At 39.7% G+C, this 72089-nt stretch overlaps 1 long non-coding RNA gene across 1 annotated transcript; it reads right to left on the bottom strand.

Moving 5' to 3' along the window:
- Positions 1-49337: 49337 nt before the first annotated feature.
- LOC120502133 lies at positions 49338-60480 on the bottom strand. The gene is made up of 4 exons (XR_005627461.1): positions 60423-60480; positions 53769-53858; positions 53526-53573; positions 49338-50152 (listed from the first exon to the last, which is right to left on the bottom strand). It is a non-coding gene; the product is annotated as an uncharacterized LOC120502133 (long non-coding RNA).
- Positions 60481-72089: the final 11609 nt, after the last annotated feature.

The following is a 72089-nucleotide window of genomic DNA, read 5'->3' on the forward strand; positions in this document are numbered from 1 at the left end:
CTGCCAAGGGACAGCACTGGCAGGCAAGCTGGTTGCCAATACAGCCTTGTCTAGTGGGCTCTCCCATCACCATTCTGAAGGAATTCTTCCTTCTAATTTGAAAATATCAAAATCTTTAAGTGCGTGGCTAAAATGCCCAGATTGCTACTTCTGCAAGCTAGAGAGGTATAAAACTTGAAGGAACACACATTGATATGCATTTTAGATGGGCTCCCAAGTGGTGTAAGGAACTATTTTACTTCCTTAGTTTCCCCTCTAGCTCAGGTAAAGCTGTCCTTTTTCCCTTCCTGTTTCTGGAATGCATGTTGGCAGGTTGGTGTAAGCACCAGTCACGCTCACCACGCAGGCAGCCATATTTCAGGAGGAAGGGTGGACAATATTCCTTCGTCACGAACTTCCACATATACAAACAAATCAATGTAGAAGTGAGTCAGGAGTTCAGGAACACATATATTAGTGCTAAGCTGACAAGCATTAGCACAGAAAACTTGCTTTTAATTCTCTCCCCTTCCTTGTCTCACCATAAACAGCCCCAGTTCCACCCACAGCCCAATCCTTCACAGCAGTGATTAAAGAGGGAGAGCGTTCCTTGAGCAACCTACTGCAGGGGGTACCATGGAAATGGCAGAAGATGGAATCTCAACTGTCATCCTCCTAATGAAAGGCTGCAGTGATGACAAACACAGGCAAATTCATTATGAAAATGAGTGTTTATTCCTAATATGGGTGCTAAATAGATCCTTTGTTTTACCTCATCTCCTTTTGCCTGCCCTAGAAAGCTCCAGGCTCTATTCATCATCTGCAACAGGGCAGAACCTTCACTGGCAGATGCTGTGGAGTAAAGATAGTTGATCTGTGTGGAAGGAGATAGCTTACATCTTCATTGCACTGAGGCCAGAGATAGGAGCCTGTGGAGAAGGGGAAAAGCCATTGGAATAAATACTAGATCTAGAGGGAAAGGACAGTGCAAGGTCTGGGAGTCAAAAAGCCAGTGGTGATCCTGCAGCCTCAAAGTCTTGATATTATTAATGGGAACACTTCACCTAGGAATTCCTCTACTCAGCTCAGTAACTTATAGATTGGTTAAAAAGAAAGAAATTAGAAAGAAATCTTGCAATTTAAACACTGCAGGCAATGGAAAACCTTCTTCCTCCAAGCAGTCAGCCAATGTTGTTAATTATCTCTGCTGTTAAGAAAATAAATGAATCCAAAATTTAAGGAAAAAATCTTATTTTCAATTTTTAATTCATGTAGTTTCAATTTCCAGGTACTGTTTCTTGTTATGATTTTGTCTAAAATTAATGAACACTTTCCCATCCTTGCACTTTATACTAGATATCCCCACTGGAGATAGTTAAAGAATGTGATGAGGTTACCTTTTAACCTTATTATAGACAGAGGCAGCAAAATCTCTCCTGTGATGCCTCCCCATTCACTCCTTAATGCTGAACTTTAGGGGCCACTTCTACAAGTGAGGAAGCAATTTATTCTCTTTGACAATGCAGGGCTCTCTTGGGGGTTCTGCAATAAGTACAGACATGGTGGCTGTTCAGAGACCTGCAATACAGGTGAGGGCTGAAACCACCTTCCCTATTTTTTTTACCTCAACATTTAACTTTTCTGTGCTCAGGTTAAAAAAACCTTTTAGCCTACACAGGAAGATCCATGCCTCATCTCTCACATCTCATGGCCAGGCATTGCTTTCAGCATTAGGTGAAAGAAAACAGACTTTGGAAATTAGGTGAAGGGAGAGTGAAAGTGCAGGGGACACAAGGCAAGAAGGGGTCAGCTGCAAACCTTGACACCTAGGTTTCTTTTCCTCCTTTTATGATCACAAGGGGGACTAAAAAAATCCTAAAAGTGCGCAGGATCAACCCATAAAATTAAGCATATAAAATATTGTCAGAGCAATGTAAACTGGCAGTCTCATTAATTTTAAATAAATTTACAATGTAGAATTACATCCTTAGCCTGTGTAGCAGATTGCACTGGATAATGTGAATACCAAACACATCAGAGGGTGAAATTAGCTTAGTGAGTTGTTTGGTTGTTTTTTCCCTTCCTATTTTTCATTTTCTCTAACCTTCCCTCTAGGTAAACTACTTTTTTCAATTTCTTTTTTTTTTCTTAAATCTTTCCAACATTTTCCTGTTTGCACTGTGACTGAGTTTTATCAAGGGTTCAGAAAACAGAGATGTAAAGACATGTTGGTAAAAAATCTTAGAGTACTTTTGTGAAGAATTTCCTATTTTTTTCAGTTTTTTTGAGTTATCCACATTACATCTGCCCACAAGATATTTTTTAGCTACTAGAAGCAGCAAGCACTTTTAATGCAATGATTTTGTTTGACTCTAGAGCTCCTTAGTGACAGAAGAGAATCTGCCTTAAGTCTGTGGTGATTTAAGGGCATAAGCCCCATCAACTGTGAAAGGAAATTAGCTGTCTGTTGTAACTTTTGCAGATTCACCTACTCCTAAAGAAAGACATTGCTGTACCTGGGTACACCAGCAGGAGCCTTTTCACTAAAACAGGGTGAAGCAATGTAAAACCAAATAAAGGAGCAAATAATATCCACGCATGAATTTCTTCAGACTTGTAGCATTCCATCCTGTTACATGGAATAGCACCATGTCCTGTGACCAGCTGTCTGTTAAATATCTGACCTAAACAAGTTGCTCCACAATAATAATGCAGATGCTTCTGTGGTGAATCACTGCAAAGTCCACCCGACAGTATTGGGCCAAGCAGTGGAATTCAGGACAAAAAGACATAAAATTCTCCAAAGCAGAGCAGCTAACTCCTAGCCCTTGCAGCTCTTCAGAGGAGAGACATGGGTTTCTTAAACACACCAAAGGTAGGAGTCATACATCACTGAAGCTCTATAAAACCACATAAAAATTATGCATCCAACATCTCTAACTTGGCATCAAAATTTCCCTCTAAAACAGGGACATAAAATAGGTGGATGGAACAGGCATGTGATTTTCATAGGGCAGAAAAGGATCCCAGCTAATGAACATGCTCTAGAGACACATTTTTGTTTGTTTAAATTACAGACATAAATCTGCATTGTTGTCAATTTTTTTACATCTCACATTGACTTCTTATCCTGTGAGAGGGATTTTACTTAAAAAACAGTCATATGACTGTCAAGTAATTAATACAAATTTTAGAACAAACACTCAACAAGCATGCTACACTCTCCCAAGAACAAATGCTTAATCATGAATATCAATCCATCAAGTCGTTATAGTCCCTAATACTATGCTAAGAAACCATAGCTAAAAGGAAGAAAATTAATTTAGTACTTTGTGACTTATACAAAATGTTCCAAACCCAATATTGTGGGGGGAAACTTCACAACTGCTTCAATATGTCTCTCCACAATTCTTAATAAAATTTCAAGTGAAGGCACAGGATGGGAAGTCCTTAATCGTGTCTGTGATCTTGATTGGCATTGATTTCTCGTCCAGCTGAGAGCTGTTCATTTCCACAGGGAATACCTATTTTCACTGGAGTAAGAATGACATCAATCCAAGAAAGCAAATTAAGCTAAAATTAGGCATTTTTTTTAGCTTGTTTCTGAAAAACTCAATAATTGACAGGAGCATTACTCATCACAGCATCTGAGGAGAAAGTCTCCTGAGAGCAATCCTTTTTTTTGCTCCTTCTCAAAAATGCACATATGTTTCCTTTCATTTTTTCCTGTGGGCATAAGGCATCAAAAAGCAATAGAGCTTCTTAGACATGTTCACAGTTTAAATGCACTGTACACTTGGATATGAAATCATTAGTTCCAAGTAATGGTAAGCAGGCTGTGCACATCCATAGATGGTAAGTGATAGAACGTGGTGAATTGCTTTGGAGCCATTTCCAGGAGGAAAGAAACAATTTAATGGACACTCCAGAATTATGCACAAATATGCAGATGTGAAAGAGCAAGTCAATGCAACCCAGGCACATTGAACTGATGTAATGTCTCCTGCAACGCTGGTGTCACAAAGCCAATTTCATGAGCTAACAGGAGACAGAGCCTGACCTGAAAGTGTAATTAACACTGAGGGTTAACCCAAATTAAACCCAAAGATTTTCAATGAGTCTGGGCATATTTTTCATCCAGCTCCTCGAAAACGTTTAGCTGCCACCTGGGTGCAACCATGGATAATTCCCATAATGATCCTGGGCCTCAGAAACTAAAGGCAGGCTTTGGATGGAGTCCACTGGGCTCTGAAACAATTCACCACAACTCGATGGAAGAAAAGGAATAACAAATCTGTCCTGGCTCAACTGTGCAGCTCATGGTTTGTTTGCAGAAAGCACTCACTTTTCCCAGTGAATGAGAGGAACCTGTGACCTGTTATGTATCAACTGAACATTTCAATTCGTCTGGAAGTCAGAAGGGATTAGCAGCTACACCTCCACCTCAAACTGTACATGGCTTGCAATTAGATGAAGTAGATACACACAGAGTGTGTGCAGTTCTTGGCATTTGTAATCTTCCCAAGCACTGATTGCAGGATAAAAATCCAAATAATCCAAGGCAAGAGTTTAATGGGACCGCTGCCCTCCCCCCCAGTTATTTTATTATTGAGTAATTTCATTCAGATTTGTCCTATTCTGACTCTTCCAGTTATGCAGATAAAATAATTTAATTCCTTGGACTGAGCAACAAACCAATATAGGGCCTAATTTTGCAGATACTTCACATTCCAGTGACAAAAGATCTGTAGAACTTGATCTAATGTGTCTTGGCTTCTCCCTTGACCTCAACTCATCCAGCTGCTCATTTTTCCATTCTCCAAGGCTTGCATTCCCTGAGGGACTGGGAAGATGCAAGTAATAAACAAATCACTACCAAAATATCATGTTTCGGCTCACACTCTGCCCTCCTCTGTACCAGTGTGGATTGTGCCAGTTTGAATCTGATACCTCAGTAACTTCACAAACTGAGGCTCAAAGGCAGAGGGATTCACCCATGGGAGACAGACTGACAAATAAATGCAGTTGGGTTTATGGATGTGGGTGGCTTCCATGAATTGCTTCATCTGGCCTTCTCTGTACCTGTGTAAAGTTAAGCTTTCTAGTAAGCTGTTAATTTTCAGGGTGTCAAGGGAAGGGAAATTTATGGAGAAATATTAAAAAAAAAACCTGCCACATTTTAAGACCTCACAAAAAGATAATCCAGAACAAATTTGCTTCTTGTTTAATCAAACAATTAAGGCTTCCAATATCCAAGATCAGATACTCTCTGATTGATAACAACACAATCTGATTCTTATGAGAGAATAATTTAAATTTCTTTAATTAAATATATATTTATACTGTACAATAATTTTTCATTCTTTCCATTAGCTATTATTCTATCCCATCCCAGAATGAGAACCTACAAATCATCAGAGCCATCCAGATATCAATATTTAATGTTCCTGTTGATTCCTCTGCAGAGTTTCTCTTGTCTTTGTGAAAGAAGCCTGAAGCCCAGCTATTAATCAGGCTCCTGTATTTTATTTTATTTTTTTAATGATGTGACAATGAAGCAACCATTTTGATTCAAGGAAACAAGAGCTTCCTAGTTAGGATTCACTGAGATATATAATCAAGTTGGTGTATTCAGGAGAGGACCCATATTCAATCACAGTATATCTATATTGCCTTTACACCAACATCAGTAGGACTAAGCAGTCATTACAAAAATCAAACTTAATTTAAGAGGAGAAAATTTACTCAATTTAATTTGACAAGGGAGTGATTATATTCTTATGAAGACGTAATTGCTTTTTGAGATCAGTGCATATTTGGAGAACACAGTTAAGCTTTCAGTCCTTTGACAAACCCCACAGGGTAGCACTGGTGCAACACCAGTAAACCCCACTACCAAAGAGAAAAAGTGCTGCATTGCAGTCACTTCAAACATAAGGGTCCTACTACACCCTGGGTGATAAAATCAGCGTTGCTGCAGGATGGAGTTCAGCTGTGAAGCACATTGCCACCCTGCTGCACAGGAACAGAGAGCACTGCTGAAAAGAGAGCTTAATGATTTGCACTAACAGTTAACAAGCTGGACACCTTTATTCTGAGCACACTAACATCTCAGGCATGAGGAAAATTCAAACCACTGTATTAGTCCCCAGTACTCATGTTTAATGCCAAACTGCAAGCTTTTGAGAGGCAAGCCCTGTTACTGATCCCCAGATGTGTGATCTGACCAGATCTAACCTCCACAGCCTGCTCACTCCCTAAACACTCTCTTGGAGACTGATGCTAGAAGCAGCAATTAGGGTTGATTGAGATGAAATTTGTTATGCAGACATCTTTGTAAGAAAAACTGAACTAGAAGCATTAACTCTATTTATTCAGGTAAATGAACAGCTATTTGTGACACCCAGTGTTGGTAATGCCAACAAACCTGGTTCCAAACCAGTGACTCTAGGAAGATGTCTCTACATCCTGAACAAAACGTTCTTGGTTTGAGGGAGAAAAGGATGAGATGACAAACAATTGCATTCTTCTCTTTGTTATCAGTGGGCAGCAATTTAAAGAGTGATTAATTGAGGCTTCCACCTCATTCATTATCCACCTACTATTATTTCACTTGCCTCAAGTAAGGCATGTGTTTTTTTCCTCAGCCTTCTCATAATTCAGCTGTTCTCTTGTGGTTGTCTGACCAGTCTCCACTTTACTGGCTCAAGACCCTTGATAAAAATCACTGGCAAAGCTGGTTTGCAGCCCAGAAAAGAGTTAAGGGTCCCACAGACAGTTTAATAAAGGTAGTGTCATTTTCAATTATACAACACAAACACTCCAGTAAATTCTACATCACATCACCAAGGAAACTCACTGCAATAATTCAGTCAAAGCAAAAGAGAGGATTTCTACAACAATTTAATAATAACAATGTGTTCTTCTCTGTTGCCCTTTATCCAAGGATATCAGTTCTTTTCACCAATATTAATTCATTCTCTAAACACAACCTCGGAGTATAATTTCACAAAATTAATTGAGTATGACTTTCCTATGTATCCCTAACTGTTGATACCTTGCCACCTCTCTGCAAAGCAAGAAAACTCCCCATGATCATTCCTATATAACATGTTAAGAAATTTCTTCTACCACCTCCTGACATCTTGGACACGACAAATGTAAAAATTGAGGAAGTATAATATTCTTGCATGTACTTTGCAGTTCATCCAAATTCTCTTTTATGGTGCCCAGTAAGAAGTGTGCCAGCCTGGAATACCTAAAGCCAAGAATTACAAAGGCTGATGGGTAATGAAGGACATAAATAGTTGGATTCTTTTCTAACCCTGCCTCTTACCTTATCAATCTGTATGCAGAGCTTCTGTAATGACATAAATCAATGAATCAGGGTCTCCATCCAAAGTGTTATGGTCAGAGAGAGAAACGGCATCATAATGGTCAGCAACTGAACAGAGCCCCAGGCTCATGAAGTCTTTCTTCTACCCTCAGACACATTCTAGCTCATGTCCCAGTGGAGCAAATTTTCCTGATTCACAACTTAGTTTCCCTGTTCAGGAAAACAAACTTATTCTGTTTGCTGCAGGACAAGTGCACAGGGTGAATCTGTCCTGTGCTTTCACATCCTGGCACAGGACACAAAGAAAGGATTGCCCAGGTCCTTTAGGAACTGTGAGTACCACAACTAATGGTTGCAGCTAATATTTTTATTTCTGCCTTTTCCTCTAAGTTATTTTACTTTCATTCTTGTCTATCTATTCTCACATAGGTCAACTTGACCTATGTTCAGGTCATTGCAAGTCTCTTTATTGACTGTATCTTCAGTGAAGATATATCCTCCCACTTTTCTAAATGTTAGGGCTCTCTCTTTTCTTGCCAAACACAGATTTTTAACAGATATAAATCTTTATGTGTTTAAGGAGACATTGCATGGGGGAAATGGGGGGAATTGCATATTTTGTCTGAACAAAAGGAATAACTTCCTGCACGCAGTTTGGGAACATTGCCCTAAAACCAGTGGAGGAAGAGAAGCAAAACATGCAAGCTATAACTCAAATTTTTATGAGACAACTGTTATTTCAGGCACAGAAATAACTATTGATTTGATCATCATTGATAAGGTAAAGATGCAACTTCTTCCTTCCTACCCAATCCCTATAGGCCATCACATTTCAGAACCATGACACACACAAATAACACAGAGCCAAAATGTCACAGCAGACACAAAGAGTGCTTTAGGACAGAGGTTGTCCTTTGTTTGCACAAGAAATACAAAACCTTCCAACTTATTCCTCAGCTGTAGGACATTTAATCCATACCAACACTTGCTCTCACCTGGGGCTGCTTAGTATTTACTCAATGCTAGCTGTGGATCACCAGGAACAGAGATAGCCCTCCTGCTTTTAATCAGTGCTAGTTTCTAAGAAAATCATGATGGATCAAAAAAAAAAAATACTTTTAGTTTGGTGTTCTGTGCCTAACTCCATCCCACAGCAGATGCAAAAGTGAGAGTGCAAGCAGAATTTATATCCCCAAAAAAAGGCCCCAGAAATCTGTGGATCAGAGCTTTCCAGAGCAAGAATTGAGGTCTTTGGGATTAATCTCCTATAACGGATTCTTGTTTTATAAATAGCCCCTTGCATTTCTGAATCTCTTGGAAGAGATACTATACTGTAAACTCCTGAAATGGGTTTGATATAACAGCATCCACAGAAGGACCACTTCTGGTTTGCTGGGAATGTGTCAGCCAGCTTCACCTGCTCACAGCTTGCCTCCAATAGTCTTTCAGTGCATAAACTGAGGTCTGTTAAGAGATGCATTTGTGCAGGCTGGTGGTTGGTCTCCCCTCACAGCGTGCAATGCAATTTTTGGGGAACTCCACAGTTTCTTGTACATCTCCTAACCCATTAGATAACCCAAGAGTGTTTGCAGTTGTGCATTTTTCCCATTACTTCACATCACAACTCAGTAAAAGAAAAGAGGTACACAGCAGGGCATCTCAAGTTTGTCAGTGACACAGAATTTTAAGCAGAGCAGAAAACCCCATTTCTCTCTGCAGAGTGATATTAGTTTGGTTTATTTTGTTACCTTGATAACTCAAGCTGGAGAGTGGAAAAGGGAGAAGAAGTGCTTCTGCACTGGCACCACACTTTTCTTCCCACTTTCTGCCTCACAGAGAGATTCTGGCCCAAGGACCAGGAGCAGCCTTTCACTCCTGCACCTTCTCTGAAAGGCCTGAGCAGCAACATGTGCCTGAGGTGATTTCCACTCACTCATCCAGCTGACTGCTTATTTTGTCAAAGACAATTACCAAAACCCACTTAGAGTGAATGAAGCTGGTTTCCAGCACCATTGCATTTTTCTGGCTTCTCTTTTGACAAAGTTTGATGGTCTTCTTTCCCACTCTGAACCTCAGTGGTTTGTGCAGGCAGTGTGTCTGCATTTCTCTGTAGAGGCAACAACCTAAATCATGACAAATAAGAACCTTTGACTGCCAGATGCTGGTATAAGGTAAGAGCAGTGCTGTTGTTCCTTAGGACTCCAGGGAGACCTCACTAGGGGAAAGTTTTTAAAGAAATGAGACTGCAGAGCTGTGAAGCTGTCAGTGCTGGACTAAAGAGCAGTGCACAACACTCAGATTTAAAATCTGGTAGTGAAACTTGTGCTCAAATCCTGGATCAAAAGTGGGCAGAGCCAAAAATAAAAATAAAATAATCCCTCTTCTGAAAGGGCATTTTCCTTATGATTAACTGGGGGTCTATTACTTGTGTCTGGTCTTTCCTCCTAGAGTCTACATACTGCATATTTATCTCCTATTGCTTGCACTTTATAGCATGCATATATTTTAGGAGTAATAAAACCCACCTACTTCAAAACTTATGGAAAATAGCTGAGACATAAATATTTAGAAAATTACTAAAATATACTCAGATCAGACTAATTCTGATTGTCTTTAACAACAATATATATATATACAAACACATATATACATGCCTATATAAACTTCAGCAGAAATAATATTTTCAGCAATCCAGTTTATTCTAGATTTTGTGAAAATCCTAAATTAGACTGGGTTTGAATGCTAGCAATAGCAATGAGCAATTTCTCAGAGGGTTTGGCCTTATACTGAGCTACTCTGGTAATAATAATGTCTGAATCCAGAGGCTCGTTTACATGGTCTGCTGCCTCCCTGCATGAACTATTGACCATCTGTGTAAGAGTTTCCTGAGAAATGAATTGAACTCGAACATGTGAGGATCTCATACCAGTAATATTGGGGGAAAAAAGTTCTTATTTTCCCCCAGAATCAAAGGCTTAATAAAAATAACTCAATTTTAACTAGCCTCTGTTGCCAGGAGCTACAGAGGGGGGAAGTGGATACAGAGAGATTTCTAAGGTAGTATTTTCATTTACAAAGAGGTTTCAAGAGAAGAAAATGCATAAGAACAGCAATAAGGACTGAAATTCAGTGAATGATAGATACACATGAAAAAGAATAGAAAGCCACTGAAGTCACAAACATCCCAGGTGTGGATTTGTGGAACCATATCCTAATTTCTGAGGTCTCCTTTGACATCCACCATGTCTCACAAGCACAGTGCCTATTCAGAACTATGATAAAGTATGCTCACACTCTGTGTCTCTGTGTGCAGGCAAGGCTGGGTGTTACAGGCTTTATGAGTTTTTTATTAAACTCTGGGAGCATGCTTCATGGCTCTCCAATGAACTGTGAATTCAACATGATTTACACCATGCTTGCCATGAGCTGTGAACATGCACACAGTTTTTGCAGTTTGGCTAAAAAAAACATTAATTGAGTGAAGAATATTAAAGGAGTGACTTCCTATCCCCAGAACAGCCTTGCAGGTTAAACTTTGGGTGGTTTGGGTCATTGCAGACTTCTAATCCTGTTAAATTGATTACATACAAAAGTGTCAACACTTTTGCATGAAGACATTCAAGATTGAGTGATTAATTTCCATTTATTTACCATCCTTGATACAAACAGTGGAAGCAGATGAAGATGCTCTGACTCCCTGGCTGTTTGCTGTGCTGTCCTGGGGGCAGTGGTCTCCAGGATAGGAGCAAAGAGAGATGGCAGTGGCAGTGCCTTGAACTGACTAGATTTAATAATATTTGACTCTCAACCTTCACACTTTCCCTCTTCTCAAATGCATTCAACAAACTTTCAGACGAGTTTAATCCAATCAATTCCAAATCACTTTCAAATTTATATCAGTGCAACTTTGCATCTAGGAAAGCCTTTGATGAGCTCTTTACTGGGGCCTTGACTCTACAAGCTCTCAAGTATACTCTTCATTTTAAGCACATTCCTCAAACCTATTGAACTCAATACACTTCAATGGATTATAAACATGTACTTAAAGTTGGAGACCTATATCAGTGCTTGCTTAATACAAATTTGTCAATTCTGAAGTGGACTAGATTTAGATACACTAAAAATGAAGCTAATACTTTAATATTTTCTTCATTTGCATAGACTTCTCACAGGCTCATTATTAAACATATTTGAAAGCTAAACATATTTGAAAGTACTGGAAACCAAGACATTTTAATAGAAACAAGCCTGAAATGATTGGATGGCCAGCTCAGATCTCCCACTCCATGTGTCCCACATGACAGCCACGAATTGAATATGTTTTGCCCACAAGAGTCACTGGTGTCTGATCCCTCCCCATCTTTGCCCCAGCCCATGAGTCTTTCATTATATCTTCTGTTCCCCATCCACCTGAGGGGGGGAGTCCTACACCAGCTTTGGTGGGCACCTGCTGTCCAGCCAGGGTCAACACACCACAATGTTTCAGTATTTGATCTTTTATATTGGCTGCTTTTATTCATATCTTTTCTAAACGATCACATTCTTCTCACAGTTCTTCATGGAGGAGTTTTTTCCCATGCTTGATCCTTTACTCAGACTTTTCTGAATCCCCTGCTAAGTCATCCATATCCTTCCCAAAAAGGAATGACCAGCACCTTATACAATAACGGGACTGCAGTGCTGATTTACTTATGGCCCTATTCTTTAATAGAAGCAGGTCTTAAAAGCACTTTTTTTTGGTTTTAATTTTACTGAATCACCAATAACCTAATAGACAAAAATACCCAGAGCAACAAATGTACAACATTACAGGTGAATGCATCAATTTCATTTCAGAGAGCAAAAGAAAATAGCAGCAGTGGAACATTAGATGTGCTGCACAGGAGGGGAAGGTGATGGTGTAGGAGGATTTATTGCTATTGATCTATTTATGTATTTTTACTTTTGTTACCATGACCTAGTTATAAGTCACTGATTCTGAGACTGAACATTTGAAGGAAGGAGCCTTACTTGGTTGATATGGCAAATATATATTATTCTAAGTATAATTCCCCTAGTGATTACTTGTCAACATCAGTTAGTGCTCAAAAATGGATGCTCTAGAATTGCCAGAGTGAAGGAAATGCTTTCAAGAAACCCAGAGAACAAAATAAAGAATGATTAGTTTCTGCCTCTCCTAATGCAAGAATTAAAGGGTATCATGAAATTTCCAGGCAATGAGTACAGAGCAGCCAAAACTTCATCATGTAACTCTGAGTTAAACTTTGGAACTTCTTTCTGCAGGCTATGGATCACACCAAAATGTTACACTGCTTCACATTTAGAGGAAAAAAAAAAAATCTTTAAAGAATTATTAACCCGGATGCCATCTCTAGCTCAGGAAATTCCCAAAACCACAAGTCTCTGGATCTGGGAACATCTACAAGAAAAGCACAGCATAATTTTTCTGCTCTTAAGGTCTTATTATATATATATGTGGAGATATATATGCTAGTAACGAGTGCCAAAAGCAACATAAAGGTCTAAGCAGTCACTGGCTTCACTTAGTGTGACTCTTCCTATTATTTATGCATTACAGCAGAGAGGACTTGAATCCTGGGAGAGGTTTCTCTTTATTCCTCATCTTTTTCCACTACTACTGTCATTGATACTGCTATCACTTTTGCTATTAATCACACCATTATTATGAATCACAACAGTCTTTGACATACTGTCTTTCATTTCTATTAATAATTTTGCTGTATCTCATTTCAAATAACATCATATGTCAGGCAAGGACTGTACAGAACTGTTGTGTTCACCCATGAATATTCACATAAAAATCTCCACAAAGCTTATATTTTTTTATAGGCCAAGTACATAAGTTTTGTCTGTATGTGCTTGTAAACACAAAGGGGAGGCACATGAAAAAGTGGTGCCATTTACCTGAGGTGTTCTATTGGGTTTTTCCAGTCCCAGTTAAATGACAGCACTGCCAGAGGCCAAAACATTTTATATCATGGCCTTGGCTTACCCCTGAGTCCTCTCTGGCATCTTTACTTGGACTGAGCTTTAGGATGAAGGATGCATGTGACTGCCTCCCTTCTAGTCCCTGGTTTCCAGAAGGGAAAAGAATGAAGCCAGAGGGTAATGGAAATAGAATGAATTGAAGCTACAGAGGTGAGTAAAAAAGTGCCAGTGGACACCCTTCAAGCACAGGGAGCAGGGAAAGTCATGTTTAGCTTCAGTGCAGAGAGGATGAGAAAAGGCTCCAAAATAATTTCTGCGAAAAACTGCACATTTAGCTTCCACATCTTCCTCCAGACCATGCAACCAAGCTTCTCTTCTGTTGTCAGCATCCTCTGTGAGCTACGACTGACCATGGTCTCATCCTCATACAAAGTATTTTCATTCATTTTTATTTATTGGGGTTTTTTAGTTTCTTTTTTTTTGTTGTTGTTTTTAATGCTAAACTTGCAAAGAATTAAACCTGGCCACAGCTGAGACCATCTGACCATGTCACATCAGAGTGGGGCTTGGGTTGAGTGTAACTGGGTCACCCTGCAGTGCTCATACTGCAGAATGAGCACCATGTCCTGCCACACCAATCAATCTTTTCATCAGCATTAAAGAGGTCAGGGCTGAGCATCAAGTCAGAGTTTCAATCAAGATTTACTGCTTTGGCATTTTGCTTCACAGGCTGACAAGTGGGCTTGAACACATTTCAATATGCTGATTCTTCTTTATAAAAGCAATTACAAGCAGAGAAGCACAGAACCTCAACTGCTGGAAAAGCTCAATTGAATTTCTGATTTAGTAAGAATTGGTTAGCACCATTAATGAGAGCTACCAAGTACTCTGCTTGCTTTACTCTTACAGGACTCTAAAAGAGCCCTGACTTAGAACAAGGGAAGACATTTTATTTATTATTTTTACCTGGAATCACCTCATTATAATACTCAAGACAAAATTATGTGAATTCATTTTCCATTGATAAAAAAATAGATATTATTAACACCTTATAGCATTGCAGATGTACCAGCCATCTTCATATCAGCCAAAGAAGATATGAAGGCTATTTCAGTTTGGATTAGAATGATTTTTATTCCATTGTCCTTGGCTGATGGGCCATTTACTCCAGTGCATTACCTTTGGTAATGCTAAATTCAATTACAGACATCCATAAACAAACAGCATTATTATAATTTGCTTCCTTGATAGTACCATGTGTTTTAAGCTCGGCAGTGATTTTGAAGGATAAGGAATAGGCAGATGGTGCTGTTCCACAGAACCTCCTTTAGGGTTAATGGAGGGAGGCTGAATTCATCTGTGGGACATCAATGAGCAATGCTGTAGTAACCCATTTTCACACCTGTGTGTTTCCCCCAGGCCCAGCTTACTGTCTGCCATTTCACCTGTGCTTTTCCCAGCCTTCTCATGGCTTCTCTGAGCTGCCACCCACCCATTCTGGACCTACAGGTCATCAGTCTCATGCTTCTAATGCATTCTTCTTCCTACACATCTGGTGATGATTCTAAAAGAGCCAGCTGTGCCCTATTGCAGTAAAGCTTGTGTAGCCTTTAATTATTTTGGCCACAATGCTACAGCAAAGTGCCCCAGAGCCAAAGGGATGAGCTGCTATACTTAGTCACACACAGATCTCTGGCTGTGCCTGTACTGAGTCACACTGCCTGTGGGTCTGGTGTAGGAGGAGCTGAGGATAAGAACTGTCACATCTTAACTGCCAGATGCCATCAGCACCTCAGCTGACCTTGGCCTCCTGCTTGTAGCAATGGGACAGCACCTGTGACGTCCACTCTGCACAAAGGTGGCATGCAGGATGTGAATGAAGGAAAGAGAGGAGAAACATTGTCTGACTTATTTTCATGAGCAAAAATATTCTCCACTTCTCCCTGCATTCAACTAAACCTCCTCCACATTAGTTATTCCATGGCATCCCTGTTATAATGGTTGACAAGTTGACTCAAGGCATATAAATCCCTAAGGGAATATTTTTTTTTAAGGGAAAAGAAAAAAGGAACCCATCTTAATGGCACTCCCGCATGCATATCAATAAAAGAACTTCAGCAATCACTTCCTGGGTATAATTACACTCATCTGCATCTGTGACTAAGTGACCTGTCAAAGTGTCAAAAATCTAGTTTGGAAATGAAATTCCCCACTCATAACAACAGCCCATGTCAGCACCTGCACTTCTCCTAGTTTCATTTTAGCTGTACAGAAATTGTCTTGGCTTGCTGTTAAGCCACATCTGCAGTACAGAGTTGCAAAGGTGTCTCTCCTAAGCATGTAAGATCAAGTCCTAGCGTGACAATATTAAATCTGAGTGAACATCCTTGGAGGATTTGAGGAAAGCCAGGTTAATAAAGAATGCTCTAAAAAGGGTTAAATTTCACTTGGCATGGGAAGAAAGCCGTGTACTAGCATGCAGGAATAAGCAGAAAAAATCTTCTTACATTATTGAAGAGTTATAATTATCGTGCTGGCAGCAAGACTTTTTTTTATGCAGGCCAATACATGATGGTCAAGGGCCATAAATTGCAAATTAAGCTAATTTTCCAAGTTAACCTCAATGAATTAAGAATCACTTCTTCCACCTCCATGACACCACTTGACATCTCCCTGGGTAAATGTCACTGATCTGTGGCAGTGACCAGTGAATCCCAAATGGGATTCTTTCTGTCAAATGTGAGTTCTGCTACTGAATGGACAATGGAGGAGAAAGAATGTGAGGAGCAGACAGCAGGACATTATAGAGGCTAATGTTAGAGGCTTGATCTAAGAGAGATGATTTGGTGTTTTTCAGAGCTTAGTCCTGATCCAAACTACAAGTCTTAGGGGTGTCCTATACTCTTAGGAAACATCACTCCTGAGGATTTAAAGAGTGGTTAACTGGAAACACAAGTTATTAGCTTCTTTCTAGTTTTCCTTCATCTCCATGGTGAGCCACAGGTATCCAGAAATCCATTGAAGATATTTATTTTTGAAATCAGGCTCATTGAGGCACTGTGAGTGTATGACCTAGAGGTTCTGCTATGCCCTCCCCTGGACTCCTAAACAGACCAAGAAGTGACATTGCCTGGGGGCATCTCACAGGCTCAGTAAACAAGCTGGCTGCATTCAGATCTTATTTCTAAATAACCCGTGTAACCTGAAGATGCCTTGAAAACTCTCATTGTGACCCACAGCTGGGAAGGTATGAACATCCCTGTCAGAGAACAAATGCACTTGGAAGAACGTAGCATAGCCACATAAATAATTTTAGCCTGGGCTCAGCATACCCCTTATAATAGGTTCATTTTCACACTACATCATTTCGCAGCCAGATTGCAGATATATACCTCACCCCCTGTTCCAGGCAGAGAAGAAATTTTGCTCAAGACCTATAACAAATGACCAGTCAGAAATGGCAAGCCAAGGAGAAAAAATTACTGACCGATGTGCAGGAAAGAGCATCTTCATAAAATATAGCTAGGTTGGGCTGATTCTGAGCACATGATATCATGTAAAGGGACATAAAATCGCTTTCTGCATTAAGTAGAGATACCAGGGATTGTTGCAGCACTTTAAAAGCTCCCCACCATTTTCTGGTGTGATGTGAGCAGGGAACAAACTTCTGCCCACATGAGCCCAGCTTGATAGTAAAAGAATTTACTTTATGTCCGTGGCTGCAGCCCTCTCAGCCTTAGTTACAAATTAGGATGAGGTGAAGGAACACAGGATGCCTTCTGCCTCAAAGCCAGCTGAACTTTTGCTTCTAAAAATATTTGCTTTGCTGAAACCTGGAGATGACAAAGTTATTATCACACTGAAACTATTTTTGGTCACAATGTCAGGTTTGATAAAACCAAACCATGTGTGTGATGATCTAGTTAACACCATAAGTACCTACTGAATTACTCTGAAGGGTATTTTCTGTGGTTTGATTTTTTTAGACACCTTTTTTTTTGCTCTTTTTTCAGAGTGACATTTTTTTAAATATCCTTTCATTTTATTTCTAAAAGCTGAACAGATAGCTGGAGTATTTCAGCTCTGTTAGAACTGAAGTTTTTTGGTTATAAGTGACATTTATATTCACCACTTCACCACATCCATTGAAATTTGTTTTATAAAAAAGAAAAAATTATCTAATTTTGAATGTGGCATGGAACAGAAGGTGTTTTATATTCAGATATTTTTGCAACAGGCCCTTTACCGTAAAGTCACTGATATTTCCTTTCTTGCAGGAGGTTTTGTGCAGGTATTTTTTCTTAATCCAAAAGCAACTGCAGCCTCCTCATGGTTCCTCAATGACTGTTCTGCACAGTTTACTATGACAGTTGTTGCTTCTAGCTCTGCCTTGCTGCTGTCTCACTGCTGTGCCACTCTCAGAGATGCCATGACCTACACAGATTACCCTGCAGAAATTCACACCCATTTCCCACTTCAGTTCATGTTTTGTTTAAGTAGTGGATCCTCTAAATTAACATCAGCTTTGCCTGTGAAAAGTTTCAAATATATCAGGTTTCAAGGATAGAGCCACAATTAATCTGAGAATAAAACATATTAAAAATAAAATAAATATTGTGCTAAAATATTCAAGTAGTATCTCATTTATAATAATTTAATCAAAACAACACCACTCTCAGTTATTTCTGTGACATTCAACAGGCACTGCAGACTGGATGCTACAATCTATTTAGAACTCTATGTGGTTTCTTCAAGAGATCTCTGATCACTAAAATAATGAAGGCTGATATAACTGGGTGAGCAGGCCAGACTAAGAATCTGCTTGCCTTTTGATAGACAAGCTGAGAAGAGCACCCCTATTAATTAATTACTGATAAGACTCTAAAAAGCCTTAGATAAAATTAATTAAAAAGAAAATCAACTGAAGTCTCACAATGAGAAGCAGAAGGTGAAGGACAGGACCCAGCATATGGAGAGGTCAGATCAGCTGGTGAGTTATGGTTAATGAGGGGCAAGAGAGCATGTGTGTCATGATTTGGGATGCTACTATTGTGATAACTGCAAGATTTTTCAGACATCAATATTACATAATTTTCTAATGGTTTTACCCAGTGCTAGATAGGGTTAAGACAATGCAGCAAAGAAGAAACATTAAATTCTATTAAGGTAACTGAACTATTGATCAGGAACACAATATTATCAATCAGCTAAAAATCATCTGATTGTACTAATTTAAATATAACTGATGTAATTATGATGAACCTGAATGTCAAGGCCTGGTCATGCTACTGCTGCTGGGTAGTGAGGTTCCACCATTGTAACAGCAATAAATCCTTACATTACAGGAAGGAGAAGACAGCTGGAGAGTTTTCTTCTTGACCACAGTTTATAAAGGTCTAATTCCTCTTTTTTTTTAAGAATTATCTTCTCTATCCACAATACCCAGAGATATGGTAGAGAGTTGGGGCTGCTCAGCCTGGGGAAGAGAAGTCTTTGCGGTGATTTTATGGCACCTTTCAGTACCTAAGGAAGGCTGGAGAGAGACTGTTTGCAGGAGTATGTAGGGATAGGACACAGGGGCATAGCTTTAAGCTGAAAGAGGGTATGTTTAGACTGGATATTACGAAGAAATTCTTTACTGTGAGGGTGGTGAGCAACTGGAGCTGGTTGCTCAGTGATAATGTAGAGGTGTCCACGGCCAGGTTGAACAGGGCTCTGAGAAGCCTGGTCAAGGGGAAGGTGTCCCTGCCCTTGGCAGGAGGGTTGGAAGAAGATTTGTAAGGTCCTTTCCAACCCAGACCATTCTTTGATTTGCCACAACTTGAAATTATTTTGTCACTCTAGTTGTAGTAAAGGCACCACTGCAGTTCCACTCATAATTGCCAATTATGCCTGCATGACTGCAGGTTTGCTGAGTGTAATTCTGTGGTGTGTTCTGAAGGGCATGGGAATTTAAAACTGAAGTTATTTATTTTTTCTGCTTTGAGTTCAGTTGTGTCTTGAATTACAAAAATTCACAAGAGCAGGCAACACGAGGAGGTTGCACAGTCCAGAAGAGGACTCTTCAGCTTTACATAACTGGTACTTTGAAGAGAAGAAAGTTATAATTCTGAGTTTGGATTTATGAGGTCAAGAGGCTTCTGGTTCTTGAAAAGGATAGAGTGATTCATTAGAGCATCAGAAAACTATACAAGGATTTTGTGAAAGGCAGGATGTAGCTGAGGAGGGAACAAACTGTTTCTTGGGAAACCAGAGGTAGGTATTCATCACTTTCACACAAAGAACCTTGACTTCTTGTTCCTCTTCCCTTGCCCTGCAGTTCTATTCTTCTACTTGTCCACTGAAGCCATGACTTCTTCCCTCATATGTGACCTGACAGCCTCTTTTTAAACCAGCTGCTCTCTATTTTCTACATAAATGCCATAAATGAGCACATTCTACTAGTCATTATCCAGCACATCAGGTTAAGGGCAGCCTATTACCCATTTATGACTGATTTTCAAGACCACAAGAAAAACTCCAGGTACCAATAAGCAGACCCATGTCTTTCATTTTCCAGGTGTTCAAGATTGAATCAAATGATTAATGGTCTGGTTCTACTTAATATTGTGTGAACCTCTATTGGCAATTACCATGCTCAAGCAAACCCTTTATTGCACTGGGTGTGCATGAATGGTTCTGCAGGCACTCTGCACAGAGCATCATTCCCTCTTTTGAATCCACACTTCTTCATGTCAAAGTACATAAAACCATACCTCCATGAAAGCACTGGTACAAGCATACAGAAAGAGTCAGGACCATACACTCACAAGATAATATTTGCCTGTGAATACAGACAACTGCACAAGAGAGTCACACTCACCTGCAGGTACACACCTGGCTGCACGTATTTTACGTATTTTGATGCAAACATATTCACACACCAGCCACAGTCAAAAGCAGTCACAGCTGCACATGAAAACACCAAAAAAGCTACACTGTGCTCCTTTTACAAAGCCAGAAATAGTCACATCATAGGACTTGTACTGTCCAACACAACCACACTTGAATTTCATCCCATTCCAGTTCACACTTGACTTTCTCAGCACAGTAAATCCTTTTCAAGGCTGTGAGATGTGAGCAATGAAGACAACAATGTCAATGATATAAAATTAATAGTGCAAAATGGCAATAAAGTGGGAAAATCCCAGCACTGCCCATAAAAGCATATTAGCCTGACCTGTATTTACTCTTCTTTTCTGGAAGAATTAGCTTGTTTCTCAAAGCTTATGGGAAACACTAACAGTAATGAAGCAGAAAAATGATGAATGTTAAGACTTTAGGGTGATCCGTAGATGGCTGTAAACTTGTCCCTCTTTGTTGCCCACGTACTTTTGATGAGCTTGCAAAGTTTTAAACCTCCTAAATTTTAGACAGGGCAGTTTTATTTCTTTCAAGCTACAGTGGAAATAATTTCCTTATCTATCATTTAGAATGGTTTAATACTTTCATTAATCCACACATCATGAAGCAGCAAGTGATTTTTTTTTACACGTGATTTTTTTCCAATCACTCATTGTGCCTCCCAGCAAAAAGGTCTGGATTTTGCTGATTTTGAAGTTAAACTTAAGGCCAGTATCTCCACAGTCCAGGCTAGTTGTGAAGGCAGTGATTTAAAGGCAGAACAGATGTCATCCCTGCTCTGTCCTTCACAGACATTGCTGGCCTTTGACAGCTCTCAGGACTGCTGACCTGCCAGCAAGGAAGTATTGTCCTGTCACCGTTGCTGGAAGCCACATCAGACACTGGTTAGAGTAACAGTGGCCTTGTTAGCCACAGGAACCAGGCACCCTCTTACCCTGTGCCCTTGGCTCAAGATGCAGTGTCCTCACAAGCAAAGCATTTCAAAAACTCACTGACAGAACTGAGGGGTGGGTGGGGACAAACAATTGAGATGGAGCTGCCTGAAAACACAGTTGGTGTGGGCTTCCAGCAATTCACTCCCAGCTGTAATTGGTGGTGTAGATAATAATCATGTTCCCAACACTTCCTCTTAGTAGGATGAGGGTTTTATTTCCCGTCCAGCCATTCCATAAAACTCTGCCTGAAAGACAGATTTTTAACAAAGCCTTTTCTTGTCCTTAAAAAAAACCCAAAAAAAGCTCTATCTTCACCAGGTATCAACTGAGCCATGAATCTCATGATTTCAAGAGCTGTTGAGTTGCTCAACTTCTACTTTCTCTACTTTTTTTCATTTGTCAGACAGCAATTTTCCCATACTGTGGGCTTTGACAGCCCAAGAGCTGATCAATGATTTAATAGACAGAACCTTGTTATTAATGTCTTGCAATGGTATCAGTTTAAGCCTAGATCTATAGAGCATCAGGGCTTAAGCACTTACCACAGCACAAGTTATCAAGCATCCCCAGTAATGTCAATAGGATTTTGGCCAGCTCTCTTAATGCACCCAAGAGCTGGCTCAACACTTCCCAGAAACATATGAAAATTCAATTTACCACTCTATGGATGAGCTGTAGCTGCCATGAGAAGGGCACAGCTCCCATGAAAAGTGTAAAGGTGAAGCTCAAGAGATGGGTTTGTGTGCAGCTGTAGACAGTGCAGGATAAAAGAGGGCAAAAAACTTGCAGGGAATGGCCCTCTCTCCAACAGCAGATCTTACCCCACACAGATCTTACTCTGCCACAGGACAATCAGACTTTCTTTTGCCACACTTTGCAGATGAATATTCAGTCTTGACGTAAATTAAGACCTGACCTTGGCTGCCCTTATTGTGATTGGTGTAAGTCAAGATTAGGCCCATAATTGCGAGATGTTTTTCCTAAAATGATGCATAACAGAGTCAATACTATTAATTTCAGCATATGAGCTGGGAGAAGTGTCACAGCTCCCTGCATTCTTCACCTGCAGACTGGCTGTACTGTGTTTTGGCAGTGTCTTAGTGGGAAAAAGAAAAGGGGATGAGAAAAGTGGGATGAGGGATAAGGCGACTTCCCTTAATGCCTCTGACAAACCCAGGCCATAACATCACACACACACTGAATTGGAGGTCAGGCTTTCTAGACCACTTCTCTGAATGTAAGTGCCCAAGAGCTGACCTTCCCACTCAGCCTAAAGTTCCCAGGGGCTGCACATTTATCCACAGAGGCTCTCTGGCTTGGACACCTATTACCATTCTAAGTACAACAAATTTCCCATTTCACAAAGTAAAACAAACTCTATTTAAATGCATTTGGTAGTTTAGGTGGGTATTGCCATCCTGTACCCCCTGGCTTTTCTGCCACCATTTCCAAAGAATTAAGATGTAGATACAACAGTCTGTTCACAAAAATATCAAGAAAAAATCCAAAACCAAACCAGAGTCTATTTGGGGGTACATGGAATCTGTGATAAAAGTTCATGAGTTTTTTATGTTAAAGAACAAGCATCTTTTGAAACCACCAACCATCCCAAAGAACCCTGGGAGGTGACCAGCCTGTTGGCCCATTTGTGTGTCACATTTAGAAGTTCACTAATTTGGGTCCTCCATTACATTAGTTTGTGAGTATTTGATGCAAGAGAGGATCTCCAGCCAAGTGGAGAACCAGCTCCATTCTGCCCAACTTCCAGAGCTTTGGTGGAATTGCAAGCAAAGGTAGAAGGGAGCCACATACTTTTAATGTGCTATAGGAATACTTCTCCATTTCCCTTCCAAGTAAGTTCAAAGCATTTGTCAGTGGCAGCCAATATTATTCCTTTTCCAAAAGGTCTACTCAGTATGTCAGCTGCATTATTAGCAAGACAAATCCATCCACATAGGTCATAAATATAATTTTTTTGCCCAACATTATTCCCCTTCTGATAAATTTCTCATTTGTTATTTCAGTTCACTACAACACTTTCTTTTTCTTTTTTAAACATTGAACTGGAACATGTCTTATTTGTTTTTCATGAATAAGAGAGGTGGTTTTTTAATACTCATCCCTGGTATGATAATTTGGAGAAGAGCACAGAGATGAAAAATTGTTTCTTTCCTTAGAAGTACTGGAGGGAATAACTATCATTACAAAATGTTGGTAAAAAATTAGCTTTTCTACCTCCCACACTAATATTTAGGAAACCTTGGTGAAAGTCATAAACACAGAAGGTAAATTTTTTCAATTTAGCTTGTGCTGAAATGCTGCAGGGACGAGAAAGATAAGGCCACATCCATTCTGTGAGGCAAGTTGCCAGTTTAGCACTTGCCTATTGTTTGCTTTTCAAATGGTTCACCACACTCCCAGCACTGTCCCAGGTCTCCCAGATGTCCCACCCCAACATCCAGTGGCCCTACTCCACACGACCCTCCTAACCACTGATGGGCTTTCAACCTCACACTCCTCCTCGTGGGGCAAACTCCTTGTGTTCTCATGAATTCAGAACAACAGGAGCTCCTGGTACTGCAGCACTCCACATACTCTGATTATATTGGTTCACAGAAACAACAACAAAAAACAAAAAAATCCACCCCCCCAAAACAACAACATCCAAAAAAAAAAAAAACCAAAAAAAAAAGCCAAACCAAAACAAACAAAAAGAAAAAAAAACCACAAAAAAACCCCCACCAAACAAAAGCAAGCCACAAACCACAGAGCAATTAATAATATGCTTGTTTCAGGTCTGAAGGTCTGTCAGGATCTCAAAACACCATTTAGTGAGCTGAAACCTGAGGCAGCTGTGAAAGTGAGGACCAGCACTGAGACCAGAGTAATCATGCTAAACTCAAACTGCTTCTACAGTACTGCTGAGCACGGCAATGATCTTTCCACTTGGTGCAAAACATGCATATCTTCCAGCACCATTTTTTGTCATGCAAATTTAATCTGCCATCAACTTGACCTGCTGACTAGCAATTAAGATTATCAGAGCATTTTGCAATAAAATGCTTTACCTGAAAATCCACCAAAATCTTTATAATCCTTACAGAATAACTAGTCCCTTTTGACATATTTTAATGTTTAAGAGCTTTTCTAATCCTGCACCAAAGTAAAGGCAAAACCTTTCAAAGGTCTTTGTCAAAACATTTCTCTTCAGATTGCAATTCCATCTGTTTTATTTTGCTCTCTCTTACTTCCCTCAACATGCAGATCCCTTCCCGGATAAAAGGTTTTCAAGCAAATTTTCAGCCTTGACAAATATAGTGGGACTTTTTTTCCATAAAATTGAACAGAATGTTTCACATGCCTTTAGAAATAAAACAAATTATTTAATTTTAAAAAAAATGCTTCGCAATTCATACTCTTATTTGGAAAGTTTCTCCTAATTCTCAGGGACAAAACTACAGGAGTAAAAGGTCCCTTTCCAGATGAGCGACTATAAATATATACATAAAATAACCACATATGAGCACACATCTGCATCTTCAGTAACACAGAGCAATACGTGGCCATTGACTTTCATGTGCGATTAATTTCTCACATCAATATTGGTTTCTATAGGATTTGACAAATGTAACACAGCACTAATTATCACACTCCAAAGTGAGGCTGAATTTGGCAGCTTTCTTCCCTACCTGTCACCAAGCCAGGGACCTCTTTGTCTAGAGAGATGCTTCAGGCCCATTCTCAGGTCTGGCTTGGCCCACATCTAACCTGTTCTTGGGCAGTGGTTCACCCTACATCTCCTGCTGGGCTGGGCAGGAATAAAAGCAAACTAATTTCCCAAAAGGATGGCTGGGAAAATTCTTTGCTGACTGCCAGAGGAGTCTCTTCCTGAGAAAAAGAAACCTCCAGGTACAGCTCTTCTTTTCAAGCCTCCAAGGCAATGCAGAGGATCGACAAGCCATTCCAATTATCCCTAAGAGTCTGTTTTAGGCAACTAAAAGAAAGAACCACCTGGACAGATTTGCCCCATAGATAAAAATCTATTTCCTGAGCACAGGAAAGTGCCCAGGGCTGAAGACCTTCAGTCTTAGCCCAGAAAATATATGAAAATAAATGAAAAGCACCCCCACAGGTGCCAGAGATCTTCAACTATTGCTTCTATCTCCAGCAGTGTAACCTGAGAGAACAACTTTCTCCTACCCACCCTTGTCCTCTCCTGGTGCACATTTCCCTTCAGCACATGCATAACAGAAAATCCACGGGTAGCTAAGCAGTTGCTTTTGATCACTAAAGTTAGATGAGACAAATCCCACCCAGAGAGAGTAAACAATTTGTCAAGGAGGAAGAGCTGAGGCTCAGCAGGTGCCTGCATCTAGCCCTCCCCTCTCTCAGTGCCTCACCTACTTCCCTGTGCCACCCCCATTTGTTTATCACCTCAGGCTGTGAGGGGTCACCCTGCCAGCCCTGAGCACTGCCCAGGTCTGCTCCTTGCAGCAGCCACAGCAGGGCCATTCCCCAGGGTCACCCACACTCCCTTTAGTCCCACATTCCTCTCTCTCTGATCTTTAAGCTGTGCCCATCTCCACACAAGAGCAAGTCTTGGCAACTGCTTTTCATTTAGTAAATGTCATAGGTTTTACCCCAATCTTACATTTGAGACTAATGAAGGTTCAAATCTATTTAGAATGGAAAACAAAAATCTCTTATTAATTCCCATTTGGCTGAGGCACTTGAAAATGTATAACTACTTAATGCATGTTTAGACATAGTTTATAGCATCAAGGTATGTCCATTTAACATGATGAAGTTGCAATCCAGCAGTAGTGTTGAGATTAGAAACTGGCAAAAGTGAAGCAGAGATTGATTTAAAGGGGTTTTTCATTGAACCATAACCTCACCACATGGCATTTGCTTCTGTGTTGTCTTTTTAAGTAGCTTTTTCTCATGCATCACTTCTGCTCCAATGTATCTTCTCTTAAGTGACAGGTGTGTACAACCTACATTGCAATTACTGAAAGATCGCACAAAATATATAATTCTGGTTTGGAGATTAGCCACAGTTCTATTTATGGTCTGTCCACAGGCACAGAAAATATTGAGTAGTGTTAATAAGAGTGGTAGACCTTTTGAAAGACTGGAAGGATAGAGCACCACAGGAAAACTAAAAAACATTCCTGAAGACTTCAAAGTATCTGGTGGTTGTAAGGACAAGGTTTTCACATGATAAACTAGAAAACCTGTATAAAACTGATTTCAAGAAGTTAAACACATGACATTGGTTTAAGGGTTGTTTGATGTTTTTAGTAAAATGAGCTGAACAATCATTGCTGCTTTGGAAACCTTTGAGTTAAGAACTTAAAGAATTTTTGGTATCCTCTGAAATGTTAACGATATATATCAGCACAATCTGGTGGGCAAGAACTGCATTTGATGCAAGCAATGGAACAAAAGATGATTCCCAAATGGACTGGTCATGGTAAGAGAAAGAGCTTTATATCATCTGATTCTAAAGAAAGAAATAGATAAAACAACAACTTGTATAAAGAAAGAATTAAAAGGAAACGATTCAATAATCACTTTCAAAACAAGGAAAAATGGTATCTCCAATAAAGCCAGATTAGCATCTGATATGTTGAGTTTTACATAGTGTAACTGAATTACTTGATAATACAGCAATTACACACTTCCAGTTAAAAACAAATCAGCAATTACAAGTCAGATGTAATTAAACCCCCACAATAGACTTGGCATGAAAAGGAGGAAAATTAATCAAAAGATAAAAGTGGCATAATTCGATACAAAAAAAAAATCTATCAGAAAAAAAGGACAAAAATCATGATTTTCATAAATTACACTGTGACCTTTCAGAGAACTGCAAGATAAAAGAGAGAGAAAGTGATGTCATTGTCACTTAGGCAAAATGATTTCTAACAACATTTCAAAGAGCCACACAGTCTCTTTAAGACAGTTAAACAAAAGAACACTCAAAAGTCATGTACATCTGAAAGACTGATTTCTCCTTGGGCCAGAATGTGTTCCAAAGGCACAAAAATTGCATACAACAGTTTGTAAGAAGGATATCTGGGATTCTGACGGTCTGTAATAATAGGGGTTTTTTTTCTGTAAATTCCACTCATTGCCTTTCTGGAATTATCCAAGTTTCCTCCATTCTTACATTCCAAAAACACCTGAAGAGGTATAGATGACCTGTGACCTGCTATGGTTCATGCCTTATGAGTCTGTGTGTCTCTGTGTCATCTCTGCTACATCATATTGCAAAGGCAATCCACCAAGCATGTTAAATACAACATCACCAGAATAGACTTGGCAGAGAATCTGAAGGGCAAAAGTGAGAAAGCTCATAGGTTGAGATAAAGATAGTTTAATAAGAAAAGTAAAGCAAAATAAGGAATTCAATCCCTCTTTCCCACCAGCAGACTAGCGTTCAGCCATCCCCAGGCGAGCAGGGCTCCATGGCACATGGTGTTTACTTGGGAAGATAAATGCCATAATTCTAAACTTTTGCCCACCTTTTTCGTTTTCCCACTCTCTTTATATTCTGAGCATGATGTCACATGTTGTGGGACATCCCTTTGGTGACTGGCAGTCTGTTGTCCCAGCTGTCCCTCCCAGCTACATGTGCACCCCCAGCCTCCTTGCTGGTGGGGTATGTGAGAAACAGAAAAGGCTGGGATGCCTGTGCAAGCCCTGCTCAGCATAACAAAAACATCCCCTTGTTATCAGCACTCTTTTGGTCACAATCCAAAACGTTGCTCCATGCAAGCTGCCATACAGAACACTGAATTTAGCCCAGCCAAAAGCAGTGAATAACTGCACTTTCTGAAGGAAGTAAGCTGCAAGGAAGAAAAAGTTAACATTTCTTTGCCTTTTGTTCTGATGAAAATGACTGAACACACCACACTCACCATAGCTGCTTCCATTTCACCAGGCAAGGCCGGGCAGGCTGCAAAGTTCCCCCTTTGCACTCCCCATGTCACAGCAGCTCTGCAGGCTTTGAGTCAGCTCCCGCCAAGGCAAAGGCTAATTCAGCCTCCACAGCCAATTCCCAGCCTCCGGCTGAGCATATCAATAGACATTACTATCAGCTGTAAGCTCAGGTTCCAAGATGTGGTGGTTAGGAATAGGAGTCACACCTGAGACTCACCCAGGAGCTATCAGAGGGTAAAGACTTGCTGGAGTCTCTCAAAATATTCCCAGCCCAAGGCAGGCTCAATACCAGTCACCTGCAGCTGAAGGGTGCCACTGTTCATTACAAACCTCGAGAGCCAATCTGTCCATCAAGCAGGGAAAATATTGAACAGGAGAGAAGGAGAAAGATGAACTCTTCATCAGAGTCAGTATGGGAGGAGAGGAATAGCTGTCAACAAAGCTCATGGGGAACAAAACAGCTTAATGGAACAACTGCCCATGCCAAATGGGAAACTGGGCCTTGCAGCTGACACGGGATTCAGTTGCATCGAACATGAAAAATACCATTAGTGCTTGCATTGAAGTGAATAATTATATAGCTGCTCTTTTGAGGGACACAAGGGATCCTCAGGCTGCACGTCTGACTCCAGACTTGTATCTTCACTTGGTGCCAGAATGATTATTTTTGCGTTCCAGGCTGTAATTCCTCTTGATTATACAGAGCTTCTTTCCAATCAGCTTGAAAACAAACTGATGACTTTTTGATTGTGCTAAGGATATATTTTGACACATTTTGTGCAGAAATCTTCAGCTGGAAATCAGGAATAAATCGAACTTTTTACAACATATATAATAGAACACTATTATATACTACTAATACGAAGAAAAAAAGCATGTTTATTCAAGTGGAAGATGATTTTTGTATCAACCATGTGCTGCTGAACACATACTTGCTTTGATCTTTTTCTTTTGTGCCACAAATATTAACAATGTTGTAATTTAAAAAAAAAAGGAAATAAGGAAAGATTAATAATTTATCAGAGATGAGCTGAATATTTTTTCCCTCCTTTGTGTATAAGGAGCTTGGCAACAAAGATAACTTCAGGATCAATCTTACCCTTATTTTCTATTATGTATTTCCTGTTGTTCCCAAACAAGATTAATTTTGTTTTATGCAAGTCACCAAACAGTCTTCACAAAAATAGGATTTTGAATTTTTTTTCTCTCTCTCTCCTTCTCTCCCTCACTTTTTATTTTATCTGTGTTAATAAAACTGCAGTAACTAATAAAATTCAATTTAGAATTATTTCCACCTGGAAAGGTTTAGACACTTTTCCCCACCTCTTTTCACAATGGAGTTATTTCTTACTCAAAACAGTTAGAAAGTAGATCTTTTATGCAACAGTTTTGTAAAGCAAATATTCTGGAAGGACCTAAAGAAAGAAAAGCATTGTATTTCTGGCATAAATCATCTCAGTAAAATAGATACTAATGGATATTCTTAAGCAAATTCCCTTCTGTTTTATTAATTCATGGACTTAATTCACAATGAACAAGACATCATGAGCAATTTCTGTACGTTTTGCAGATTTTTTTTTTCCTTGGAGAATGTTAAAGACTTTTTTTCATTTTATGTTAAAGGCATCTTGCAAAGATGGAAAAAATATTATTGATATAGACAATGGGGATATTTTTTTACCTGAGATAGTACCCATCATGAAAATGAACAGGGGGAGAAGCTTGGGATTTTGTTTGGTTTGAGGATTTTTTAAACTTTTTTGATATTCACCATATTTTTTCACTTCACTCATGGCTGACTACAAAACTAGGATAATATCTTTCACTTACTGGTGACCTTCTGAATTTTAAAGTTGCATGGATTTTCATATCTGCAATTTCAGTTCTCTATTATTTTAGTTTCCTGTTCTTATTCCCAAGTTTCTTGCTGCTCCACTGAACACAGCACTGTCTGGAGCATGTCTATATGCTAGAAAAATACTTTTCATTTAAATAGCCATCATTTGAATACTATACCTAAGCTATGGTAATGCAAGAGTAGCTCCAAAACAAAGAGAAGGTAGAACTGGTTTGAATTCTTCCAGCAAAAATACAGCTGGTACTGGGTTTATCTGAAGACAAATCATTATATCTCTGGCACAAAACAAGAGTGCATTACAACCATGGGCAAAAAAACTTTAGAGGAAAAGGATATGGCCACAATGATTAAGACATTGCAGTCAAGGTAGTTAATGACTTCATGTGAGCACCTCCAAAATCATGGATATTGACCCACAGGTCACTGATTTTCCACTGAGATTACTCATAGTCCAAAATTCCAGATGAAGTATTGACAAAATAATTTCTTATTCTTTAGCTGTCATTTCTTCCTCCCACCCTGGAGCTGCAGGTCAGGAGTTATCCTGTATCCAAAGGCATTTTAAGCATCAAGAGGAAGCAGTCTCTGACCTGGACTGGGTATAGTTGTTTTGGGAGCAATGAGGAATAAATCTGACAAGGAATTTAGTGCTGAGCAGAATCACCCTGACAGAAGAGCTTCCCTGGACAAAATGCCTACTCAGCACGAGTAGGAACAAGTTCCTTCATTGAAACTTTTGGTGAAAACAAAAAATCAAAAGGCTATTGAAGCATTTAATTCTGAGGCAGTCAAAATATTTTGTATCAGTAAGACAAATTGCTTTTTTTGAAAGCAATATAATAAAGGCAAATTACATTTCCCATCAGATAAAAAAATCCCAACACTTGGAGGAAGGCTTCTATTTCACAAAAAAAAAACAAAAAAAAAAAAAAAACCACCAGTTTCTGCTTCTCTTCACCCTAGAAAGGAGCCACACTTTTAACTCTCTGGCTGCCCTGCTAAGTGAACTCTCCTCATTTGTTTTGCTGTAATGTAATGGAAATTAATCTGGAGGTCTGACATGGCAAAGTTGGAAAATGAAGGAGTCCAGCTTTTACTGCAACAACTGCAGGTATTTTCTGATTCCACCCAAATCACAAATACTGGCAAAAGACTTCTCCATTGTTTTGGAGTATTTTATCTTTTAAGTCTGCAGAAGTGCAGGGAAGTAGAGAAAAAGGACAGAAGAGATTTACTGCAGCTTTGAACAGACATGCACAGCTCACATCTTCAGGTGATAGAAAGACAGAGGGGGAGCAAACCTCTCCATAAATGTATATGCAGCCTGCACTGTCTACATAAGGGCTCTGATTCATATCCAGACATCAGGATTTTATCTTCTCTTTGCTAAAAGGACAGGACAGATACTTCAATGAGGTCATGTATAAGAAATCATTACTCCCAGGAAGTCTAAGAAGTATTACTGCTAACACATTGAAAAGCAGAAAAATTACACTGGTATGTTGAAATTATTCTACTGTCAACTTCATCAGAATTCAGTGCAAAGCCATCTTAAGAGTATTGAGAGTAGAAATGCATGCTGAGTGTAGATCTGACATTGGTTTCTGTTTATTTTAGTATTACAGACAAAGTATTCTCTTTGCTAATGGGGAAAATAACCTATTTTTTTACTTCAGTCAAGGAAATTTCTTTTTATTTCCAAAAAAGAAGAGAATCTAGAAAGAGAATCACACAATCAGGTAGAGCTGTCAGCAACATATGGCTTTGAGCTGGAAAAGGGAGGTTATTTCTGAACTTGTGAGGATGGGAGAATGTCTTTTATCAAGATAAAATATAAAACTTGTTTTGAAAACTTTACAATATTTCATCTGGGTTCAAACAAAAGCTGCTGATGACAGACACAAAGAATTTACATCTTCAGAGCTAGGTATGGGAACTGCAAAGTGAGCAAGAGAGCTCTTGGCTCTGAGTAATTCAACATAACCCCTTCCTCTCCAAAGGCTTGCCCAAGTGTCCTTCCTAGTTACAGCATGCTTCAGAAAAGAGCCTTCCTTTCTCTGCACATTTTTCAATGTTTTTTGGACACTTATTTAGAGCTTTTCTGATAGAAGTGGGGAGAGAGCCAAGCTGCTCACTGGGATTGGGAGGTATTCCTTTGTGATGTTGTTGTGTGCTCCTGTGCTTCTCAAATCCAGTGGTTGCTCTGATGTTTCCCAAGGGAATTTAAGAACCTCATTTCAGTTAAAAAATGAGCCTTAAAAATTCAGATGGTTCAGAAAGGTGTTCAAAATGCTGTTTACCTATCCAAGTCAATCCCAGATTCCAAATACTCAGATCATATCCAGAAAAATTATTACCACACCCTGGCATATCCATCTTAAGAAAATTATCTGGCATTTTCTTCTAATGAACCCTGTGAATGTTTTATACCAGGCATAGAAAGCAAAATACAAATAGTCACCTGAGACAGGTCCACTGGTATGAATCTGGTATCTAAATAACACAGCAGAAAAGAGTACTGGATAAAAAATGTTTTGAATATTTCAGAAACACTTGTAAAGCTGCTCAGGAGGAGAAGATTTATAAGCACATTGACTGCAAGTGAACTTTTCTGCAGATAAATGATGAGCTCACCTTCTCCACAGGCTTTCAGCATTTGCATTAGGATACAGGAGCAGACTATTAAATTTGCAGCTGTAACCACTCTTGGAAATGACCCTATGACAAATCTTAAAGAACTCATAGAAATGCTTCATTAACTTATAGTGAAAGATACCAGAGTGAAATTTTGGGCAATGTAGTGGTTAAAAACACCAGTGAATACAGCTCTCACCCCCATACCTCAGTCATAACACCTTGCTAAGGATGCTCCTGGCCAAGATCCCCAAGGTTTTGAGCATAGGACCAAACAAAATACACTTTTTCCCCTCAAGCACAAACACATTTGACCAGTGCTCTTATTTTATACTCTTTTCCAGCATATGAGCCTGGCTCATTTGCTGAAGTCTTCTGCACCAGGCAGCTGCCTATTAACCCACAGCCAGAGCTGATACAGCACAGAGAACACTCCAGTTATTGGAACAGACTTCCAAATGCATTCCAGTGAGCACTGGGATCTTCCTTTACAATAAAAAGAAAATAGGGACATTCCTGTAATAAAACATCTAAGATATGGAGTCAGACCCCAAATGAACTTGCATGCAACATGGCATTATTATAACAGGGAAGAAGATCACCTCAGCCTTCTTGTTTGGCTGCCTTTGGTGAAAGTGCTTCAGTGGGAACAAATTTAAACATTGAACATTTCCCCAGACTGTTATGCATCTGTAGGAGTAATTTGATTTCCTTTCTCTCCATTTCTCTTGCTCTCTCCTTCTGGTGTGCTGGCTCCCACCAAACAATTTCACCTGACATTTGCTTGCAGGTTGTAGCCTGCCATGGCCATGTCAGAGATTTTGAGCTGAAATACATTTTATTTATTCTTTTCCCAAGAGTATTAAAACTAAAATAGGGGTCAAAATTAAGGTCTTCTAACCAGGTTTTGAGAAATGATCCAGTAGGGGTGGGGGTTTATCTTGAGTTCTCAAGAAAAAAAAGAGGTTTCCATTGTAGCTCTTTTTCTGGGGAGTACTTGGAAATCAAATCCTCTGAGCCTTCTCCTCCAGCTCAGGGGAGCTAAGGACCCCCAGATGAGGACATATCTTCCTAGTTTCACCAGTATGACATTTGCACTCTCATTTATAAAAACACATCTCCTACATTTTATTTGGGTTACCTGAGGGGTTTTTCCTGTGTTTATTATAATTATTTAAGTTCCTAGAGAGAGAATAAAGGAACAAAAATCAAAGGAGGAAAATGTAGTAAACCAAATCTTTCACCTTTCACAGTGCTCCTGCATTTGGCAATAATTTTCATCAAGTAACAAAGAAAAACAAATATTTCTTTTTAAGAGTTGGCACTCACCAATGGAAAACTTTCAATAAAGAATAGATGCTTATTCCAAACCAGCCCAGATTGTATGGCAGAGCCAAATTTTACATTTTCCCTCCATCCCTTTTTATTTCAGTTACCATTAGCATGAAAATAATGACTGTTTCTTAGGGAGCTACTAATGCCTTCTAGAAACTCTTGAGAAACATACCATTTAAAGGCAATTTTCTTGATATGGCATATAGATATTTCCCCCTTTTCTTTTTAAATGTTTTATAAATTGAGAGATTTTATTGAAAGAGGAGCTCTGTTCTCCAGGAGTTTTTTGAATCCTGCTGTTTATGTTTAACCTGGAGTCATGATAATCCCCTTCATTTTTCTTTAATTTGTCATTTCATCTTTTCTATTTTAATAAAATCAGAGTAACACACAGCGTGCTCTGTGGTAGCATCTGACTTAATGCAATAAGCAATTATAAACCTCACAGTGGCTTGCAGCTAAACTTTTACATATTCAGTTAGCAGCAGCCCAGCTTGGCGTGCGATGCTCCGAGCTCAGGCTCAGGCAGTGCTGGCAGAGCTGCACACACCAAAATGCTCCTTCTAATCATGTGTGTCACGGGTCCCTGCTGCTATTAGCATAGCAAAGGTGGCTGCTGATGCAGGAGCCACAGTGAAAATGAGACCAGTGAGAGCAAGGGGTTGCCAAGACACTCAATAATTCTCCCCAGCAGCAGGATGAGGTTTGCTTTGCCTGTGAAGGAATGTTGAATGATCAGATGATTTAGTCCACTCTAAGTTCTTGTTCCCATGCCATACTCACATATAAAGCGTTTTCAGACTCTTCTCACAGCACTCAGGTGCAAACAAAACGCAGGTGTGCCCTCCCAAACACTGCTATGCCATACTCACATATAAAGTGTTTTCAGACTCTCTTCTCACAGCACTCAGGTGCAAACAAAACGCAGGTGTGCCCTCCCAAACACTGCCCTGTCTCCTTACACAACCCCAGCAGCATCACTTCCTCCCAATCCTGCAGAGTTCCTTGTGCAGGAACAGCCACTAGGGAGCTCTTTTTGCAACTTGCCCGAGCTTTCTGTGCCAAAATCTGGAAATAGCAATAACACCACAAACACAGGAAGCCACCCCAAATAACACAGGTTGTTTCTGAGGTGCTGTGCATGCCACAACGTAGTAAGAGCATTGTTACCAGGCTCACAAGTCCAAGCAGCTATTCTTTTTACTGCAGCAGCCAGAGGAGGAAAAAAATACATTACTCAGTGAAGGGTGTTAATATAGCCAGAAAGCCTATAAATAGGAGAAAAGTGGAATCAGCTTGTTTTCTTGGGCAGGTTGAGCTAAGCATGAAAGGACATTTCAGAGCACCCAGAAACACTGGCGGGGAAACGCAGGGGATTTCTGTTAGGGGCTGTCTAGACTGTGAGAAATTCCTGTGATTTCACAATGAAAATTTTATTTACAGAAACTCTCTTTGTTGCTCTATTTGTGTGAGCTTCAAATGTAAAAAGTCTTTTTCTTTCTTTTGTGCTTGGTTCTTTCCACAAAATGTATGCTGAGATTAGGTTCTCAAATGCTCTGAGCACAAGTTATTCAGACAATACTTTAGTTCTGGGTTGTTGGCAGTCTTTGAAGGGAGACTTGTGCCTGTCAGAGCTTAGATTTTGGTTCAGTTGCTGGGTCTTTTTAATCACTGCAGTTTCTATGCTATCCAACAGGCACTCTTCCAGTCTAGATGAAAATGCAAATAATACAAAGCAGCTTCTCACTACAGGCTTTAAAGCAGAAGGAAAGAAAACATGTATCAAAAATTTCACAGGAATCTCAGTAGCTTGCGGTATGTAAGTATTATATTTGACCAAATGTCTGAAGTTAATCAGAATTCCTGCTGTAATGCTGGGTAGTTATGCCCCGATGTCCCCATGACTATTACACTGCACCTCACATTTTAATAACTTTTCTGACAATGAGGGCTATGCAATGCTGATCTTCAAGTGCCGAGTTATGTGGTATTTAGATATCAGAGAAAGAAAACCCTTTCTGTTGACACACAGAAAATGCACTTGTGTAGACAGAAAGCTATTTAGCAGTAAAAAAGGCAAAACAAAACAGCCCACAAAAACTGCCCCTTTCCTGGGTTTTCTCCTGTGAACAATAAAAAATGGCAGGTTTTGTGTTTTATACAGGGAGTGGGGAGGGAATAAATGTTGTGCTGTTGTCAGAGTGAAAGACTGAATACTGGTGAAAAATTCTGACATTTCACCCCCCCCAATTAATGAATAAAAATAACATTGTAGCACTTATAAAACACTCATAACAATGAACCAAATGGTACTTCTGTATAGTGTGACTTGTATTAGAACACTAAAAGAAATAGTGTTTATTTAGAGCAGAGATGGCTGAGAAATTGCAAGCAGAATTAAGAAATTATTTCTGCAAAGCTCAGAGAAACCCTCTCTTCACCATGGCTAAGGTTCCTCTGCCCAAAGAAATCTCCTTAGGGACGTTGGTCATCAGTTCCTATTGACCTGGTTATTGTGTAATTGTTATTTTCATGCTCTACCTGTGTGAAATTAGTTTGTTCTCATCCACTTCAGCTCAGCTGACACTTGGGCATCTCAGCACAAGTCTATTCAATGGCTGAATAGAGAATGATACCTCATTCTTTCCAAAGAGCTCACTGCCCCATGCTATGGGAAAAATGTTTCCTCTTTCATATTCTGTCTCCCTCTGCTGATGCTCTTAAATGAAAGACTTGCTCTCAGAAGGACACAAACTACTAACTAGCAGAAACAAATATTTCTCAGAAATTACTAACTAGAAGAAACAAACATATCAAAATGTTCTGCTCAGCCATGTTGTGCATCATTCCAGGTATCATTTAACCAAAGAGAGAACATGAAAATCCTTGGTTAGAAAAAATAGGTATGTGGCAAAATTACTTGCAAATGGGCTGTGAAGCATGTAAAATTAGTGCACTCGTATTGGAAAAATATTTACAAAAATTGCCTAGAGTCAGGGTCTGGTGAGTGCTGACAAAGAAAACAGTTGCTGCCTCAATAGGCCTGGAGGCCAGAAGGAGGGTGGGATGAAAGAATGAAGCTGTATTTGGCTTTCTGAAATAAATTAGGAGAAGGGGAAGCAAGGCATTATATGAGCTCTTGCTCATGTGACCCTTATTTCAGTGGAAATTAAATATGCAATGGATGTTTTATGCATGAGGAGAGAAAGTGTTGAAAATGCCTTTTTGGAAATCCACAGTCTACTTTGGGTAACTTCACATGTAGGGAGAAGTGAGATTGAAAGCACCAAAGGGAGGGCAATGGGACTGCGTTCATGTCATGAAAAATGCTCCAATTTGCTCGATTTTCAAGGTGTATAAAAAGTCAGGAGAGAGAAACACTCACTCAGATAATACAGATCAGGATGCCTTTTCCCTTTTCTCCACCTGGTTTTCAACTCTAAATTTCCTTCCCATCTGAGCTGCCTCTCCTTCTTTCTCACACTTTGCCCAGAGCTGTCAATATCTGAGCATCTTCTCTCCATGTCTTTGCCTTTCTTCTCTCCCTGTCTCAGCACATGGGGAACACAGTAAACTAAAAAGAAACACCAATTCCTTCGCTTACAGCACAAATCACTTGTACAAAACACCCCTGAGGCCCCAGATCACAAAAGGACAAAACATACATATTGTATATAGCAAAAACAAGGAAAGATTTGAATGTTTGGGTCTTCCAGGTGAAGAGCAGCAGTTGCTGATAAATTCACTGGTTAAAGTTCTTGTATGTTGTTGATTTTTCTGCATAATTCTCTGTTGCCTCATGATTGGGGTTTTAGACCTTTATTGGAAACAAGTAGAATCTCATCACAAGCAGGGGTTAAGATGGCTCTGCAGGTAAGCTCTGGTTTCCCTCCCCTTCCTAAATTATATCAGGGAAATTCACTTATTTTCTTGGCTGTAAACTCAGCAGGATAAAGATCAGTATCGTACTCACCACAGGTTTGAAACAAGTCTAGACTGCATGAACAAAAAAGAAAGGAAAATAGAAATACTAAAGCAGATAACAGTGATACAATGGGACAAGAGCTCGTTCCTTTGTGAAGTTTCAGTCCAGGACAACAACTTGAACAGGAAGAGTCTGTGAGCCACCAGCACTTCAAATTTTACAGGCCAAGATAAAATTATTCCTTTGTGATGCAAATGCCTCTTAAACAGAGATAGGCCAGCTGATATATTAATATCAGAAGGGGAAATCAATCAGACGAGTTCATTGAGACCAGAGTTTCATCCTGCACTTCCATCTTGACTGATCAGCACAGTGCAGCTTAAGCCTGTGAGTAACATCACACACTGGTTCTCAAAATAAGCTTCTCAAATGTATAGTTCTCTACAAGAAATATTTTTTTTAAAGTCAAAAATTACTGGAAGAGCTTTTTCTTCTCTTACATATCAATAACAACATTTTGTTGGATTAATTCAATGGTCTGTACAGCTGCTGGGGTACAGGAAGTCTTTATAAACCAGTAAATGTTTAGTATCAGTTCTATACCTCAAATAATAGAAAACAGCAATATAGAATTTCTTTTCTTAACAGCTTTCTGACCTTCTGACTGCAATTCCCACTCTGAGTGACTGCAGTTCAGGAAAATCATGTATTCTGAAGAGCCTGGTGGCAGCAGAGAATCTCATCAATTTTAATCCCTGAAAGGTTCACGGAGTTTGAGTCTGGCAACAAAATGTTGCAGAACATGGCTGAGCAAAACAGATCTGCTCCCTCCTGACACCAGTAACAGAGATCAGCACCCCCTGCCCCACATAGCCTTTGCCTCTGGATTCTGGAAGAGGAGCAGGAGGACAATTTGGCTGAATGCAGAGATGCCTTGTGAAAGGTAGGTACCAAATATGACACACCAAGTGGCAGCTCCCAGGGTGGAAGGGACAAAGATCTGCTCTTTTAAATGAAAGTGTAGCAGTAGGAAAGCTGAACTTCTGAATCTATTCCATCTCAGGGGAAGAGAAGGGTAAGGTAGGAACTGATGCTTTATCCCCCCCTTTTATCTGAGTAGTTTTGCTGCAGGAACCATGATGAAATGCAAACCCAGCTCTTGCCCAGCTCCTCAGCATTCTGAAACAAAACAGGGTCCAGACCTGTCACTGCCCAACTGAAATGGAGTCGTGGGAATGAATTGCCATTTGTAATAAACCAAATGGACTGGTTCCAGTCCTGCAAACTCAAATCCTTCCTGTTCACAAGCTTTGTCCTGGGGACCCCATTGAAGACCTGGACAAATGTAAACGAGTCTCTGTTAGAACAGCCGCTTGAATCCTTGTTGTTAGTATGACAACCTTTCACTTTTGCATGTTCCTTAATCTCATTTTCCACGCCCAAAAATATGTGAATTCATTGAATAAAGCACTATACTTAAGTAAAAAGGCCAAATGCTTCCACAAGGAAGACAGAATAATGAGCAATACATAATTCCACACTAAAACTCTACAATCTCTATATTACATAAATACTTCTCCAAAGTTTGTTGAAGACATTTGACTGCACAGAGAAAGCAGATGTTATTTTGCTACTTTGACCCACAGCATTTAACACTATTTAAAACAAAATCAAATGTTAATGGCCTTTTCCAGTAGAAATGTGTCATGTTGGTCCAGGCATGCTGATGCTCAGCACAGCATGAACAACAGGGAGGCACCTGGGTGCATGTTCCTGCTGCCCCAAAAATTCTTGCACAGGCTAAAAGGTTGCCTTACTGTGCTAGTGCCCACTTAAAGCAAGGCTGTTTACTCCAGGTTTTTGCTGCAGAGCAGAGAAGCACCTGCACTGCTACAGCAGCTCTCTGTTTACACCTCTCCCTGTTTGCACATCACTGGAGACATCAGCATTGTCCTGAGCTGGCAGTTCTTTAAAAGCCTGTGGAAGCAGCTGTAAGTAGAGGTATTGATTAAGAGAGACACCAAGTCCTCATCCATATCTTACAAGTAAATAGGGAAAAAAGCATTGCTAAATCTGTAGTCTAATTATAGCTGGAAACAACTAAGGGCAAATGGCCACGTGGAGAATTATTAAGCTGTGAGTAGCAATACGAGCAAGCAGGAGGAAGCCATAGATAACTGAAGGGGTAATAGCCCTTCAGCAGACTGCAGGGAACACAGTAAAGTTGAGATATTTGCTCCTACTGTAACAGAAATTCAGATTTGATTTACTTTGTGGCCCACAGGTCTGTTTTCTTTACCCAGATCACACTAGGGGGGTATAATTCAGTATTCCTTCATCCTTCCTTTGAATAGCATGGTGTGAACATAACTAGAACATATTTTTGGTGGATATACATTCTTCCTACTCTTCTTTAGGGAAGGATCTCACCTCAACTGATGAGGTTGTATACGTATTACAAACATGTTCATGTCAAAGATCAGGGGCTGAAAATTTGTCCTGTGTTCTCTCCCCCAGTATTCTATTGACTGAACTCTAGAAAGTATATTTTAAATTATAACCCTCCTTTTTATTTCCTACAGATACAGTCCTTCTTCCACAAGAAATCTCCTTTGGACAGGAGTTCAGTGGTAGATGTAATACATCAGATGGGAAGCTTGATGTATATCAGCAGCAGACCTAAGAGGCTGAGACTGTGGAGCCATCAGGAAGGAACATAATGTGAAATTGCTTGTACATGCTGTTCTTCTGCTTGCTGGGAAAGCTCTGTTCTTGTGACACTTCAGGGGATTAAGCTGATGAGTGTGCTATGCAACCAGGAACTAATGCTGCTTAAAAGAGCCTTTCTGAAACTTTTTTCCTTAGGTTTTTTTTTTCTTTTTCCCAGACTTGTGACCTCTCATCCAAAGTTCAAGCTCTTGTTGTCTCTTTAAATGGAATGTGAAAACACAAATAGCACATGTATCAGCTTCATCGTGGAGAGTTGTGTCTGTAGGGAATGGGAGAAGTGATGAGGGGGAAGCTGCTTGTTTCCAGGCTGAAATACAGCTGCTGACAAATCTCTCTTACTGCCTGCCTGTTTTTCATTATCCTTGGAGACTGGCATCCTGCCTCAGCAGAGCAGGAGCACTGGTGTGGATCTGAGACCCAGAGCTCTTCTTTGGTGGCTTTGGGTAGGTCATCTCTCCTGTGGTTCCTGTCAGGACTCCTCAGAGCCATCTGCCCCCAGTCCTCAGTTAAGCAAACACAGCTCTTGGAGAACAGTGCTCTCACTCATTTTCTTCAGATGACTAAACTGCTGTCCTCAGATGAACATTCCCAGGATATCAGCTGATAATACAGCTTTTGATTCGGTCACCCACATAAAATTGTTCAATTGAAGGCTGGATTTTCACCACAGTCACAAGAGACAGAGCTCAGCCTTATTTGCTCTGCTGTGCAACCAGTGAGCACAGTTGCTTTTAAAAATTGTAGCACTGAACTTCCATGAGCTTGTAAAGCAAAAACTTTGTGTTCTGGAACAACTGCTTCTCATGCAGAAGAAAAGATCCTCACTCTTTCTAATGTGCTGCATAGAGCATCTGGTATAGTTATGGTTCTACAGAAGAAGGAACATTGAATTAGTTAAGAGAGACACTTCCTAACCTGGCTCAAAAGAATGAAAATAACCATTGACTGGACATCTGAATTTTCTTTATTCTGGAGGAAAGAGCAGGGACCTAGTAATTCTCTTTTAAAACAGTCAAAGTTAGAAATTACTTTATTTTGGCAATTGTTCTAAGGAAGGCAGTAGATACTGCAAAGTGACAAATATATTGGCATAAACAGTGAGAAATTTTGTTGGTGGATCATTTTTACCACCAGTAAATGTAATCTTACTCCACACAGAAAGCAAGATCAGCCCATTTGAAATGCCAGTATTGCTTGAGCTAACATGATTACTCATTTTCAGAGCTTGAAGTCAGTGAAATAGTTAATAAACTTGCTACATCTGTTGCATTGGATCGAGGACAGTTGGCATCTCCCTTAGAACTATTGATTGTGGGTTTTTGGCAGCAGCTGGAAGTTTTGCTGTGCCACCTCCCTGGCTAAACACTGAGGACCTCATCTGTGGAAGATGCCAGCCTGCCTGGGTACAACTTGTCCATAGATTTTAAGAGTCTGAGAGGGCAGCCACACAGCAACAGCAGCAGCTTGCTTGAGCTCTGACATCTTTACTGATGACTTTCCAATTTGGATACTGTGATTCCTGCCATGCACAGGGAGAAGACACATGTGAGCCCCAGGTCACTCCAAATCCGGATCTGTGCAGCTCCTCTCAGCATGATGCACAAAACTGAATCCTGGCCCCTGAAAACACGAGTGCTGAACAAGAAATAATTTCTTCTGCTACAGGATGGCAGATTTGGGGATGGTTTGCACTGAGGTAGGCATGTGTCACTCAGCCTTTGGGGCCTGGGGGGTCAGACCTGCTGTTTCTGTAGGTAGGCTGGGGCACAGTGACAGCAACCATTTGCTTCCAGTGCCCTCCCTTCCCACAAAGCACTTACCAAACTCCCAAGTCTCCGTCAGAGAAAGGAACAAGAGATCAAGTCCCTGCTGTTCTGCCACCCCAAAGGGCTGCCCCACACTGGGGCTGTGCCCAGCCCTGCTGGATCCAACTGAATGGCACAAGCCCTTCCCATTGCCAGGCTCAGAGAGCCAGCTTCTGAATTTTAAGTACTGTAAGACTGAGTTGGCTTTCCCCATCAAATTGCCATTTTATGGGATAGTCTGAAACTTAAATACAATGAACTTTATTGCCAATCTGACATTTATCTGCAATGTATATTTACTGCCTGGAGAGCGAGGGCGAGTGGTGTGTTTTCTGCTCTGTCAAACAAGGAAAAGATACAGCAGGACTCTCCCCATTACCTCCACTAAAAAGAATCAGATTTATTTACCTTGACTTGAGAGGGTTGTTTTCACAGGATGTCTCTGTACTTTTACAAGCTGTGTGAGATCTACCTTGTTCTTAATAAGGTATAAATACATCCTTCCTCTTTGACTGTAAGACCCTGTACAGGGGGGAAAAGATGAAAAAATGAGGGTGTTTGTTATATTGCAAGCTTTCTACAATACCAGTCTAATGAGATAATGTGTTTATTTATTATAACAATAAACACAGCTGTAAAATGGACCATAAAAAATAATAGATGACTCACAGATTTCTATACCCAACATGTCAGCTGTAATTGGGGAATAAATTAAATGATCCATCTGCTTGCCACCTTCTACACTTTTTTCCCTAGTATCCTCAATATTTAAAAACAGTCAGCATTATTTATATTAATTACTCACTAACAACAGCAACAACAAAAACTCTGCAAGGAAATTGATTGGCCTTGTAATATAATTCCCCAGCCACATCACACTCACACATGCACTGTAGTCTTTCCCTTACACTTAAATTTAATGAGTATGATGGACTTGCTTTTCTTTATTAATAGTTTTCACTTTATCATGCCAATACTATTGAGTCTTCTCTTTATTAGTGTCTTGGAGACAGTGCTAGCAATGATACATCATATAAAAGGTTGAGAGACAGTTCAATCCATTAGGCTGGGAAAGAAAGATTCATCTCCTTTCCAAGAGCAGCAGCTCCAGAATACAGAACTCTGACACTGTCCAAAAAATTGGAATAATATCAGCTGAAAATTCCAACAAAGATGAACTGTTTGGGATAACAGACCTTATACAATAAATGTTTCCTTTCTCAAATGTGTATAAATTTATAGAGGCAAATACTGGCATTTATATAAAAAAGATAGGAGACAGAAACTGATATACAGCTGAATCCAGACTTGATGCAAAGAGAACATGAATTTCTGTCATGTCCTTGCCCAATGTTAGACTCATCAGGGAACAGTGCCATTGCTTTGGAGAACCTTAATTGATCAGTGACAAGTTAAGTAATTGCCATCAAGTCTCCTCATTCTTCAGACTGTACATTAAATCTGGAATTACTGCAATATTAGTTTAGGAGCTGACTAAGAAAAAGAGGTAAAATGATGTAAAAAAGCTGTTTTGGAAATTCCTTTCTATTTTTAACCTAAGTGTAAAGAAGTCATATCTGGTGCAGAAGATTAAACAATCTTGAAACTTTGAAATTCTATGTTTTAGAAAACCCAGCCTTAAATGTTTCTGTAGTAGCTGTTGATTAAAAAAGACTAAATAGCAAAGAATATTTAACAGGACTGTAGGATTTTCTGCTAGCTTAACCCTAAAATGTATCCTAGGATGTCTGGACACCGAATTGTGTCCAAACTTTCTTCTATATCCAACTTTTTTTTTTGGTATTTCAATCTAACAACATTGAAAACTTCATTAATACTTTAGTCCTCCTGCCATTATTGAAAACATCCAAATTAGGTAAATATTTATTGCAAGCATAATAACACAATATAATAATGTAGAAATCATTTAAACCACATCACTAAAATAATGAATACGTGAATATATTTTCAGGTAAAATTTACTCCAATCACTTTTTAGACAAATTGTGTATCGTTTATTTGGCTTATGGTCAGCTGTACCTTTCTCAATATTAGCTCTAAAGTTTAGAGTTTAAAATTGTCCACAGTAAGGATAAGGATTAGTAAGAATAGCCATTAAAATTGCACAGATATCTACCAACATAATGGGCTTCTTTGAACTATGCACATCTCTGCCTCCAACTTTCAAATACCTTCACCTCACACGTTCTACAGGCAAAAAAAATTAATGTTGCCTGTTATATTGAATGGACTCTTTTAAAATGTGTTCTCCCTGTTTTCTGTAACATCTTTCTGCCTTGTGACAGACTATATCCTTCTGTACAGCTGAAAGTTAAATAGTGGAAAGCATGGAATATTTTGAAGCTGGGGCTTTTCTCCTTGGTGGGCTGTTTGAATGCTTTTCTGGCAGAAAATCTTTCAGAAAATCTCTCAAACAAAGAAGGCAGCAGAATGTTCAGCCCTCACCAAAAAGGTTTGAAGTGCAACACACAGAAGGTGCATCTGCAGTGAGCAGTGCTTTAGCTGCCAGCAATAACACCTCGGTGAGGGGAATTCTGCTTACAAGCTGCTTTGCCTAAATAAAAAAAGATGGTTGGGCAGCTATATTTCAAAACTAGTCAACAGATTTTCCATCTACTTTCAATTTTCATTCTCCTCTCATTCCTCTCTCCCAGAGTACATGAAGTACCCTATTGCAGCCACCCTGTGTGAGTATGTCATTGATTCACAAGGGCAAAGCTACTTTTTCTAGTTAGAAATTAAAAAGGTTTCAGTGCCTGTGGTGGCTGGTTATAGAGGTTATTGCTAGTTAGTGCTATTATGGGATTTCACTTTCTCTATTTTCCATTTAGTCCATTTCCTATTATTATTCCAATGGGTGCAATAATAAAACAGCACTCAGGATGAGACAGAAAATCTGAATAATAGATATTATACTATTTTCTGAAAAAGAAAAAAGGAATATGGGTCCTGGTAACAACTTAGTCTGACATTTTTATCAAAAATAATGGAGGGGATATCTCAGTTTTTGTTCTGCATCTATCATTTCACCAGCTGCAGTAAGAACCCATAATTCTTAAAGAGTTTTACTTTGGGGTTAGCAAGTTACAAGACTCTTCTAAACAAATTCACCTCTAGTATAATTACATGGACAGGTACAGAATTGTCCCAGGAGGGAATCTGATGGATCCTTCATTTCTAGATAATTTTTTCTAGCTGTTTTTCTTGGAGGATTTCTCAGCTGGAAACCAGCACAGAAAAGCACCTTTATTAATAACACATCAGATCCTAGCAAGACAAAACACGTCACAGGTTAGAGAAAGAAAAGCCATCTCCTCCCTGCACTTGTTTTTTACCAACTGGGAACACTCAAGACTGTTTTCCAGTCTGATGTAAGGTGAAAACTGCCTTTATAAGGGTCAATACTGTGCAATTAGTGCATTAACTGTGTTAGACCAGTAAGTTCATCTTTCCCAGGGCAAGGTGTCTTGTGTCAGAGAAGCTCTGCAAGTTTAGCACAGTTCTCTGGAACAATCTGACAGTACCTACCTGTAATTATCTAACACCACCCTGGGAAGATTTTTCTCATATCCAACACCTTGTTTTGGCTGCAGATGTATCTTGGGTCTCATGGTTTCCAGTTTGATTCCTCACTGATATCTTTCAATAAGGATTCGTATTGTAATTTGGGGTTGGTTTTTTTTTCATTTTCACAGAGGTCAGGAATGAATACTGGATGCTGACTGACAGTTTTGCTTTTGAAATCTTTGAAACACTGTCACCATGATTTCCTCTAATTGTGGTCATGCTGAGGTATCCATCATCTCCTTGTTTCTCACTTAAAGGAAAACTTGGGTTTTTCCACAACACTTCTGCAGCATAACAAATCTCCATGTTGCCACTTGGATAATCAATACTGATCAATCTTGCTATCAAAAAGTAGAGAATAATGGGCATATGCAGCATTTTCTTCCCACTCACGAAATGCACTATATGTGGGGCAGGGGCATTATAGCTGTTTTAATTGTTCTGAGCAGATGGAGGAAGAAGAATTTTGCAGTATATATTTAGCTGCAAAGGAAGAATCTGAGAAAACACCCCATCATATCCTGAATCCTGCTCATAGAGCAAAACTTAATCTACAGCATTAACTTCTGTGTGCAGATATTTTGAAGTCTTTAACACCTGCAAGAATTCAGAACTTAATATTTCATGCGTGTTCTGAATGATGTATTCTCACTCTGAGACATTGACTGAAACACAGGGAGTTTCACCAGCTATATAAATCATCTGAGTGCCACTGGGAAAAGTCTGTTCTACTAGTGAAGCCCTGCTCCACGAGGTGTGGTAGAATGGGCTAAATGTTCTCCCTGTTTGTGGCTGATCTCACACAGCCTCACACTGAAAAAAGTCTGGAAAAAAGTGTGCAGGAGACCATCAAGACAGCATCCACATGGAAAGTGAGAAACAACTTCTCTCCATAATTAAATTGCTATCGAGAAATCTTTCCCGCACACCCAAAAAGACAAAAAAGAGGAAGAAGTGTCAGGCACTACAAGGAGTGAGGATATTTCTTCAATTATGAAAATGAACAGGGTTATTTTTTCCAGATGTAAAAATTAGACAAAACCACCACTGATGATTTACAAGTTTTTCTTTCTGTATTGAATGGAATCTTTATATTTTAACAATATTATTGTTGTGTTATGAGCACAGTTCAGATTCTCTAAACAAAGTCTCACTGTCTATTGTATCAGTTATGACAGACCAGATTTTTTTTTCACCAGCTTCCCTTTGGTTTCAGTAGTATCATGTCTAGATATGATTTTGTTTAGGGCAGTGCAATGCAGGATTTTCTAGATATATCACTGATGAAAAAAGACGTCAGCAAGCGGATAGACAAATGTTTAACTAACTTGAAAGGCAGCCCTGTTAAGTCAGAATTCCTAGGGCTGTTGGAAAACCTTCCTAAAGAAGCAAGTAGTGCAGCCATGCCAGGGAAGTTCAGCAACCAAGATTCAGCCATGTTGCAGCACAGAAATAAACTGGCTTATTCAAATTAAGTGAAAAGGAGAACAAAGCAGACCCTGAGAGCAAGAAGCATTGTGTGGTATTTACAGCAGCTGTGGCTGTGTCTAAATTCACATGGATTAGAGAGAGCTGCTGGTAGCTGCAATATCCCATTTGGGGGCAGTCTAAGCAGTAAGCCAAGTTCACAGCTAGCATTGCTCAACTTAATTAGTGCTTTTGCAGATGATGGACGTGGCTGTTAGGCCCATTCTCCCCCACTGGAGTAAACAGGTACAGGTGCACTCATAGCCCATCATGTTACACATTCCTGCACAGCCACTCTCCAGCCATCTCATCCCTTCCTTGCTTTATCCATGGCCTGGCACACCTGCACATGCAAGTGTCTGCATGGGGAGCTGGGTGAGCTACAAGGTACCAGGTGCAAAACTGGAAAAATGCAAGGACAAAGTGTTAAACAGCAATTAAACAAGGACCTTGCAAATTCTTTATACCAGGAGCTTTGGTGGCAACAATAATTATAATACATATAATACATATAATTCTGGAGTAAGGTTGATGCACACTTGTGGGGACCATCCCAAGCCATAGTGTCTGGGTAAGGATCTTTGAGCCATTTAATTCTCCATGCCATCAGGGAGGTAGGTGGAATTTACTTATTCCTTCTAGTGTAAGAAAATATGCATTAATTTTGTATTTCTTTTACCCTTAACAGAATTTATTTGAGCAACAGGGTGGGAGATTTTGGATAGTGAGTGTCTGCAACTTCCTTTGGTAAATATTCATCATAGAGAATTTTTCTACCATGTAAAAATAACTGATGATTTTTTAAAGCTGGGGTTAACCAAACAGTGCTCTGAAAAATTCATGCCTGACTGCTGCTTCTTTTTGTTTTTGTTGTTAATTTCTTATACACGAGTTTTTAATTTTTACTTTTGTTTTTTTAGATTTCTTTGAATCCAAAACAAGAACACCTGCTGTGTTACCATGCCAATCTGCCTTACAGAGAGGGATGAATGTCAGCATGTGATGAGCTTTCATTTATAGCCTAATAGCACTCTACTTCCAGAGCCTTTATCAGCTGAAGCTTACATTCAGAACCAAGAACCCGTGCTGTACAAATCAATGAAGCATTTTCTGTGGCTGATAGTAGCAGGCAGAAGTGCCTCAATATTGGCCTGTCAGAGTTGGGTGTAGTAAAGACAAAGAAAATACGTGCAAGGTCAGCTTGCTCTTTCACCAAAGAAGGTAAAATCAATCCATCAACGGCCTAATATTAAGTGTTTTGGCCATTGTGACAGATGAGATTGGATAAAAAAATTTGAAGTCCAACAAAATGACTTTTCCACCAGCTCCTCAATAAGCCCCATGGGTGACCACAATGATCCTTCAAAATGGGAGGAGAAACAGAAGAACTGAGGAGAAAGTGAGAGCTTGGGAGACAGTGAGAAGAAATGTTCTTGAAAGTGTAACAAGGAACCAGAGTGGAGGCAGGATCAGGCAGACAAGGGTCAGATGCTGTGCCATGGACATGGCTCATGCCTTTGGGATAAAAGGCAGAAGACAAACGATGCCTGGGAAAGAAGGTACAGTTACAGTACATGAGTTAGCCACTCTAAACAAAATGTATAGAATAAAATTACATCTTTCAAAAGCCTTAGAAAAAAAGGCTTCAAAACCTGAGGTGCAAGGTCAGAACACTTTTAGCCAGAAGAAGGTATTGTTAGACACTTCAAAGTATTTCACCCTGCTGAATACTAGGCAATACCATTAACTTGCTTTTCAGACTTAGAGATAAGAGCAGAAATTAAATTCAGACTGCTAAATGAAATTTTAGTATAATGTACTATAGCAATGCAAAAATCACCTTTGAGTATTTGAGGCTGTAGAAATTCTGCAGTGGTGGGTCAAAGCCCAGAATAATATTTCTGAGGATCCCAGAAGCAATGGACTATTCTGTATATTGCTTTCATTATTTTATTGAGTATCCCCACCCTTTCAACCCCCAAAATCTTCTAATATCTGAAGGGACAGCATGATCAAGGCCTTCAGAATGCTTTAGGTTTAGCTGTGTGTTTCTGCACACTAGAAAAGTATCCCAGCACATTTTCTGAGTCATAATTTTCACTGTTTCTATCCCAGCATCTCCAAAAGCACAAAAATACAAGGTTTGTCTCTCCCCAGGGAAAATTGCTTTGTCTGCACATCTTGGCTGGAGTCCAGTGGAAATTTCAGCTGCAGATGAAGATTCCAGGGAGGTACCAACCTCAGCCTGAGCCACACCTCCCTGTTCCCTGCAACAGCAGAAAGGCCCCCATTACTGCTGCTTTATTTGTGTCCTTGTCATTACCCAACACTCTGCTCAGACACAGACTTAACCTCTGTCCAATTAGGCTCAAGAATGCTGCTCCAATTACCGCGCTGATTTCCCTTTGATGACCTGTTCACTCAGCGATTCAGAAGGTCTCTGCTAACAGGAGGACACTCTACCTTGCATGACATTAATAAATCTTTCATCAGTACATTTCAGATTCATTGCAGTTACAAGCAAAGTTCTTTGAACTCATGTTGTGCTGTTTGATGTATCTTTTAAGGATGCTCACAGCATAGAGGCCAGAACTGGGACAGGCTCCTGAAAGATGCAGATACAAACCCTAGTTTTGTAGTATCTGCTGAATCTTTGAGGGTGTTGATTAAGGCTGGAAGCAGAATATCAGTTCTAACATTCCTCCAAAGGTTTCAGATCCAACCTCCAACTTTGCAGCATGGTCTGTCTGATCATTCAGCCTTAGAAAAAAATAGACATATGAGATAAGAGCATGCCCAGAATTTGTTGTTGGCTACATGTAGGGGAAAAAAAAATCTAGAAGAGATAATTGTCTAGCATATTATTTGATAAGTATCAGCTTGTGGCACCGAGAAATGTCTTTTATTAGGTAAAAACTATTTTAATTTTTTAAAATTTTTATCTTTTAATGTGAATGTAAAGTGATTTAAAATGACTGATAGATTAGGTCTTCATAAATTAGCAGGAGACTGATTACTGAGGAGTATCAAATTGCTAAGTGTGATTAGGCATTAACTCCATATCCAATTCCCTGAGAAAAGCAAAGCAATCCTTCCCTGTTTAGAACACCTTAACCACAAAAATATATAAAGAAACTGCCCAACCCACGTACCCCCAAAAAGTTACGCTGAAAATAATTCTGCCAACCTCACAGCCATGGGAACAAGTTCATGGCCTGGGACAGATGGAAGGGTTTGTTTTCCTGTATTTAGTTGAAATTTACTGAGAATGCCACCAGAAAGACAGCACAAATCATAATGTCATTTTGATCTAGATGGAGGCTTTCTGCAACAACAGTCTCTCATCACAAGCACCAATGATCCACTCCTTTATCCATTTGATTCTTATTCAAGGTAATTTTTGCACCAGAACTGAGAGTTTGAAGTTCTGATTAGATGGGTCTTTCATGGTGTGCTTACATACCCTTTTTTTTGGCATGGGTGTGTGACATATTTATCCTGGATAATTGCCCTGCTTTTCTTCCTTTTATAATGCCTTTGAACAGATATCAATCTCTGATTCCTTTTCTGTGCTGTACACCTCACACCATCTAGATAAAACCAAAATCCTCTTTTACCTGTCAGCATGTATCCATTGTTGAGAGATGAAGAGCTAGCTCTATTTTTTGGAAGCAGAATGCGGCTCTGTGGTAAATGGAGTGTCTGAGGGGGAACAGGGAATGCTACCACTATTTACGATTATAATTTTTAATTATATCTCTATAGTATAGATATCATATACTATAATTATGTGTTTATTATTATCTTTCCATAATCAGTATGTTTGTTATAATTTCTTTATGAAGTACATGTTAACTTCAGATGCAGATGGCAAGTTCCTGACAAAAGGACTGCTTAGCTAAAAAATAACTGAGTCTCACTGGGTATTTGGGACAAGACTATCACATAAAACTGTTCTTAGCAGAGTGATCTGGGACTGCAGGGACCAACCACCTGGCAAAGCCCCCAGAGGCACCACCTACCAAGAGGTACCTTGGGGTGACACTGAAAGACACAGGAGCACTGAAGAACTCATATGGCTTCTCTCATACCCTGCTTCTGAACAGGACAAAACCACTGGAGGAGTGAGATCAGGTGTAAGCAGCAGTAGTTTTGACCTTAAACCTTGGTCTTCAAGGGCATTTCTCATTTGGAGCAGAAATTATGCCAGAGGCTTAACGTATAGATTGCTCTTGACAGAACTCAAGCCTCTGCTTAACTAACAGCTTGAAATGTCCCCAGTGACTGCTGCAAAATTTTTTGAATTCTTGGGAAAACTAATGAAAGTGAGGGCACAGAAATGTAAACACATTTTTGCAGCCAAAATAATTTTCAGTCTTGTGGGTTTTGCATTTTTGTGCAAGTGACAGAGACAGATGAAGAAAAAGGGAAGGTTGACTGAATTCTGCTGATAACCAAATATATTCAAGCAGCCAATAAGGTTCCCATACCTTACTGATAAAATGGCCTTACATTGTTTATTAAAACACGTGCTGAAGATGCAGCATTTTAAATCCTGTCTTCAGAAAGCTGCTGACCCCCTTGGGAAGCATTTCACCACCCTTCAGCCTCACTCAGGCTAGAGAAGGGAAATGAAATTGAGCTGTAACACTCCCTTGGAAAGAGTAACTCTCCATGGACTATTTGATAGTGGAGGCAACCCTGGCACTGTTACAGACGTGCACAGGCATTTTGTGAGGTCGGGGGGAGACTGAGATTGTTTTCAGGCATTTTGATTGTTGGCAACTGCCTTTCACTTGTTTGAAAGACATCTCTATTACTTTTATTCACACCCATTAAGAGAACCTATGCCAGATCTCTGCCTGAGGCCAACCCTCAGTCTCCTCAGACACGACCAAAAACTCTTGGGACTAGGCTATGAAAAAACAACTGTAATCAGCAGCCTGCAGGGGCAGGAGTGCCAAGAGAAGTGGGTTTGGCTGTGGTAACTGAGGTGGAGACACCAAACCATCCACTAGCAGCTGTATGCTGCAGTACACGGGCCAGCAGAGAGCAGGGCAGTGCAAAACTGCCCCTCAGCCCACACTGGGAACACTTCTGTGGGAATATACCAGGAAACAGTCAAGGTCAGGTTGGACAGGGCTCTGAGCAGCCTGCTGTAACTGAAGATGTCCCTGCCCATTGCAAGGGGGTTGGACCAGATGGCTTTTATCCTAACTCAAAGTATTCTATGATTATGCTGAATTACTATTTGTACAGCCAGGCACACACAAGACATTTTCCCAGACATGCAAAACACCTCCAGGGTTTTCTGCTCCAAGGAATGTGACATGTCTCTTGGAAGCAATCCTTGCTCACGTTGGTTAATCTTGCTCAGCACCTTGTTTATGTCTTCACCATATGCTCACGGTCTGCTTGCAGAATCTCTGTGGCTCTTCGTAATCTCTATTACCCTTCCTCTTTTCCAAAGGCTGTTTATTACCTTTTAAATTTTAAAGTTTATTCTCTTGCACCTGGTACACTTCTCTCCTCTGCTTCCCCAGGACCACTCAGGCCCTCACAAGCTCTTCAGAACAACATTTCTGTCATCAAACCTGCAACTTTGCTTACTGGGGCTCAGCTGTTTGCCTGCTCTTTTTCACTATCATCAACATCTTAAACTTGAACACTCCCCACCAGCTCTCTTGCAGACACTAATTTAAATTTATTTTTGTGTCCTTCTACATTTCTTACCTTAATTCAATCCTCTCCTCTTTCTTTACTTTGTTCAATTGCCCATTATTAGACTACTGGATTCCTCCTTTCCTTATCCCCCAGCTTCCATTCCTCCCATTCACTAGAAGTTAGACTGTTGTCCTTCACCTTGGTTTTCTCATTGTGGCTGGTGGCCAGAACTCCAACTGTACCATAATCTCTCTTTCACTTCCTCCAGATATCTTGAATATTCACTCATCTTTCAGCAGTGATGCAAAGGTGTTGTCTCCATAATATCTACACATCTGTGGCAGGACCCACCTTTGGTTTCCTATTAGCTTCGCAATTGCCCAAACCACTTTTGGGTTTAATGGTTCTATATTACATGTTTCCTGAAAATTGTTTGTCTCAAAATTTTCAACACGCTTACAAGCCTTACTTCTTGTAGCAATTATAGCTGAGACAAATGCATTCTTTACATTCCTTCCTGCCAAAAAAAAAAAAAACCACAGCTGCTTCATTTTTCTACCAACCACCAAGGCAAGACTTTGATTTCCCAAGATTAGGCTGCTCCTTGTGTTTCCTGACATCACTGCCCTGAGCACCCTGCATTGATGCAGCCAGGAGAGCTCCTGCTAAATTCCGAGGGAGCCATCAAATCCCTGTCCCTCTACACACTCACCTCTGGGCCAGGAGGGATGTGACAAGTTCCAGCTTTGTGCAGAAAAGCGGCAGAGGAGCAGCAGGACATGGCTGACAGCTGGGGGACACGCTGCTAAGGCAAGGAGGGAATCGTTTAATGGGATTAGCACACAGAGGAGAAAAGAGGCAAGAAAGTACCAGACTTACAGAGAAATCCCTGTACCAGGAAAAGCTTTCCCTGCTTTTTGCGTGAATGTTGCTGAGGGTAACAAAAAAAGTACAAGAGAGCAGTGTTTTGCAGGTGAACAGGCTAGATTTAGACCAGCACAAAGCACAATCAATCAATTTTTGTGCTAGCAGCAGTGCTTGAAAAGTGCAGAGCGTAACTGAACTTATTTTGCTTGTTTTATAGACTTTTAACAGGCTTTTCAGAGCATCTGGCAGAATGGAAGATGGCACATTTTATCACAATTCATCATTCTTAAGGAACTGATCAAGCTTACAGCAAGCTGATGGGTGGGCTATGAGAGTGAGGGGGGTACTTCATGATAGCACATTGCACAATTGTTTTGCCTCATTATCTTTTAAATATATACTAAATGTCTGGAACATAGAAATATTTACAACTGTAAATATACCAAATATCTGAGGCCATAAGGAACTTAGTTCCAAGGAGGGGGCTAGACCATACTATTTCTGGATCCACTAAAGTCCATAGAGGTGATGTGAAGTCACAAGAGATGAAGATGAGCTCTACCTGAATATTCATAGTATTGAGCGTAGGATGTAAAGTCAGTAATTTTGTTTTACATCAACAGATAATAGAAAGCACTACATTGTATATTTTCTACAGCAAAACACATTAAGGGGGTAATTTAACATACCTGGATAATATTAATGAGAACTCTATGAATTTTTTTTAAGAAATGGAAGCTTATTGGGAGCACCTCTGCAGTTTCTGTTGCATAAACACACTCATTTGTACTATGTAAAACTAATATAAATAGGTTGCCAGATGCTAAACTGATATAAAAGAGTGGAAAAATCTGACCTAATGTTGTTTTGTACCTACACTGCACTCTGCACTGATGTAAATGAGAAGACAAGACACCAAGCAAGTGAAAAAAAAGGAAGATAACATTTTCGTTTGGAATACAAAGCTGTGATGTGTCCTGCTCCAACACTTCCTTTCATTTACATGGGAGCCCTGCTGCATCTCTCAGTGGGGATGGAATTAACACATTTCAAAGCTTTCATCTTGGTTTTTTTGCTGAACAATAGGAAAGTTTCCCAAGATGCAAATCTTTCAATACAGTAATAAACCTACATCTTCACCTTGTCTTCAGCCCCAGTCTGCACCTCCTGAAATTTTTTTTTTACCTATACCCTGATAAAATGCCTGCTCCCATTGAGAAGTTCTATTTTGTAACTTGAATGTCCATTAATATGCACCAAAACTGTGAAAAAAGGAAGTGTAAAAGTGACAAAATACTTCCAGAGAAGCATAAAGAGTATTCCTGGATAATAAAGGCATTTTTTACCAGCCAGAGGACAGTCTAACAAGGACTGATGACAAAAAGTTTAGAATAAGCTGATAAATTTTAGAAAAAGCAAGTTCCTAACTAGTCTGCATTTTATGAAGTTTTTCTGAATAAAAACAGCCCTTGACTGAAAATTAATTTTTTAAGAAAACGTCTTATGGGTCTCAGTGTAGCAGTAAATTGGTGACATTCTGCAATAGGAGTCACATAGAATTCAACTTACAGATTCACAAGAGAAAGATCAAAAGACATCTCTGTTTTCTTATTGAAATATCTCAGGCCACCCAATTATCCAGCCCTGAGTCCAATAACTTGTATTTAACTAAAGCATTCTTTGTCTCAGATTAAAGCTTGTCTGCTATAAAAGCTCTCAGACTTTGCTGTAAAATCTGAAGAGACTTTGTCTCTATCCCTTTCCTTGTACTTTGTTCCAGTAGTTAATCACCATTACCATGTATTCTGAAAAGCTTCTTTTGAGTCTTAATTCAACTTCAGCCTTTGCTTCTTGTGGTGCATCTCTCCTTCAGGCAAAAAGAGGTTCTTAATATCTCCTATTTTTTTCTCTATGTGAATGCAGTTTATAAAAAGCACAAACAAATTTCCACCTACTCAGGAACACAGGGAAGAGAGCAGATAAAGCTTTTAATCAGCTGCAGCTTGTATCCATCTTGCTGAAATTCATGCAGCACACAAACTCTTCAGTTCTTTTTTTACAAAACAATTCACTTTTCCAAGTAGAGTTGCTGATACACCAATCACAACTTTCAGTATTTGAAACCATCAATATTCTTGTCTAAATAAAATATGCTTTACATTCTCTAAAGTTTTCTTCAAACTTCCCAATGTTGGTTCTTGCTTAACCTTTGTCTGAGGTGATGAAGGGACATCTTTCTTATCAGACTTCTCATCCACTTGCAAGCATTTCTATTCATGACTCTCAAAAAGAGAATGCTTGGTTTTATTCCCCTATTCTTTCACTTCAAAATGATTTCTTATCATGAACTCCCTAAAGTTTAGCAAAAATCAACTTTAATTGTGGGCAATTATATTCCTGTTTTTTCAGTATTTATTTCCAGAAAACATAGTATATCCCTCCCACCAGTGTACCTGTGAGCCATATGGGGTTAGCCAAGCAGACCAATTATTTGAGCTGCTATTTCATTTCAGCTACCAGCTCATCATATTTGGGTTGTTTTGTTTTTAATATCAGTCCAACACTAGCACTGTCTTTCCCTTCTGCAGTTTCCCTAGCCAGCTAAAGTTAATTGCACACTAAGATCAGGTAGACAGATGCTCCTCTGTTATAATATTTTTTCTTTTTTTTTCAACTCCTAGACTCTGTTATCAGATAGAAAATATTCTCCAAAAGAAATTGCCTAACATTCTCATTTTATTCATGGATTAGAAAGTTCTTCATCTTTGTGTGATAAACTCATCACTTGCATTTTCCCAGCTACCAGACAAAAGTTGTCTTTGAAAAAATTTGGCCTTCTCTGCACCAAAAAACATTTCATTATCTCTCTCTACCAACAAAAGTAATATCTTTTGCGGGGATTTTCATACCTAATATAACTGACAAGGAAAGATTCTGTATGACTTACAAGCATAGATTTTTCTCTAATATTTGTAGCCTCCTCTTACTTTTTTTTGCACATCACAATTTCCCAGGGTTATTGATTGCCATCTGTTTCCCTTTTTCAATGTTAACTATAAATTGCTTTGAAAAAAAAATTTAACTGCCTCCCTTGCACATTAAACTAGAATGAGCTTTTAGCCAAAGTCATTGTTTTTCCTGATTTGTCGGTTTCTAAAATTAAAAAAGCTCTTGATTTTCCTTCTCATTCTTTTTTCTATTCCTTCAAATGGTTCAGCTAATGATTTTCCTTTTACCTGGTGAAGCTGGATTTTCTTTGCAGCCTTTTATCTGTGTGTGTCTTTGCAAGTACAATTATTACTTCTACCTCCTGTTTGCTCTGTGGGTGTGGGGGGCCAAGAGTTCTTCTCTCTGACCAGCCCCAGCTTCCAGTCCAATGGGTCACCTCCATCCAGGGCTGTTAAACCTAGAGTAAAATCACTTGGTTCCTTGCAATAGTTGTGATATTAGAAAATGGGGTTTTTTTGTCAAATGATGTCCTGGCATGGTGAGGGCTGCCCTGTGCATCTCCAGGTGAAGCCACAGTGCTTCTCTCTACCCAAACACAGAATTGTGCCTGCTGAGTGGATCCCATTGGATTTTACTTACTCTGGGACTAACCTGTGATCTCCTCATATCAGATTTTGGATATGGGGGCAGAAATCATCTAGGAAGTGTTTGAGTCTTCAGGTTTTAGCAAGAGATGATTACTAAAGATTCACTAAAGAGAATTATGTGTCAAACAAAAAAAGTGTGACCACCAGAAGATGCATGCTGGTCCTACTCTGCTTAGTGACATACAGCACTGTTTGATAATAATCTGTCACTGCCATTTCTAAAAGACAACTTAAAACTAAGCTGCACCTTATTATCTGCTCAGTTTTCTTAATTTGAATAATTTCCTTCGACCACTTTAATTTTTATGGACTTTGATCAAATTCCAAAAAAATAAAAATGCTTAAATGAGAATTACAAAGGCTTTTGGATTTGTTTTTGGGGTTTTTTTTCTTTTACTACAATCTTCAGTCATTGTTTTTTTTTAACATCTTTCTTAAAAGAAAAGATGTGATGAAGACAGTGGCTAATAAATTCAAATGACATCAATTGATCTCCACATGTTGATGTCACCAATATTCCTATGAATGCCATGGTTGAAATCTTAGTTCCATTAAGGATCATTAGTTTCTTGAATGCATTCATTATTCAAAACCACTTGCTAGTTATTTTCTGCATATAATTCCACCTCTGGAACTTGTGGGGGGTGTGTGTCTTCTTTACTCACTTAACATTAAAATGTCCTTCCTGCCTTTGATAAGACAAAACTTTCATTGATTTGAGCAGAGATTAATTCTCTTCTCTAAATACCTGCTCTCAGACTAGCATCCCTTCAGGTTTTCAACACTTAAAATGAGTTGTGAGTTAATTTGGGCAATCCCTTTTTAGTTCTCACACTGATTAACAATAGATTAATTTTGTTTCATTATTCACTCAGCTCTTTGGTAAAACCAGGAAATCTCTTCCACCATCCCTCACACTTTAAGAATTAATTTTCCAAAATATTTCCTTTTTAATCAGAGTTTCTATTTTTAAAAAAGACAATATTATAGTTACATCAGTTCAGAAGTTTTAGTAGATGAGAATTTCATTAAATGCATTTCTGACCTTTATATAAACATTACCTCTGTAAAGTGCTATATTTTCAAAATTATTTCCCTTAGATCATAAAAGAAATGTCAATATTTTTCTGTTATTTAGTGGGTCATATTGTGTTCTTGTTAATAAAAGAACCTATGAAATAACTTTGTTCCTCAGTAGTTACACTCAGCATTGCAGCCAGCATAAGAGAGAGTAAAATTGAGATAGGTGAACTTCTTTGGAGAAATGATTTATTGCACTTTGCAGTTCATTGGTTTTTCACACTTAACAGTTTTCATTAAATTGGTTATTTCTGCTTTTTAACAAATCACCAAAATGCAGTAAGGCTTTTTAAATAAAAATAAAAATTAAAAAAAAACCCCACGAAACAAATGTTTCAGTATCTGCTGTGTGAATGCAATTTAAATGAAAAGACAGATGTTTGTAAATCATCAAATCTACCTGCATTCATTTTCTTTCTAGATTAGAAACTCAAAAAAGAATTAAAAAAATATATTTCTTCCTTGATTAATGCTCCTGGAGTCATACCAGTGCAAATTTTTCATTCCCACCTCATTTGAAAACAAAAACTTCATAAATTTTTGCTGAATGTACCCTGACTAAGCATGAGCTTAAAAACCTAAAATAGTATAAACTTGTAATTTGAATTTGTTTATCTGTGAGGGCGCTGTACAGGCCCAGCCACGCAGCTCTGGGGCAGCCTGAGGATGACCCCACTTCGATGAGCTGTGATTAACCTCTGCTTTTCCATGGGACCAGGGGCAACAGGCAAGGAGGAGCAAAGGGGCCTCATGGCAACCTCCACACCATCCTGTGCTGGCCAGCCAGGGCTGTGTTCACTGGCAGAGGGCCCTGTGTGAGTGGAAACATGCATTTCAACATGGCTGTTTCCTCACAAGCTGTTATGACTTTGGTTCATGGTTTTTTTGCTGCTTGTGTATCTTCAGAAAAGCAATTGGTTGATTGTTTTAGTTTTAAATTCCAAAAGGTAAAGAAAATGGGGTGGAGGAATAACTGGGTCATATAAACCATTTAGTTTGAAAGTTCCCATCATAACACCTTCTCTTCACACTGGAAAACTGAAGTTATTTGGTTTTGGTATTTTTTTCTGAGCAAAAGCTAAGGCAGCTGTCAGTCATTCATCCTAATGGTTTGGGGCAGGGGGGAATATCTTTGTTTCTTTTCTTTGAAATTCTGGAAAGCAGAGAGCTATTTTAACCACACCAATATTGAATATCAGTCCAAAATTGCACCAAGAAAGGGAGCAGTGTTTTGAACTTCTTTTCCTTCAAAACTGAGGGGAAAGAGTTGTTTGGCAAGACTTTCTCAGCTGCAGCTGGAGGCTCTGGAGAGGACACACAGACATCTAGTGGAGAAAATGCAGGAGATCCAAAAGGCCAAAACTGGGACATATCATGCACAGACCCATGGTGGTTCGCAGAATCACTGGGTTGGAAGAGACCTCAAAGATCAAGTCCAACCCATGCCCCAACACCTCAACTAAACCATGGCTTTAAGTACCCCATCCAGTCTTTTTCTAAACACATCCAGGGATGGTGACTCCACCACCTCCCCAGGCAAACCATTCCAGAACTTTCTCACTCTTTCTATAAAAAACTTTTTCCTAATATCCAACCTATATTTCCCTTGATGCAGCATGGTTCCCCTCAGCAACCCCACACCCTCACTACCATGGGGCTGAAAGCCAGCCCAAGGCACATCAGGACATCTGACTGCACAGGGAAAGGCAGTCCCATGCCTGGAGACAGTTCTGTACCCCCTTTCCCTCCTTTATTCCTCTCTCTCCAAACTATGGACACATCATGAGAACATGTTCTACCATCTTATTGCAAAGGTTTCATACCTTCTTGGTGATTTCTCATGACCAGATCATCACAATACTGACACCTTCTTCTCTGCACAGCCAACAAACCCCATCCTTGACCAGCCAACCTACTCTTTTACAATACCTATCCCAACTGGATCTGGCTGTGGCCTATTAAGGGCAGGCCTGTTCCTAATTCTTGACAATTAGCACAGCTATAACTCCTTAGGGGTGAGATTACCTTCATCACTATCTCTATTTTCTTACATTCCACCCATCCACAATTCCCCCTTTTCTTTTACTTACAAAGTTGCAGTTTCTCTAGATTTATAGTTCCAGGATATTGACTCAAACTTACATTATATATCATCAGAAACCCTTACACATACTTCTGAAATATTTACCCAAACGTACATTACATATCATTACCACAAACCTGCATGAAGTCCCTTAATATAAACACCCCTAAAGGTTTATCATGGCCTTTCAGAAGCTTTTGAAGTTTTCCTGTTACTGATTTTTCATATCAGGAGTCAAAATGAAGTTGCTCTTCTACAGATTTGACCAAAATCAGGTTGTTTAAAGCTTACAAGGCAATGATTAAGCAAGGAGCAAAGTCAAATTCAGCTCAAGACTGCAGATATTTATGTCCTGCTGTAGCATTTGGGAACCATTTAGACAAATTCAAACTGACACATTTGGAATAAAGGTGAGTGAGGACTCTAAAAAGAAAATATAGCTGTCAGAGTATTGTTTTTCATACTGCCCCTTAGTTTCTGAAAGATGAATTCAAAGCAAAACTGAGAAGGAGAAAGAGGATTTTTCATGAAAGACTTCATCAATCAAAACTGAATTGGAAGACCTTCCTCTGCTTTATTCTCTTTTGTCTCAAAGCCTTATGAGTGTTTAGTCCTAGCAAAACTTTTCATAACCTTGAACTTATTCTGTAAGAAATCAAAGCCTAGTAAAATATCCCAAACAAATTAAATGCAACCAATGCTTTGACATGCAAAATGAATTTCAGTTTTGCCCCACTGTGATTTTATGTTTCATTATTATTGAGAATGTCATCAGTATTTTGCCTGCTGGGAGCATATTTTTTCCTCTTTTTCAATCTTATTCAATGTCAGCTACTCTTTATTTTACTCTTCTTAATAGCAGAGGCTGGCAAGGAGGTGGGGGTTGGGATTTTCCCAATAAATTGGTGCTTTTTTACTGACTGTTTCTGTATGGGTAAGAGTCATAGAAGGGCTTGCAGTGAGGTGAGCACCTGCCACTTCCAATGACCTGCTTTGAATGAGATCTTCCCGTATAACAAATATTTATAAATACAAATGGGTCTAACTATTTAGAAAGCAGCATAGTCACTTCTAAAACTAAATATTGATCACTTGCAAAGGCCCAAATCCAGCCTCAAGTCCATGGGAGCTTCTCCACTGTCCTTAGCACCAAAAAAATGAAGGACAGCTTTTGCCTGATGTTGGGGATCCAGACAGAGATGGCCAAGGCACAGAAAGTGTCAATGACTCTTTTTTCACAACAGAATTCGAAAACTTACTTAATCTTTATCTAGAAGTCATGGACTTTCTTGGCTCTCAAAGGCCTATCTTTCCTTACTTTGTGTCTAACTAATTTAAAGACCCAAGAAGAGAGTAATATCTTAACACAGAGAGGGAGGTTGTCTTTAGGTAACCTTTGACTGAAGAGGAAGAGATATTTGCTTTGATATCTTAATATCAAATACATCATTTGATGTACAGAGACTTGCCTTGTATGCTTTGTGACAAATTGCATGGAGTTTTCACTATTCTGTGGGTCTACAAATATCCCTCCTAGGCTTCCATTCCTTGTATTTTAAAGTAATGTATTTATTTGTATTAAAATAATGCACTATACTACATGTAAGACGTATTATTTGGTCTCTGTTTAAAATTCATTAATTTAATGCATGTTCTCATCTCACAGTCATTTACTAGAAAGCAAATAAAAATAACCATGAACAAGACAAAATTTCAGCTTTTGTATTCTGGCAAATATTTACTGTGAAAGCAGTTGAACTGTTTGCATTTCTTTTGAGTCAGACACCACCAGCTTGGATCTGCTATTCCACAATCCAGGCAGTATCTATCCTAAGCAAAAATGACCTTCAGCAGAGTCCCACAGTGGAGCCTCTGGTTTCTGCCACCTTCTGTATCGGTTACAATCCCAAACTATGAAATGCAAATTCTTGTACCTGTAGCATGTTTCCTCATATCTCTGTGAATTATTATACTGTAGGCAATGTTCATTCAAACACAATAAATCTCCACTGAGTTGAAATTTAATATACTCCACTGCCTCGAAGTACTGTAGGTATAAATATCCTGGAGTCCTTGTGCTGCAGCTGCAGAAAGCACAGTGCTGGTGGAACACAACTACAAAACTAAGAAAGGTTTTAATAAAGAAATAATAACCCAAATGAACTGTGGTGTGAATATTATAAAACACAAAGGACCAACTTTGCCAGTACCACCTCTTCATTGATTACATACAATTAACTTGTTTTCTGTACAAGGTGCCTCGTCCAGCAGCTGTTGTGATGTTTACAAGTGTTGAGACTGGTGGAAAGGAGCGTGCTTTGGGCTTTGGCTCAGCAGAGCTTGGATCTGTTCCCAGCCACTCCAGCATCTTGGCACTCCTGCCAGGTCAGTAAGTGCTGCCTCTGTGGCTGCCTCAGAGCCAAGTTTACATGACTTTTGTTCTTCCACGGTGATAAGTAGCAGCCACTTCTTGAATCAGTGACAGGAGTATCCCAGCTGGACACCTTTGGTCCCACCAGCCAAAAGATCATGCTCTTCTTAGAACTTGGCAGTTAGAGCAGGGTTTGGTTCAAGTTTAATTTAAGGCATGAACTCTGTTTAAGATCTACTTCAGCCATTCTGACACCTGTGAACTCTACACTGGTAGGATTCAAAGACAGAGACATAAATTAGGGAGAATTTCTTCAAACTTCTGCATGGCCAGAAAAATTCCGAGACCTGAGTTCTCAGAATCTTTTATGATTTTGTGAAAATGGAATCAAGCATCTCAATAGAAATAGTGAACCATATCAGTGGGATCCATCAAACTGCATTGTTCCTTCATTCCCTCAAATTCAGGAGCAGAATTTCCTTTTCACACTCATGAGGGAACTTGCAGAGGCAGCACAGACTAGACCAGAGACTCTCAGCAGATGATGTCAGCCGTGGGCCAAAGGACACTGCCACCACTGTAGTGGTGCATTGGTTCAGACAAAAAGGAGCAAAGGGTTGAGATAATGAAACTCATTTCACACTGGTCCCTAAAAATACCTTAAGGGGAAGGAAAAATCATGAAGGGAGGAATCATTACATTTCTACTCAGAAAAAGGAGACTTTTAAAATGACACTTTAACTTCACAGTTGAAATTTCCTGCATTACAAGTACCACTGGGATTCCCCTGTACTGACATTGAGAGATGCCCTGTTCATTCATAGTCAAAACAGGATGACTCAACTTTGTACAGTCTGAATGTCAGAACTCCCTGTGCAGATGCAACTCATTATCACAAAAGAGCCCTTTTGTCTGCAGATCTTATGTCAATTAGGGAAGTGGTTTTACTACCAGGAAAATAATTATTTTGGCTGCACAATTTCTATCTCCACTACCAGAACTTTGCCACTGTAAATAACTAACCCGACTTTGTAGTGAAGAGTGGTCCTCAGTGAGCCATTCATTAAGAGAGAGACACTTTGGAGACAAATAATCTACAATACTGATTAGTGACCACCAACACAATGAGTTTGTAGAGCTGTCTGTTTTCCATATCCATCCATTACCTACATTAATTATATTATCTCTGATCTTGCAACTGAATACCAGAGGCAGATATTCACTCTGGAACAATTAAGTTTTATTTTCCCTTTTATTTGCCCGACTATAAAGAGGATAAATTCCTTTGTGTCATAAGGAAATAGAGGCTGCACTCAGAATAGGGTGTGCATTTATGCAGCCATGGGTTGAATGGAGGCATGGTTCAGGGAGAAATCTTTCTGGTGAAGGGCTGTTGTGAGTCAGCCCCTGGAATTTCCCCATCTAGGAAATGTCATTGGATGAGATAGAGTTTGGTCACACATATGCTTGGCATAATGGAGAGGATTGTTCTGCCTCATCCAGATTTGTGCTTAAACCCATTCCACCTCTCAGTTTACCAGAATTTAAATGTGAGACATAACACTGTCTATTTAAAAAACTGAGAAAAAGGGAGAATAAAAACTCCTTTCAGGACATGAACTTAAATTGCCACAGGGAATTTTCTGCTAAGCAAACAGCTTTTCTAGTAAACTGGAGCTGATGATTCAGCAATTGCTGGGAAGTGGCCTTTCAGCAGGGAAAACTGTGTGGGAAAGGTCGTTTGAGCAGTCGTGCCTATGGGTGACACTGAAGGTAATGGTCCCATTTTCTGAGGGTTTGTGAAATGGTCCAACAAGCACTGTCAGCCTTCCTTAACCCAGTGAATTGTTTCTGGTGTAGATGCTAACCCCAAGCCCTGGGGTAAGAGGGGAACTCTTTCCTACCCCATCTTTGAGGAAAAAGCCTCTTTCTGATAACCTACCCCTACCTGAAGACAAACTCTTCTCCAGGCATCTTCCCTGAGGAATTCACAATTCCCTATAGCTCATTTTCATCCCAGCTGTTTCCTGCTTTGTCTGCAAATCAGACAAATTTGAGCTGTATAAATCCCATCACATATCTGTGTTCTATTAGATTACAAGTAGACAGACTTTAGCAAATAAAAACAAACCTCAGACTCCTTCCTTTCGAACCCCATATATTTGGCAATGTGCCTCACACCTTAAAATGGCAGCAGTAAGATGCATTACAAAGGAGAAAAACTGGAAATCAACTTGCTCCACCCTGCTGTTAATCAAGAACAGATCATATTTCCAGGTCTGGCACTGACAGTTCTTTGGACTCCATGATCTCCATTACAGATGCAGTTTCAGTTCTCCAGTCCTTATGAAAATCCCTAAACCTATACAGTTCAAGAAAACAAAGTCCTTAAATCCAGGTTTTAAAGCTCCACATGTCTGATCTTGGCAGAAAGGTGCCTGGATGTGTCTTGGAAAGGAAATGCAGGAATCTACGTAAGATCAGACTGAATACTAAAGAGAAACATGATCCCTGGCAAGGGGACAGAGGGATTGATACCTCATGAACTTGTTCATCAAGTTCATGAACTTTTTCTTCCCTGTGAGCATATCAGCAAAGTTGCTCATGCTGCTATTCAGATGCTTTACAGCCAAGGAAATAAAAAGCCAAGAGACCCTGTCTATCCGTATTACAGCATTGCTTGTATTGCATGATGTCTGGGTAATGCTGAGGTCTGGGTCATTGCTATCATGAATTGAAAATAAAGACAGACAAACACACACACAATCCACACACACAGTTTGTAAGACTGAGTCTGGTTGTATATTTGAATTCAGAGTAGCTGCCCTGTCTGTTTGTATTCCTTATTCATTGCAGCAGGAAGCATTTCTTTTCAGGGCCTTAATCTGTACAGACCACAGAGATGGACTGCTGATCACTGATTGCTTTCCATTCCTTCAGTCACTTCAGAGAGAGACTAATTATCCCATGGCTGCTTTCAAAGATGTTCACTCTGCTCCTTTCTTGAAGATCCTTCAGAAAGAGGTGACAGTGACCAATCCCTCATTCAAAGATTTCACTAGTCTTACAATATTTTGCCCTGAAAGCACTTGCTCTCTTTTTTCCCCAGTGCAGACACTTTTACATTCTGAAGTTGTTCATAAATTATCTATGTGTTTTCAAGCTGTCAGGAAGCCAGAGCAGCTGTGCAACTCCAGCTGAAGGCCTTATGTACCCTGCAGATTCTCTGTCATGGTCAGTGTAGCAGTGGGTGACAAAACAGCACACATCTCTGAGTCCAGGCTCAGCTGTCAATTGTGATACATGTTTTGGAGTCAGAAGGAAACAGCTTTTCTCTAGTCAGCTGGAATCAGTTTTCATGGCAGAGTGTAAAAGTGAATCCTGTTTGTGATCTTACTTCATCATAGACCTTTATTTCCCAAGAGATTCAGCAAAGGGTGTACAGCTGCTGGGCAGCTTGGCAGGATGTGGTTTTGTTTTCTCAGTGCACCCTGCAGAGCCTTTTGGGGCCACAAGCAGCCTGGGTCTCTGTCCTGGATGAGAGTGAGGAAAAGCTCAGCAAAACCCAGATTCTGCTTTCTCGTGGCTGCCCCCACCAAGCACAGTGAACCTCAATGCACACCAGCTCAGCAGTGTAACAGCTGCTGCCTCACTGCATACTGATCACAATCCCCACCAGATGTTCATCATGCTGCCTTGGTAGATAATATATTGGGGAAGGTTCATTTGTGACGGGTTTACTGCGAACTTCATCAGCCCCAAACGCTACAGCTCTAACAAGGGAAATTAAGGTCTGCTGCAATCTCATACTCCCAGGTCTGGTTGAAATGGAAGAGTGGATTGCTGTGTTCAATTGTAATTTCTGTCCCAGCTTAAGCACTGGCAGTTGTCAGCATGATCATAAAAGGATAGGCATCGTTGTAAGAAAAATATGGATGGGAACAGAAAAATAGCAGATATACAAGAGTAACTTGTCAGATGTAAAAATCAAAATGACTTTACAAGGAATTTATGTCTGCTCAAACAAGGTAGTAACAGACTGGAATGTAGTCCAGTATGAAATCAGATTCCATGGGCACCTCACAGAGTGTGTGATAACCTCTACTGCACCACTTTTGGTACTGTCTCCATACTACATGGAAGAATTGTCTTTTTCTGGCTTCCTCTCATGGGGCTTTGACTCAGTGCAGTCACACCTGAGTGACTTTGAGCCCAGTCCTATGGTAGCTAGAGTGTCTCCAGGAACAGTACTGGCTCCCAGTACTGAGGAAAGTACTTCCCTGAAACAGCAACACCTTGGAACAAAGTGAGAAATATCTCTCAGATGCAGTGGGAAAAATGTACTCACCCAAACTGAGAGAGGCCTGGGGCACAGAGGTGGCTATTCACCACCTGAGCTGCTGGTCTCTAATACATGAGCTGTGCTTGGTGACTTTGTCATGTTCCAAAACATCACAGTACACCTCATCCACTTGGAATGGTGCTCAAATTGTAAGGGGTCCAAATCATTTTTCTTAATATCTCATACCAGCAGGTACTTTCAATGGAAAACAGAGTTGGAAAAAGCTCTCAAAATTCTACAGAAGGGTCATTTTGGCATGGGAGAGGTTAACAGACAGACTGACTCCATATAAACTTATTATCCACATAAATGTCCAATCTTTCTTTCTGAATCTTACCAAGGACTTGGCCTTAAGAGCTTCCTGTGCTATTTGGGTTGATTCTGCTATTATCAGAATCAATTTGCTCATTACCAAAAGTACATCTAAGTACATTAAGGGCCAGATTCTTGGCTGGTACGAATTCATCTCCTTTCCAGCTAGTGAGACCGCAATGTTACACCCCTACAAAGTGAATACAAACCGCTACTAAATCAGAATGTTTGCAATTTTCAGACTAATGGAAAACCAGGGCTAGTAGCGATGTAATTTCTTTCACATTATCTCCCCATAATTGGTGAACTAGCCTGAGTAAAACCAGAGCCGATATGATGACTTGGAATTTGGCACGACTGAAGGATTTGCTTTGTTACTGTTTATAACAGCATCAAAATTTCTTATCCCAAACACTTTATAATATATAAGTCAACTTTTACATCTATTTTTGGGAGAAGGAGAGTTTGCAACTGCCAAAGGTTTAATAAGTCACAACAGGGCAAATAAAATGTTGGGGTTTTTTTCCCCAGATTGTATAGAAGTAAGGGAGACACCAAAATTGTGCAGCATGATTTCTTGTTGGTAATTTCAATTTAAGTTGCTTGCTGTGCCAAGCCTGGATGCAGAAGTCCCTGGGAGGGCAGTGACTCATCACACCCCTTGGGAAAATATCAATTACCCCACATACTGCTGTGCATGCTGCAGCACTCCTGAGCCTGGAGACAGAGCGTGGCACTATTTGCAGAGCATACATCTTCTCAAGGATTTTGGAACTGTAATGCAATTTCTTAGGGAAAGGTTAGTTAAAAATTATCCATGCTAGCATAAATGAAAGAATTCCGGAGGACTATTAAATGGAAAAAAAAAAGGAAATTACTAAAATTATGGGTTCTCCCTTTTCTAAATTTCATTTGAAGACAGTATAAGAATGTTGAATGTCTCTCATAAAGAGCATAGTTCATTGGCATTTATCCTTTTTCCTTGAAGCAGGTCAGGGATGTGCTGCCTCTCCCCATAGCCTGATGGAGCTCGGATCAGAGTCTTGATTCACTCCTCTTTGCAGCCTGAGAGATGGCTGAACACATTTCCACTGCCTCTCATGAATCAAGGAGGCTGAATTTTTCCCGATTTATTTGTTCAGATGTCTGAAAATACTTAGTAAATATCCTTACCTCTATGAGTGCACGTGTATGTGTGTAAGGACTAGGTCAGTGTGTAAAAATGTGGACAGAAAACTGTGTGGTAATTATTCAGCATTAAATACCACACTTTTCTCACCATGGGGCTTCCTCTGCAATGAGTTATTTTTAAAGATTGTGAATAAAGATGAAAGCTCCCATGGTGAAGCTATCAAAATATCTTGATATAAAGTCAGTGGCTATCCCTTTGAACAACCCAAACAATTGATATGAGGTGTAAAATTCTAGACAAAGGACAAAAAAAAAAGAGAAAAACAGAGATGCTCCTGCCTACAGTGTCACTGGAGGCTGTATGTACATAATGTAGGCAATGTAATAACTAAAAGATTTCATCAAAGTAGGTCCTACTACTTGAAATAAGTTCAAAAGGGGTCAAATTAGGTTTTTAACCCTATAAAATGGCCTTATGCCTCAGCCAAATGAAAGCTGAGACAGGTTTACAAATGCCAGCAGTGCTAAGGAGACAATTATTTCACACTTGCAGCCTTGAAATCAGTGGGTTTCTTGATGAGTTGCAAATAAAGATGTCATAGCATGTAAATATATTTCATGTTTTACTTGAGAAACATGCACAGAATTTTCAGAGCTAGGATAGACCTCTAAGCAGAGCCACATGTGCAGTAGAAATCCTGTTGTTTATGATAAAATGGTACCAGTATTGCTAAGTTTTTATTCCAGATTAAGTTCAGGTAATGAAGCTTAACTCCTGCTTATTTAGTCTCTACAGGTTATAGCTACTTCTCACTCTGTAGATGAATTTAGGGCTTAGCCAGGCAGCAAAAGTCCATCTGGTGGAAAACAGATGAACCCTCTGAACAGTTCCATTACTTTATCATGCCACTTATAAAGACAGATTATCAAAATGCACCAATATCAGTCTTAAACTAAGGGATATCTGACAGGGACTTAGTCAGCTTTTGCTAGTTGTTAACATTGTCTTTGAGATAAGGGGAATAAATGAGTTTATTCAAATAAATTGTGCATGACTGTGTGTCTGTGTCCATGTATGTCAGTGTTTATCACACATGCATACCCATTAAAGTGCTGTCATCAGAAGGTAGCTACTGGTTTGGTTCTTTGCTTAGTTTTTAGAACCTTTGCTGGTTCTCACTTTGTTCCTGAGCCTTGATGTGAGGTTGCCTCTGGGTTTGGATCAACTTCAGCTCTGTGTACATCAAAAGAAACATCCTTACACAAATGGTACTTTGATTGATTGATTGATCGACTGATTGACTCACTGCCTCAACAAGTCTCCTCCACTTTGCAATCAAAAATTTTTGGTTTAGGACAGATGAGAAAGACAACTTTTCAGGCCTTGGTGTCTTACCTAGGACCCAGCAATTAGAAACTAAATGCCACAAATTCCATGTCAACACCCACACCACTAAATAACTTAAATAGAGAGTCCAAACCCTTGCACTCTATATTTACTGGGAAGAAATAAAAAAATATTCTTTGTCTCTGGGCAAAAAATCCTCTTATGTTTCCCCACATGCAGGACAATATTCTGTGCCTCATTTCCTAGTCCTGCAGTTAAGAGAAGGAAGGCATATTGATTTGAGTGCAGAAGGTTTGTTTTGGCCAGCAGAGTTGGGGATGAAGGAAACAAACATAATAGTGCTTGAGGAGGAAAATTGCACCCAGTACTATGTATTTATGAAGGTTTTGGACAAGGAGAGGGCAATGCTTCAGTAAATTCCTGAGGACTAGATTTCCCCAAATCTCCTCATTCCAATATTTAGTAGCCTAAAGAAAGCCCTGGCATGAGGACATTTCTCTACCCATATTCATGCAGCCTAGATTGAGCCCTATCTGATGGGGTAGGAAGGGAGGGAAGGCAAAAGTCCTCCAGAGGTTTCCTTCTCTCCACCTAAAGTAAAGAGAGCTGATTGCGGGGCTGTGTCCATTGGGGCCTCAAGGGCAATGGCAGAGAACAGCCCAAATCAGATGAAGGAAAATGAGACACAAAAAAAGAAAATACCTGGTTCTTTGAACACCCCAAACTCAAGGAAATAGCACCTGTACTACAAGTAGTATTCCTTTTACCTCACATGTATCTTCATAAGTAAAACACTCAGCTCTTCTTTGGCACCAGTAACTTGCATTTGTTCTCTTTCCCTGTATATATAATATCCAACTGGTTTATTCACTGGGGTTTCCATAAATTTTCATCAGTGTGTTGTCTCATTCCACGTCTTTGGCTGGTTCTCTCATTTTACTTCCCCCTCCTTTTTATCTGCAGGGTCTTTCTTTAAAGCCTCAGTATTGAAAAACTCTATGCCTTCTTTGTGCATATGGAGTCAAAGCTCCAATCCCTCTCCTCATTATTGGTATTTTCTGCACAGCCACAGAGAGAGGGAAGTTTTTATGAGCCTTTGTTATAGCATGCCTGTAGCAAATGGATTCAGAAACTGGAGATGAATCTTCTTGCACATGGATGTGCCCACACACACAAACACACATCCTAGACTGCAGAGGTGTCATCATCCACAGACCATGGGTAGCACATCCAAGATCCCATCCACTGGAATAGCCCTCACACCGCAATACCCATATGATGCTCATCACAGGTAGGTACAATATATACATAAGATACAAAGCATGGAATTGCTGCAGATACAGAGTCAGAAATCCCTTTACGTGTCCAGCAGAGCCCATTGCAACAGAGGAGTTCAATTCCCTGCACTGCCACCACTCTGACATTTTCCTGGCCTCTTTCCCAAGAGTTCCCAGACAAGTCTGACTCCCTCATGTAATGTCTAAATTCTCTCCTCATACTCTTAGCTTTTGGTAAGCCTAGCCTTTGTCTATACTATCCAAGACTGTACTTTTGAGCAGTCTGACCAAAGCAAGCACTCCCTGCAGCCAAGAGGGGAGGGAGAGGAACTTGCAGGGTGAATCAGTGAGATGTGCCTGATGCAGAATGCACAGATTGACTTTACAGCACTTGAACTCCATGAATGCAAATCATCTCAAAAAATCCGTGAAGGAAAGAGCATGTAAAACTGCCCTTGCTCTTTCTCCTTCTTTCCTTTCACTTTATCCTGTCAGCACCGCATATATCAAAGTAGAGCTCTGGGTTTTAACTAGGCTTTACTGTTTCATTCTGCTTCATGAATTTTTCAGTGTTTACACTTATGCTTAATATAATAAGATTGATAATGCAGCTGCCTGATAGATTC

The sequence above is a fragment of the Passer montanus genome, unplaced genomic scaffold (genome assembly GCF_014805655.1).
Source record: "Passer montanus isolate IOZ18808 unplaced genomic scaffold, ASM1480565v1 scaffold21, whole genome shotgun sequence".
Classification (NCBI taxonomy): Eukaryota; Metazoa; Chordata; class Aves; order Passeriformes; family Passeridae; genus Passer; species Passer montanus.